Below are 72,089 nucleotides of genomic sequence, written 5' to 3'. Positions count from 1 at the left end.
ATGTGCAACCTGGGGACACACCTAGACTTAGTGGTAAAACAGGGAGGGCAAAGCACTGAGGGCCTCGGGGAAGAGGGAGAGGGGGTAGAGGGTCGGTAGGGGCTGAGGGGACTGGGGGTGGGGTAGGCGGCAGCACCATCGGGAGGGTGGAGAATTGTCAAAAACAATTAACACATTTGTGCACAACCAGTATCATACATTTGTCTCCTTCTTCCGCAAACCCTTTGTCGATCTCTCCAGGCGTCTCTGTCTCCCTGTGGCCATGGACCTGTTCGTAGAGCTGTGTCCCATCCCCTGGTTGTTTGGATGTTGGCTGCTGCGTGTGTGGTGTTGCCTCCTACAATGTGCAAGCACAGTGTCCATGTCAATCAAGGTGTGATTGGGACGCTAGACAATGACTCCCACATGCTACATGGCCCGACCACCCACCCACGAAAACCCACTTGGGTAGTGTGAAGTGCTCACTTTTGCCAATTGCCAATTCCCTATCAGCAATAGCCTTCAGCCGCACGGCAATAGGCCTCGGCAGTCGGGTGTTATGGGTGGTCGGTGATGCAGACAGGCATGGACAAGGGTTGCTCCAGGAACGGGTACACATGATCCAGGAGTTGGCAAGTTGGTGCTGCGACCGGTTGCCCCCCCCCAGTGTCTCCCCCCTTACCACGGCAACCCATCCCTACGGATTGTCCTCCAGCCAAGGGACCCCACACCCCTCCGGGTACTGGCGTGACAAGCCCAGCATCCCTGGGCTCTTTGCCTGCGAGCAAAGATGGCTACTCCCCTCCTCGACTCCCCATAGAAGCCCTTCCGCCATGTTCACATTTCTCAAAAGGAGTACTAATCGGTGCCAGCATGACCATTTGCTGGGCAGGCAGTTAAATGCCGGGAGGCCGTTGGATATGTGGTGGCTCTCGGTAACTGTTTGGAAATAGGGCTCAAGTGGTTATAATTGATTTCTCGCCAAGCTACGTCGAGATCCCGATTTCACCTACCGGAGCAGACCAGATCCACCGCAAACTGTTTGGTGCCTGGCGCGCTTCTCACTTTTGGCCTCTCCTGCTATTCACCATGCTCGTTTCGCTTGAGCAAGAGCTTAATGCCGGAGAATCGCATCTAAGGCCTCAAGAGCATGGTGGTTGAGTCAGGGTATAGAATTCTTGAGGTTGCGAATCTTTTGCCTCTGGGTTCCAGATGCCGTGCACAGCTTCATGAAGACAGAAGGGATGGAGGGAATGTCATGAGTCTGCGGGACTGGCGTTTACATATTTCTGGACCTTAGAACCCGCTACAGACGACAGCCTGACGAACCAGCTCCTGACCTGCCAGGTGATTTGGCGAGATGCTCGCTCGCGCATAAGTAAAGAGGCTGCACGCCTGGACTCATACCTGAGTTCACGCCATTCTGGCCAGCTGGAATGGAGCCACTGGGACCACCCGCCACTGCACTTCGAAAAGAAAATGGAAAATTCCATCCAATGTGACAAAATTTAATTTCAAGTTTTACCAAACACTGTCTAAATGGGCTTCATTCAAACAATAACAAAGGATTCCAGACAAAGCACTTAACTCAAAAAGTGGCATTTTTATGTTTAAATATATTTCAACATTGTGGTTTATACACTGGAAAATCTTTATTCTCTGGGAAAGATATGATTTATTATTTCAACAGTAACTAGAGACTCATAAAATTTCGGCAATGATTCATATTCTGTCAAGCTGAGAACACCAGACTGGTGTGAGCTTTCTTTTTCATGGTTCGGTCATATATCTTTATATACATTAATTTATAAGTCACAATAAAAATCTTTACATTAAATGATCAATTTTGTTAGTGTGAACATATAGATGCCAAAAACAGCTATTAGTATTTTAAACAATTATAATAAACATACAACATAAGTAGATTGCCGTATTAATTTTCACTAAGGTGCCCACGTTCCAGGGTGAAGGCCGGGGGCCACCCTGCACTATCCCTGACCACCTAGGGCAGGCATTGTCAAATCCGGGGGCACGACCCACGGGTGGGTTGCGGGCGGGTGTCTGGAGGGTCGCGAAGCCGTCCGTCGAGGCTCCCGATCGCTCAAATCTGTGCGCAACAACCGTAGCAGCCGGCTGTTAATAACACCGATTGCAAGCTGCCTTCAAAATGGCCGCGAACATGTAAAAAAAAGTGGCCGCACTGCACATGCGTGCCAGCTCATCGGTGTGCATGCGCAAAACTATGCGCATGTGCGCCGATGATCGGGCACGCATGCACAGTGCGGCTGCTTTTTCTTTTAAACGGTCGTAGCTTTTTGTTTTACAAGTTCTGGGGAGTTTTATTCATTTTATTCATTTAATTTTTATTTTTTTCAGTTATTTTATTCATTTTATTTTTCTTTATTTTTTACAAGTTCGGGTGGCGGGTTTATTTGATAAAATTTGACAGGAAAAAAATGCAGAACTTTGGACAGATGGAGACTCCATACTTCCTGACACCGGAAGGCTTCCCCTTCACCCAACAGGTTCCATTGGAGGAGCGTGTACTAGGGCCAAAGGGAGCCAAAACCATTTCCTCCATTTTCGTCAACAACAAACGAGGTAAGAGAAAATGGTGGGTCAAGAAGGTCGGCCGGCGTGGGTCGCGAAGGTTGGCTGGGTTGGGTCCCGAAGGTTGGCCCGTTGGTAAAAATGGGTCCCCGGAAAAAAAGTTTGAAGAACGCTGACCTAGGGGTCTCCGATGATCTGGGTGAACCCCAGGGAGCGATTCTGCTTAGTCCATGTTTGTCCATGGACCAGTACTGAGCAGTGCCCGGCTGCAGCCTTGCTGGCGAGGTAGGAAGATCCCGGGAGGCCAATAGATCCTGGGTAAGCTCGTCTTTTAAAACCTACTTAGACACATGCAGTTTGATCACACCCTTTATGGACGTGATTCCGACCATGATGTCTTACAGGACTTAGGTATATCTCGTGTAATGTAAAGGCTGCCGGGAAGCCTGGGGGAGGCCTTTCCCAGGATCTACCGGCCACACCGTACTCTCGATCGAGCACACCCCAGCCAGTAGATAGCGCCTTTCTCCCACAAGAGTTTTTGCATGGCAAGGATTTCAAGTGATTGCCTGGGAAACCTCGCTAATGGGTGGCTATTTTGAGCTGGCCATCCACTCCCCCGCAATTCAGCCCCCCCCCCCCATCCCCGCAACGCAATTCAGCCCCCTAACTCCGGATTTTCTGGTCCTCCCTCTTCCCTCCAGTACAGGGGTGACCAGACCCTCCACCCCCCCCCCAACATAGACCTCTTAAATATGTAGACCCCCCACAGAGCCCCTAAATAAAGACCCCCCCCCCCCCACCGACCCCCTGAAATAAGCTCTTGTCAGGAAGGCCCCCAGAAAAAAGACCCCTGTGTTACTGAAACATTTATTGAAACACATAAGATTGTGAGGGGACTTGACAGAGTGGATGCTGAGAAAAGATATTTCACCTTGCGGGTGAGTCGAGAACCAGGGAGACAATTTAAAAATTGTGAGTCTCCCATTTAATTAATTTCCCCAGACAGCGGTGGAGGCTGCGTCATTGAATAGGCTCAAGGTTGAGTGAGACATTTTGAACAGCAAAGGAGTCATGGGTTACTTGGTGTGGATAGGAAAGTGGAGTTGAGGCCACAATCAAATCAGCCATGACCTGGGATAGAGAAAATGGGGAATTGTAGGCCGGTTAGCCTGACATTGGTGGTGGGGAAAATGCTGGAGTCAATTATTAAGGATGAAATAACTGATCATTTCGAAAACGGGGACAGGATCGGATCAAGTCAGCATGGATTCACTAAAGCCGAAATCATGCTTGACAAATCTTCTGGAATTTTTTGAGGATGTGACCAGTAGAGTGGACAGAGTAGTGCCCTGGCACTGCTGGTGCCATCTGGGTACTCTGGCAGTGCCAGCCCACCATCCTGGCAGCGCCACCTGCAAAATATGTCTATCCTCCAGCACGACCTACCCCCAAAACGCAGGGTCACGTGTTGAGTTTACACTACCACCTAGTGGTCAGAGGTCGTGCACAACATTATGTACAAACGTGCTTTATGCATATCATCACATCCCCTTTCCTTTGGAAAAATGAAAATATTGACATGCATTAAATTACTTTTTACATTTCACCATGATATGCATAACTATATACATGGCATATACAAAGATGGCGCTGGAGTGTGGCGACTCTCTGCGAGCTCTCCCAAACAGATCCTCTTTTTACTTATCTTATGATCGTACTAATCTTTTAAAATGTAATTCTAAGACTAACATTATTTCTAACCTTTCTCTTTTATTTTACCTTGCAGGTTTGAAGATCCTCCGAGGCCCTTGGAAACCTTTTGACCCGACTTGACCTGACCTGGCTGCACTCCAGATGACCCGACCCAACGTGGAAACGGATGAGGCCCAAACCGGAAGTGTGGCCCTGACCTCGATTTGGACCCGACCCGGACCTCGAAGCGCCTGACCCAGCCTAAGTACCAACGCCAGACACCGGACAGCCCAACCCAGTCGCCAGAGCTCCCGACCCGGCCACCGACCATGAGACCCGGCCCGACGCCGCTGTTACCAGACTCCTAAATGACCGTCTTATGGACTGACCTGATTTTATGTTTCACCCGATGCCGGTGTTTATGTAGTTACACTGTGTACCTTGTGTTGCCCTATTATGTATTTTCTTTTTATTTTCTTTTATTTTCACGTGCTTAATGATCTGTTGTGGTGCTTGCAGAAAAATACTTTTCACTGTACCTCGGTACACATGACAATAAACCAATCCAAATTGTTCGGAATTTAATTTTCTCTTTACAGTCTATCACAAGTTGTCTTTCTGATTTGTGCATTATTCTTGTCGACCTTCTCAGTGTCTGCTGAACTGCACAGGTTCTGATTGAGTCTTCTGAGGGATGAGGGCCGTGTGGTGGTATGTATTAGGGGTAATACGGTACACCACGTGTCGACAGGCTATTGGTGGAGGGATGGCAGGTCCTGATAGGATCTGCCACCTACTGGACTCCACCCAGAAATGCCGGTATAAGAACCCAGCTTTTCCCTCCATTTCCCTCAGCAGCTGCATTCTGTAACCACGCTGCTGGGGATAAAGTTCTGCTTAATAAAGCCTTCAATTGACATTACCTCAACCTGCCTCGTGTCATATTGACGGTGCTACAATTTATTAAGCAGAATTTAAATTGAAGAAAACAACGTGGGAATATGGAGCTCCGAATCACCCCGGAGTGCCTGCGCATCGCACCCCAAGCAGCTAACTCGACATCTATTTTCAAGCACTGGCTGGCATGCTTTGAGGGCTACCTCCGAACGGTCCCCGTCACACCGACAGACGAACAAAAGATGCAGGTCCACTATTCCAGGGTGAGTCCTGACGTCTACTCCCTTATCGAGGACGAGGACGGTTTCACCGGTACCATCGCCGCGCTGAAGGATATCTACATCCGGCCCGCCAACCAGGTTTTTGCTCGCTACCAGCTCGCCACACGACGGCAATTTCCGGGGGAATCACTGGACGAGTTTTATAACGCCCTGCAGATCCTGGGTCGAAACTGCAACTGCCCGGCGGTAACAGCGAGTGAACACACAGAGCTCCTGGTCCGCGATGCGTATGTGGCAGGTTTGGCCTCTTCCCAGATCCGCCACAGGCTTCTGGAGAAAGAATCTCTGGGACTTACAGAAGCTCGGGCCCTGGCGGCATCCCTCGATGTGGCCTCGCGTAACGCCCGCGCCTACGCCCCCAACCGCACTACAGCCCCTTGGGCTCCGTGGACCCCCGCTGCGGTCGACTCTCCGACACCCCCCCCACTCCCGCAAACCTGCGCGGCCAAAACACCAGACCAACCGGGGGGGCCCCTCTGCTATTTTTGCGGCCAGCCGAAACACCCTCGGCAGCGCGGCTCGGCCCGCGCGGCTACCTGCAAAAGCTGCGGGAAGAAGGGCCACTACGCGACGGTGTGCAAGTCCCGCGGGGCTGCCGTTATCTCCGGGGAAGAAACGGGACCACAGATCCAGCCCCCCCAGTGATCCACGTGCGACCAACGGACGCCGCCATTTTGGACCCCGGACGCCACGAGGGAGAGATGGGCGCCGCCACTTTGTCCACCCCCGACCGCGCTCGATCCGTGGACGCCGCCAGCTTGGCTGAAGGACCCCGACACAGACGGCCACATACTGCCTGATTACGATGCTCAACTTCAACAACCACGTCTGGCTTCGACGACCCTCGACCAGTCGCGACCCCGGACGCTCCAGACTGCAACCACTATAGTCTTAGTGAATGGCTACGAGATGCCGTGTCTTATCGACTCTGGGAGCATGGAGAGCTTCATTCATCCGGACACGGTAAGGCGCTGTTCCCTCGTAATTCGGCCAAGCACCCAGAAAATTTTCCTGGCGGCGGGATCCCACTCCGTTCAGATCACGGGGTTCTGCATCGCTAACCTAACGGTGCAGGGGAGGGAGTTCCGAAATTACCGGCTGTATGTCCTCCCCCATCTCTGTGCGCCCACACTCCTAGGGTTGGACTTCCAATGCAACCTCCAGAGTTTAACATTTAAATTTGGCGGCCCTATACCCCCACTGACTGTCTGCGGCCTCACGACCCTCAAGGTTGAACCGCCTTCCTTGTTTGCGAACCTCACCCCGGATTGCAAACCCGTCGCCACAAGGAGCAGATGGTACAGCGCCCAGGACCGAGCATTTATCCGGTCTGAAGTCCAGAGGCTGCTGAAGGAAGGCATCATTTAGGCTAGCAACAGTCCCTGGAGAGCCCAGGTGGTAGTCGTTAAGACCGGGGAGAAACAGAGGATGGTCATCGACTATAGTCAGACCATCAACAGGTACACTCAGCTCGATGCGTACCCTCTCCCCCGCATATCCGACATGGTCAATCGGAGTGCACAGTACAAGGTCTTTTCCACCGTGGCCCTCAAGTCTGCCTACCACCAGCTCCCCATCCGTCCCGGTGACCGCACCTATACTGCCTTCGAAGCAGACGGGCGGTTATACCACTTTTTAAGGGTTCCATTCGGCGTCACGAACGGAGTCTCGGTCTTCTAACGAGAGATGGACCGAATGGTTGACCAGCACGGTTTACGGGCCACGTTCCCGTATCTCGACAACGTCACCATCTGCGGCCACGACCAGCAGGACCACGACGCCAATCTCCAAAAATTCCTCCAGACCGCTCACGCCCTGAACCTCACTTACAACAAAGAAAAATGCGTGTTCCACACCGATCATCTAGCCATCCTGGGCTACATAGTGCGTAATGGAGTGATAGGCCCCGACCCTGAACGCATGCGCCCCCTCATGGAGTTCCCTCTCCCCCACTGTGCCAAAGCCCTGAAAAGTTGCCTTGGCTTCTTTTCTTATTACGCCCAGTGGGTTCCACAATACGCCGACAAGGCCCGTGCGCTAATCCAGTCCACTACTTTTCCCCTGTCGACAGAGGCATGCCAGGCCTTTAGCCGCATCAAAGCGGATATCGCAAAGGCCACGATGCGCGCCATCGACGAGTCCCTCCCCTTCCAGGTCGAGAGCGACGCATCGGATGTAGCTCTGGCGGCCACCCTCAACCAAGCAGGCAGACCCGTGGCCTTCTTCTCCCGAACCCTCCACGCTTCAGAAATCCGCCACTCCTCAGTGGAAAAAGAGGCACAAGCAATAGTGGAAGCTGTGCGACATTGGAGTCATTATCTGGCCGGTAGGAGATTCACTCTCCTCACTGACCAACGGTCGGTTGCCTTCATGTTCGATAATGCACAGCGGGGCAAGATCAAGAACGACAAGATCTTGCGTTGGAGGATCGAACTCTCCACCTTCAATTATGAGATCTTGTACCTTCCCGGAAAGCTGAACGAGCCATCCGATGCCCTATCTCGCGGCACATGTGCCAATCTACAAGTGGACCGTCTACAAGCCCTCCACGAGGACCTCTGCCACCCGGGGGTCACTCGTTTCTACCACTTCCTTAAGGCCCGCAACCTCCCTTACTCCGTTGAGGACGTCCGAACAGTCACCAGAAACTGCCAGACCTGCGCTGAGTGCAAACTGCACTTTTTCAGGCCAGATAGAGCGCACCTGGTTAAGGCCTCTCGACCCTTTGAACGCCTCAGTTTGGATTTCAAAGGCCCCCTCCCCTCCACCGATCGCAACGCGTACTTCCTGAACGTCATTGTCGAATACTCCCGTTTCCCTTTCGCCATCCCCTGCCCCGACATGACAGCGTCCACGGTCATTAAAGCCCTCGGTACCATTTTTACACTGTTCGGTTTCCCCGACTATATCCATAGCGACAGGGGGTCCTCCTTTATGAGTGATAAACTGCGTCAATTCCTGCTCATCAGGGGCATAGCCTCGAGCAGGACGACCAGTTACAACCCCCGGGTGAACGGCAGGTAGAAAGGGAGACTGGAACGGTCTGGAAGGCCGTCCTGCTGGCCCTCCGGTCTAGGAGTCTCCCAATTTCCCACTGGCAGGAAGTCCTCCCAGATGCCCTTCACTCTATCCGGTCCCTGCTGTGCACCACCATGAATCAAACGCCTCACGAGCGCCTCCTCCTCTTTCCCAGGAAGTCCTCCTCTGGAACGCCACTTCCGACCTGGCTAGCAGCTCCGGGACCCATTTTGCTCCGGAAACATGTGCGGGCGCACAAGTTAGATCCGTTGGTGGAACGGGTGCATCTCCTTCACGCCAACCCGCAATACGCCTATGTGGAGTACCCCGATGGCCGACAGGACACGGTCTCCCTGCGAGATCTGGCGCCCGCCGGAGCTACCCACACCCCCCCAACGCCAATCACCACCTCCCCACTCCCTCCGGTTCATTCCGCAGCCACCCCCTTCCCGGGGGGTTCAGTTCTCCTCCCAGACCCGCCCAGGAGTAAGGACACAGGGGACAGCGCTACGCTCCCAGAGTCGACTGGACTCGAGCCAGCGCCATCACCACCACGCCTGAGACGATCGGAAAGGACAACCAGGGCGCCCATCCGGCTCATCGAATCACTTTAACTCTCAACGTTTTCAGTTATTGTGTCTTGTTATAGTTATGGCATCATGCCGACCCTGTTTGGCCTGTTGGCCCAGTTTTCAGTTATTGTGTCTTGTTATAGTTATGGCATCATGCCGACCCTGTTTGGCCCGTTGGCCCAGTTCTGGTGATAATTTTGTGTTTTGTTCAAAGTTACAGCACAGTACCGACTCTGTAAACCCCTACCACCATGCGAACCACCATCCCGCCGGGTTCTTTTTCAACAAGGGGTGAATGTGGTGGTATGTATTAGGGGTAATACGGTACACCACGTGTCGACAGGCTATTGGTAGAGGGATGCCAGGTCCTGATAGGATCTGCCACCTACTGGACTCCACACAGAAATGCTGGTACAGGAACCCAGCTTTTCCCTCCATTTCCCTCAGCAGCTGCATTCTGTAACCACGCTGCTGGGGATAAAGTTCTGCTAAACAAAGCCTTCAATTGACATTACCTCAACCTGCTCGCGTCATATTGACGGTGCTACAGGCCTGTTGCAGCATTGTCTGCTCTATAGACTCGTCGGACGAGCTGTAGCTCCTCACACGCCTCAACTCCAGTCAAGGACGTGAGGTCCACCGCCACCAGAGAAAGCTTCAACTTGTACATTTTGTTTTTGACATCAGCATCAAGCTCACATGCTCCTGACGACGAGATTTCGTTACCATTAAAAACCTCTTAATAATACCATTCTGGTAACTATTTTTGGTTGAATTTGCAGCTTTTTTGCATCAGACAGGTTGATGAGGTTAGCCCTCACACCAGTGTCAAGCTTGACTGTTATCACTGTGCCACTTATCTTTAACGACACTGTCCATTTATGTTTATGATTATCTGCCTTCAATTCACTGTTGTGAATTCACAGATTGATACAAATACATTGCTATTTGGTTTGACTTGAGTCTCCTTGTCTTCGCTGGAGAACATGTCTACAAATAATGTGTCCTCTAGGCACACCTCATCAATAGCGCTGATACTTTTAGTTTGTTCAGTCCTTTGTCTTGTGTAACATTGGGTTGCAAAATGTTCCTGCAACTACAGATGACATATGTTTTTCCATAGGCAGGGCATTATCGTGGTAAATGCTGTTTGCCAGATCACGGATACAAAATGGAGGAACGGGTCAGCCACTCAAAATGGCCGCCCGCACCAGGAGCATGTTTCTTGTTCAGTTGCTTCACCACACTAATGGCGTCTGCCGCCTCTTCTGCCTTCGCGCCAAAATCACGGAGATTCAACGTGTTCAGCTGCTTTGCAGCAAGCTTACAAGCGTGATATATTTGAATCACACTCTCAAGTTGCAGGTCTGTTTCCCGCAGAAGCCCGTCGCGCACTTTATCATTGGAGATTCCTAAAACTATCTGATCGCCTATCATTGACGACTGGAGTGTGCTGAAGTTGCACGACTGCACCTTCAATCGCAAGTCAGTGAGGAAGCTATCATAGATTATCATAGAATTTACAGTGCAGAAGGAGGCCTTTCGGCCCATCGAGTCTGCACCGGCTCTTGGAAAGAGCACCCTACCCAAGGTCAACACCTCCACCCTATCCTCATAACCCAGTAACCCCACCAACACTAAGGGCAATTTTGGACACTAAGGGCAATTTATCATGGCCAATCCACCTAACCTGCACATCTTTGGACTGTGGGAGGAAACCGGAGCACCCGGAGGAAACCCACGCACACACGGGGAGGATGTGCAGACTCCGCACAGACAGTGACCCAAGCCGGAATCGAACCTGGGACCCTGGAGCTGTGAAGCAATTGTGCTATCCACAATGCTACCATGCTGCCCCTATTGAATGCCTCTCCCGCGTTCTAGGTGCGCAGAAGGAATATATAGCGTTCAAAGGTTTCATTTTTTCTCAGGGGGCAAGGCCGATCGAATTGTTTAAGCACTTCTTCAAAGCTTTTGCTGTCAGTCTCATTTTCAAATACAAAAGAGTTGAAGATTTCTATTGCTTGGGGACCTGCTACAGTGAGCGGCAACGTGATATGCCTCTCATCGGGCTGTGTCTGCAGACTGAGGGCTGCAACATAGAGTTTAAACTGTTGCTTAAACAGCCTCCAATTCCCATCTACATTACCGGTAATCTGAAGCTGTTAAAGTTGTTTGGGGCTGTTTAGCACAGGGCTAAATCGCTGGCTTTGAAAGCAGACCGAGGCTGGCCAGCAGCACGGTTCGATTCCCGTACCAGCCTCCCCGAACAGGCGCCGTAATGTGGCGACTAGGGCCTTTTCACAGTAACTTCATTTGAAGCCTACTTGTGCCAATAAGCAATTTTCATTTCATTTCATTTTCAAGTGCCTTGTTGCCTTCCATTCTGAGCTTCGAGATTTTACCGTGCGCTAAGCACCAGATGCCAGTAGCTTGCAAGGTTAGGAGAAAAATGAGTTTCCTTCCTTATCCTCCAAAGTTATCTTTAGTGGTTCAGATTTTTCTGTACAGAATCTTCGAGTTCTTGTGAAATCATCAACCCTGGTACCATGTCATGTTCTGTAGACTGGCCAAAGTGAATGACGAACTACAGAACATTTAGTTTAAATAATATATTGTAGAACAACTGCGCGATAAAATAACTAGAATTAATAAAATAATTAACTCCTAACACTAATTGACTATTGCGGAACTACTGCAAAATATGTCTATCCTCTAATCTAATGTGGCAGGGGGATGGGAACCAATGCAGGAAGTCAGAGGGTAGTAAAGAGGGGATAGAAACAAAAGCCAGTAAGGAGAAAAGTGGAAGGCAGAGAAACAGATTGAACTGCATTTATTTCAATGCAAGAGGCCTAACGGGCAAAGCAAATGAACTCAGGGCATGGATAGGTACTTGGGACTGGGATATTATAGCTATTACCAAAACATGGCTAATGGAGAGGCAGGACTGTCAGCTCAATGTTCCGGGGTACAGATGCTATAGGAAAGATAGACGAGGAGATAGGAGGGGAGGTGGAGTTGCGTTTTTGATTCGGGACAACATCACAGCAGTTCAACGAGAGGATATGTCGTCGGGTTTGCTCACTGCATCTATATGGGTTGAACTGAAAAATAAGAAGGGTGAGATCACATTGATAGGACTGTACTATAGGCCCCCAAATAGTCAGCAGGAAATCGAGAAACAAATATGTAAGGAGATTACAGAGAGCTGTAGGAAAAATAGGGTGGTCATAGTCGGGGACTTTAAGTGTCCCAACATTAACTTGTACAGCAATGGAGAGAAATTTGTTGAGTGTATTCAGGAAGAATTCCTCATTCAATATGTGGATGGCGCATTCAATATGTGAGTGGCCCGATTAGAAAGAGGTCAAACCCTGACCTCCTCTTGGGGAATAAGGAAGGGCAGGTGACGGAAGTGAGGGATCACTTTGGGACCAGTGACCATAATTCCATTAGTTTTAAGATAGCTATGGAGAATGATAGTTCCGGCCCAAAAGTTAAAATTCTAAATTGGGGCAAGGCCAATTTCAAGGGTTTAGATGGGAGCTTTCAAAAATTGATTGTGGGTGCCTGTTTGCAGGCAAGGGAACAGCTGGTAAGCGGGGATCTTTCAAAAAAGTGTTAACCAGGGTACAGGGTGAGCACATTCCACTAAGGGTAAAGGGTAAGGCTGGTAGAAGGAAGGAACCCTGGATGACTCGGGATAATGAGGAAGAAGGAGGCATGCACAGGCAACTGGGATCAAGTGGATCCCTTGAAGAGTATAGGGCTTGTCTGAGTAGAGTTAGGTGAGAAATCAGGAGGACAAAAAGGGGACATGAGATTGTCTTGGCAGATAAGGCAACGGGAAATTCAAAGAGCAGTTACAAATACATGGTAGCACAGTGGGTAGCATTGTTGCTTCTCAGCTCCAGAGTCCCAGCTTCAATTCCCAGCTTGGGTCACTGTCCGTGAGGAGTCTTCACGTTCTCCCCGTGTCTGCATGGGTTTCCTCCGGGTGCTCCGGTTTCCTCTCCCAAGTTCCGAAAGAAGTGCTGTTAGGTGAGTTGGACATTCTGAATTCTCCCTCTGTGTACCCGAACAGGCTCCAGAATAAACATAGAACATACAGTGCAGAAGGAGGCCATTTGGCGCATCGAGTCTGCACTGACCCACTTAAGCCCTCACTTCCAACCTATCCCCGTAACCCAATAACCCCTCCTAACCTTTTTTGATCACTAAGGGAAATTTATCATGGCCAATCCACCTAACCTGCACTTATTTGGACCTGTGGGAGGAAACCGGAGCAGCCGGAGGAAACCCACGCAGACAGGGGGAGAACGTGCAGACTCCGCACAGACAGTGACCCAGCAGGGAATCGAACCTGGGACCCTGGCGCTGTGAAGCCACAGTGCTAATCACTTGTGCTACCGTGCAGCCCACTAATGTTGGGGCTAGGGGCTTTTCACAGTAACTTCATTGCAGTTTAATGTAAGCCTACTTGTGATAATAAAGATTATTTTTAAAAAAGGACAAAAGAGGGACTAGGCAAATGATAGGGCCTCTTAAGGATAAATATTTTTCTTGTCAGTATTTACTGTTGAGAAAGGCACGAATGTTAGGGATAATGTCTTGAGGAGTGTACATATTACAGAGAAGGAGATGCTAGTGATACAAACTGGGCGGCATGGACAAGCTGAGCCAAAGGCTCTGTTTCCATGCTGTAAACATCTATGACTATGACTCCAGCACGACATTCTCCCAACTCCCAGACCACAAGGGTCACGTGATGAGTTTACACTCCCACCTAGTGGTCGGAGGTTGTGCAAAACCTTATGTACAAACTTGCCTTATGCACATCATCACATCCGATTCCTTTTAAAAGTTGAATCCATGTCCATCAACCTTTCCAACAGTGCACGATAGATGTGTTGAAAATAATTCTCATGTTCCACTGATTCTTTTAAATCTACGTTCTCTGGTTATTGACCCTTCTGCCAACAGAAACTGTTCTCTCTCTTTACTCTATTAAAAAAACAGCATAATTTCAAACATCTCTATTAAATGTCCCCTTAATCTCTTTATTTTAAATTGTAAGTGCCCAATTCTTTTTTTTTTTTACAAATTAAGGGTCAATTTAGCGTGGCCAATCCACCTACCCTGCATTTCTTTGGGTTGTGGGATGAAACCCACGCAGACACGGAGAGAATGTGAAAACTCCACGCCAACAGTGACCCAGGGCTGGGATTGAATCGGGTCCTTGATGCGCGAGGCAGCAGTGTTAACCACTGCGCCACCGCGCCACCCACAATGCCCCTTAATCTACTCTATTCTTAAAGGACAATTTTAGCTTCTCCAGTATTTCCATATATCTCTAATATCTTGTATTGTGTGGCACTTCCATTGTGCTAAATGGGATAGATTTTGAACAGATCTAGCAACTCACGGATGGGCAAACAGGAGTCGCTGTGGGCCATCAGCAGCAGCAGAACTGTACTCAACCACAATGTATAAGTTCATGGCCTGGCAGATCCCTCACTCTACCATTACTGGCAAGTCAAGGGATCAAACCTGAATCAATGAAGAGTGCAAGAGTAGCAGCACCAGGCATACCTAAAGATTAGATGTCAACATCGTGAAGCGACAACACAGAGTATTTGCATGCCAAACACTATAACCAGCAAGTGATAGACAGAGCTAGGAAATTCCACAACCAACTGATCAGATCTAAGCTCTGTGGTCCTGCCAAATTCATCCATGAATGGCGGTGGATAATCAAGCAACTCACTGGAGATGGAGGCCCCACAAATATCCCCATTCTTAATGATTAGGGAGCCCAATTTTCAACAATCTTCAGCCATAAGTGCTGAGTGGATGACCCATCTTGACCTCCAAATATCTCCAGCATCACAGATGCCAGTCTTCAGCTAATTTGATTTGCCCTACATGATATCAAGAAATAGCTGCAGACACTGCATCAGTCTATTCTTGATCATCAATAATGTGATGGAAGGGGTCACACTGTGCTATCATATAACGCGTTTGATAAAGTTTCCCATGGCAGGTTGATGGAAAAAGTGAAGTCGTATGGGGTTCAGGGTGTACTAGCTAGATGGATAAAGAACTGGCTGAGCAACAGGAAACAGAGAGTAGTGGTGGAAAGGAGTGTCTCAAAATGGAGAAAGGTGACTAGTGGTGTTCCACAGGGATCCGTGCTTGGACCACTGTTGTTTGTGATATACATAAATGATCTGGACGAAGGTATAGGTGGTCTGATTAGCAAGTTTGCAGATGATATTAAGATTGGTGGAGTTGCAGATAGCGAGGAGGACTGTCAGAGAATACAGCAAAATATAGATAGATTGGAGAGTTGGGCAGAGAAATGGCAGATGGAGTCCAATCCAGGCAAATTTGAGGTGATGCATTTTGGAAGATCTAATTCAAGAGCAGACTATATGGTCAATGGAAGAGTCCTGGGGAAAATTGATGTACAGAGAGATCTGAAGGTGGCAACGCAGGTCAATAGAGTGGTCAAGAAGGCATACAGCATGCTTGCCTTCATCGGACGGGGTATTGAGTACAAGAGTCGGCAGGTCATGTTACAGTTGTATAGGACTTTGGTTAGGCCACATTTGGAATACTGCGTGCAGTTCTGGTCGCCACATTACCAGAAGGATGTGGATGCTTTAGAGAGGGTGCAGAGGAGGTTCACCAAGATGTTGCCTGGTATGGAGGGTGCTAGCTATGAAGAAAGGTTGAGTAGATTAGGATTGTTTTCATTGGAAAGACGGAGGTTGAGGGGGACCTGATTGAGGTCTACAAAATTATGAGAGGTATGGGCAGGGTGGATAGCAACAAGCTTTTCGCAAGAGTGGGGGTGTCAATTACAAGGGGTCATGATTCCAAGGTGAGAGGGGGAAAGTTTAAGGGAGATGTGCTTGGAACGTTTTTTACGCAGAGGGTGGTGGGTGCCTGGAACGCTTTGCCAGCGGAGGTGGTAGAGGCGGGCACGATAGCATCATTCAAGATGCATCTAGACAGATATATGAACCGGCGGGGAACAGAGTGGTGTGTTGGATGTTCTGGATCACATAAAGGTCACCATCACTTGGACCCGTTCCGCCTCATGGGGACCTTGCCACGCCGTTTCAGCTGCTTGTATATGGGAGTACCGACTGGTGGCATTTTCATGTAGGACACAGGTCTCGATGGTGGTCGCTAGGGTGAGTTGCTTTACTTTGAGGAGCTGCTGACGTAGGGGGTCCGACTGAACACTGAAAACGATCTGGTCGCGTATCATGGAGTCGGAGGTGGGCCCGTAGCTGCAAGATGGCGCAAGGATGCGGAGATGCATTAGAAAGGATTGGAAAGGTTCGTCCTTATCCTGCAAACGCTGCTGGAACACGTAGCGTTCAAAACTTTCCTCACCTCTACGCTGCAGTGAGTGTCAAATTTGAGGAGAACCATCTTGAACTTCGTCTTGTCTTCATCATCTGCAAAGGTGAGAGAGTTGAAAATGTGGATGGCATGGTCCCCGGCCGTGGAGAGGAGAAGAGCAATCTTTCTGGTGTCCAAGGCGCCCTCCCTGTCCGTGGCTTCGAGGTAGAGCTGGAAGCGCTGTTTGAAAATCTTCCAGTTGGCCCCGAGGTTGCCGGCGATGCGGAGCGGAGGCGGCCGGCTGATGTTGTCCATGTTGCAGAATGTCGGAATGCTGGCGGAAGGCAGATCACTTGCAGGTAGGTCTAAGAAGTGCTAGTATGCAACCATTTCTGGTATCATGATGTGTTGGGTGTTCTGGATCACATACAGGTCACCAACACTTGAAGTAGTGCAACACTATTTTATTAAAAGGTTAACTATTTAAACATACTTGAACTGTGGGTAAATACGATACCAGCTTTAACTAAAGACCTTTGCCTTGTCTTAACCAGTTGATGCACTCAGCACATGGTGAATGTCTGTGTTGCAGGCTGTGAGCTCTGTGCTCCTAGCTAGCTGCTACTCGAATGAGCGGGAATTCTGATGCCCCCTGTCTTTCTCGTGCGTGTGCTCTCACTGGTGATTGGCTGCGGTGTTGTGTGTGTTGATTGGTCCCACTGTGTGTCCATCAGTGTGTGTCTGCACCATGATATACTGGTGTCTATTATGACACAGAGAGAAGTAGATCCTTGGAGAATAGCCAACATGTTTAGATAAAGGATCTGGATTGGCGCAGGCTGGGAGGACCGAAGGGCCTGTTCCTGTGCTGTAATTTTCTTTGTTCTTAGTTCTTTGTGCTCACTGATGCTCAGTTTGGGATCAGCCATCGCCATTCAGCTCCTGGCAGCATTACAGCCTTGGTTCAAACACGAACAAAAGAGCTGAACTCCAGAGGTGAAGTGAGAGTGACTGCCCTAATCATCTAAGAATCTAAACATCGTCCCTTGACATTCAATGGCATTACCATCAGGCAATCCTATCAGGATCAGCCATCAGCCATTATTGGGCAGCACAATAACACAGTGGTTAAGCACTGTTGCTTCACAGCGCCAGGGTCCAAGGTTCGATTCCCGGCTTGGGTCATTGTCTGTGCGGAGTCGGCACGTTCTCCCCGTGTCTGCGTGGGTTTCCTCTGGGTGCTCCTGTTTCCTTTCAATAAGGCCCGAAAGATGTGCCATTAGGTAATTTGGATGTTCTGAATTCTCCCTGTGTATCCGAGCAGGCTCCAGAATGTGACGACTAGGGGCTTTTCACAGTAACTTCATTGCAGTGTTAATGTAAGCTTACTTGTGACAATAAAGATTATTATTATTATTATTAATAATAATCTTTATTGTCACAAGTAGGCTTACATTAACACTGCAATGAGGTCTTGCAGGTAACAAGCAACAACGTGCCAGAAAACTAAAGCAAAATAATAATAATCTTTATTATTGTCACAAGTAGGCTTACATTAACACTGCAATCCCCTAGTTGCCACACTCTGGTGCCTGTTCAGGTACACTGAAGGAGAGCTCAGAATGTCCAAATTACCTAACAGCACGTCTTTCGGGACTTGTGGGAGGAAACCGGAGCACCTAGAGGAAACCCACGCAGACACAAGGAGAACGTGCAGACTGCACACAGTGACCCAAGCCGGGAATCAAACCCGGGTGCTAACCACTGTGCTACTGCACCCTTGGCTAAAGTAAAGCACCTGAAGAAAAATCATTAAAAAATGTTGCAATATAGTGACATGTTCAATTAAAATTGTGTTTTTTAACCGAATCATTTGAGAGCACATTAAAGCATCTTTGTCACACGGGGAAGGGAAGTTGCATTACAACTAACACAATCCCATTTCACAATGTCAAGGAGAGTTTAGGTATAAGGCTGATTGCAGACTGAGATGAGGTGGGGCCGCGTGGAAGGGGTGGGGCCACGTGGAGGGGGCGGGGCCGGGCCGCGCCGAGGCGTGGAGGGGCGGGGAGGGGCCGAGTGGAGGCGACGCGCGGAGGGGGCGGGGCCGGGCCGCCGGAGGGGTCGAGCGAGGCGCCGTGCAGAGGGGGCGGGGCCTGACCTGGTAATGAATGTCGGTTGGTTGGCGCGGAGATTTGAAGGCGCGCGGAGATTCGCAGCCGTTAGTCATGGTGCATCGCGCGGTGCCACGGAGCAGCCTCCTGTCGTTGCTGAAAAAGCACAAACCGCAGCTGCGGCACAGCAAGGACGTCCACATAATGGTGAGGCCGCCCACACTAAACCTCTCTCCTTCCCTCGCCGTGTTAGCACCGGTCCCTTAATCCTGTCTGACAGTCCTGCCCCCAGTCATTGGATTCGCAGAACGATGGCTGGGCCGGTAACCGGGCTCATGCCCGCTATGTTTATTTCCGGTCGGCCGACAAGGGTTTCCTTCCCCGCCCCGCCGAAGCAAACGCCGCGTTCAGGGTATCACTGAGGCGGTCCAGTGAAACTAACAATTGTGTCCAAAGCGGTTTTGAGTGCCAGGGGTTGATGTCGATAGGGGTTCACATTAGGGCTGCACGGAAGCACCGTGGGTATCACTGCTGTTTCACAGAGCCAGGGTCCCAAGTTTGATTCCTGGCTTTGGGTCACTGCCTGTGCGGAGTCTGCACCTTCTCCCCGTGTCTGTGGGTTTCCTCCGGGGGCTCCGGTTTCCTCGGACGAATTTGAACAACGTGCCGTTCAGTGAATTGGACATTCTGAATTCTCCCTCTCCCCAAGCAGGCTCCGGAGTATGGACGAGGGGACTTTCACAGTAACTTCATTACTGTGTTAATGTAAGCCTACTTGTGACAATAATAAAGATTATTATTACAATTACCTCTTTACATTCTGGCTGACTGGATCACCTCAGCAGCATGGGGATTGGGATAATGGGCCAGGAGGGGGAAGAGTGGGTTGGGCCAACTTTGCTCAGAGAGATGAGGATTTAAAACACAATTTGTGTTCATTCAGCACGCTTTTTTTGTGAAACGAAATATAATGAAACAAAAGACTGGTTTCATATGTCGGTCACTATAATAATAATCTTTATTGTCACAAGTAGGCTTACATTAACACAGCAATGAAGTTACTGTAAAACGCCCCTAGCCGCCACATTCCTGCACCTGTTTGGGTACTCTTGAGGGAGGAACCAGAATATCTAATTCCCTAACAACGTCTTTCTGGACTTGTCGGAGGAAACCGAAGCAGCCGGAGGAAACCCACGCAGACACAGGGAGAACGTGCAGACTCCACACAGACAGTGACCCAAGTGGGAATCGAACCTGGGACCCTGGAGCTGTGAAACAACTGCTACCTACTGTGCCACCCAGTAATGGCTGATGGTGTGAAACCTGATCCAGAGAAGATTGCAGCCATGCGGCAAATGGATATTCCTGTGGATGAGCACGCTCTACAGCGTTTTCTGGACATGACGACCTCTCTCCAAATTCATTCTGTGCTACAGTGAGGTCACCGGACCACTTTGCCAATTCCTCCTCCAGGATATTGTAGAATCATAGAATTTACAGTGCAGAGGGAGGCCATTCAGCCCATCAGATCTACACCAGCCCATGCCTCCACCCTATCCCTGTAACCCACAAACCCACCTAATCTTTTAGACACTATGGGCCAATCCATTTCACCTGCACATCTTTGGACTGGGGGGAAACCGGAGCACCCGGAGGAAACCTGTGCAGACTCCACACACACACACACACACACACACACACACACAGTCACCCGAGGTCGAAATTGAACCCGGTCCCCTGGAGCTGTGAGGCAACAGTGCTATCCACTGTGCTGCCCTATTTAATGGTGTTGGTAAGGACACCACACACCTCTTTCAACAGGCTCAAACGAGCATTGGCAACCCCACCGGTACTACAATGCTTTGTTCAAGCCCCTGTCATAATCTCGGCAGATGCCTCCCCAGTATGGACTTGGTGTAGCATATACACAAAATTGCTTTTGCCTCAAGGGCGCTCACTGGCACTGAGACTCACTATTCACAAATTGAGAAAGAACTTGCCTTATTTTTTTGCATGTTAGACATTAAAAAATTTTAAAATTCATTTTTACGGGATATGAGCATCACTGGCTGGGCCAGCATTTAATGCCGTCCCTAACTACCCTACATTTCGGAGGCATTTGAGAGTGAATCACAGTGTTGTGAGTCTGGAGTCACATGTAGGCCAGACCAGGTGAGGATGGCAAATTTCCTTCCCTAAAGGGCATTAGTGAACCAGATGGATTTTTACAACAATCGGCAATGGCTTTATGATTGTCATTAGACTTTTAGTTCCAGATTTTTATTAAATTCAAATGTCATCATTGCAATACTGACCCTCTACCTACACTAATATGGACAAGGCAGTCTCCAGATGCTCACCTTGTAATGCGCTGCGCCAAGCCAAGGAACTGCTATATTTGCATAAGGTCCCAGACCTGTGGGCATTCACAGCGACTCATATTTTTCAGTAGAATAATAAGCAGCACTTGGTCTCATTGACTTAGATTTTGGGTGATTCGAGCTCAATTACCTTCCGAACACACCCAGCAGTTCAGTGATAAAGTTCAAGAACTGCTTTGCCACTCATGGCATTCTGCAGAGAATCATGACAGGTAATGCTTGACAATTCGTCTGTGAGGAGTTTTGGAATTTTGCACGCACCTGGGACTTGGAGCACATCACAAGCAGCCCCCTCCACCCACTGTCAAATGGGCTAGCAGAAAGAGAGGTACACTCAGCCAAACACCTCTTGGGGGAAAATGTGCCTGGGACCACTTCATGATGTTGCGCTACTTAGCCTGCATAATCTCTGACAGGGTCTGTCCTTGTTAGCACAACACCTTTTTTCCAGGTGCACGAGGACCATGAGTCCCACTGCTAAGGCTCTGTTACAGCCCAAAATTGAAACTGAGGTGCACTGTTGCAACGCTGACTGCGCAACAAGGCACATTACGATCGACATGGAGGCCTTAGCCTCCTAGCACCAGGCCAAATGGTCTGGGCCCAGACTGCACATTGCTGTGGCCAGATGGAGGTGGTCAGCATCAAAGCCCTGCAACCCAACAACTACAAGGTAGCTTCTGTGTGGTCGCTTCCAATGGCAACCAGTACCTGCTCAATTGCCATTATCTCAGGGCCATCACCGATAGTTGATGCTGCAATTCAACCACCTTGTCTTGACCACAGCCCTCCATACCCACATTCATTCAGACCCCATCGGAGTCTGAAGCGGCGGGTCCCACATCTACAGCACACATAATGTGCCTGGTGAGACCAGTGAAATGAACAAGGGCCGTAGAACAGTCTCCCACCTATTTGAGTTACCGCACGCTCTGGGTGCCTTAGCAGCCCCAACACGATATCGAGATTTCGTCTCCTCAGACTGTTCAGGTTGACAAACATTATTTTGTTCTCTGTTTGTTGTTCCCTCACACTACATGCTGCAAGAAGGGGGAGCAGTAGACACAATGGGCAGTGAATCAAATTGCAAGACCCCAATCTGTGTTTCATTGTTCACACAAACCAATTGTTGTATAGCTAATTGCTTTTGCACACCCATATCTATGTATAGTTTCCACTGTGTACACTTGCACCTCATGCCACTGGGGGTCCAAATTAATCTGGGAGGATGTAGACCGGGCTATAATGTGACTATGTGTTGTGTAACATGTCCTGTGGACAGGGGAGCCTGTAGACTTACTTGGATTTCCAGAAAGCATCTAATGTGCCACATCAAAAGTTATTGCCAAAAATAAAAGCTCAGATGTAGGAGATAACATGTTAGTCTGGATTGAAGGTTAACTGTCTGGCAGAAAATGGGTCTTTGCCTGAATGGCAGAATGTGACGTGCCGTCCTGTAGGGGCCTGTGTTAGGGTCTCAACATTTTGCAATTTACTTAATAACTTAGATGAGGGGAGTGAAGGCATGGTAACAGTTTGCAAATGATTCAAAGATAGGTGGGAAATGATTCAAAGATAGGTGGGAAATGATTCAAAGATAGGTGGGAAAGACATTGAGTTTGCAGGTGGAAATAGATAGGTCGAGGGAGTGGACAAAAATCTGACACATGGAATATTATATGGGAAAATGTGTAGTTCACTTTGGCAGTAAAAATAAAAAAGCAGAGTATTACTTAAATGGAGAGTGACTGCAGAATGCTGAGGCACAGTGGAATCTGGGTATTCTAGTGCATTAGTCACAAAGGTTATGCAGGTGTATCATGTAATTAAGAAGGCTAAAATAATCCTATCCTTTATTGTGTGAGGAAGTGGTTAGCATTGCTGCCTCACGGCGCCGAGGACCCGGGTTCGATCCCAGCCCCAGGTCACAGTCTGTGTGGAGTTTGCACATTCTCCCTGTGTCTATGTCGGTCTCGTCCTTAACTCAAAAGATGTGCAAGGTAGGTGGATTGGGCATGCTAAATTGCCCTTTAATTGGGGAGGAAAAAAGAATAGGGTTCTTTAAATTAACAAATAAGGGCGCAGAAGAGATTTATCGGGATGTTGCCTGGGCTGGAGAGTTTTAGCTATGAAGGGAGATTGGATCGGCTGAGATGATTTTCCTTGGAGCCGAGGAGATAGGGTGGGTGGGGGGGGCGGTGGGAGAAGAACATGATTGAGATTGTAAAATGAGGAGCATGGATAGAGTAGGACAGGACAACATTTTTCCTCTTGGTGGAAGGATCAATGACCGGGTAAAGATTTATGGTAAAGAGTAGGAGGTTTAGAGGGGATGTGAGGAAAAACCTTTTCACTCAAAGTGGCTAGGAGTCTGGAATACGCTGCCTGAAAGGGTGGTGGAGGCAGAGACCCTCATAATATTTAAGAAGTATTTAGATGTACACTTGCAATACCAAGGCATACAAGACTAGTCTTCCAAGTGCTGGAAAATGGGATTAGAATAGTTAGGTGGTTGTTTTTGACTGGCACAGACACCATGGGCCGAATGGCCTTTTCTGTGCTGTAAGCCTCACTGACTAAACTAGATGTATCTGTGGACAGACTGGAGAAACTGAGGGCTGGATTCTCCGCCGTGGGGATGCTCCGTTTTGCCGGTAGCCCGGGGGTTTCCCAATGGCGTGGCGCTGCCCCACAATGGGAAACCCCATTGACCAGCTGTTTAATGCTGTGCATCAAAACAGATTGCACTAATAATCCACCTTTCTGTATCTTTTATAAAATCACACAGGTAGAGTCACACGCAAAGTATTTATTTTGAAGCGAGTTCTCTTTTCCTGTTCATGCTTTTTTAAATAATTCTTCTCACAAAATAACATTCTGAGCATTGCCATTGGTGCATTTTGGTAATCTGGCATGGCAGGACGGAGAATCCAGCACTGGGTTTTTATCTTTAGAATAGAGAAGACAAACAGAAGATTTGATAGATGGTTTTGAAGGATTTTGATTAAGAGATGCTCCCCTGTGAGTGATAGGTCAAAACCAGCAGGTGCACATTTTAGATGCTTGGGTAAAGAATCAAAGGCAGCACAAGGAAAATAATTTTTTAAAAGTAATGGACGGTTATGGTTTCGAATGCGGTGCCTATTGGGACGGACACAGATTCAATAGAAACTTTCAAACAGAAATTGGATAACTACCAGTATTTGAAATAGAAAAAAAATGAAGGAATATGTAGAATGTATTTAACTACATTGCTTTTTGAAAGAGCCAGTGCAGATTCAATGACTGAATCATCAATGACTGAATCATCTCCAATTCTATCTAATTGTATTGTTCTGATTTTTAAATAAGGTGTCAGACAATCTGTATAGTTTTTCTTAATAGAAAATCTTCAAATATACTTATGAACAGTTGTACATTTTGGAAACTATGTGAATGCCATAGGTTGTCATCTCTATTTCCTTAAACTTTAAAAATGTAATGTGAGAAGTTAATTTGTTGAATTGTTTATCTTATCTTTAGATGTAATTTTGATGCCATTTAATTAATTAATTTCTTGAGAATATTGGTTAGATTCTTGAAGAAAAATCAGTTTTTCTGAGGGTACAGAAAAGATTTACCAGGATGTTGCTGATATGGAGGGCATTAGCTACGAGGACAGGTTGGAGAAACTTGATTTGTTCTCACTGGAACGACAGAGATTGAGGAGCTTCTTGATAGAAGTCTACAAGATGAGCATGAACAGAGTGGATAGTCAGAATCGTTTTCCCAGAGTGGAAGAGTCAATATCTAGGGGGCATAGTTTAAGGTGCGAGGGGCAAGGTTTAAAGGAGATGTGCAAGGCAAGTTTTTTATTTTACACGGTGTTGGGAGCCTGGACCTCACTACCAGGGGCGGTCGTGGAAGCAGATACGATAGTGACGTTTAAGGGGCGTCTTGATAAATACATGAATAGGATGGGAATAGAGGGATATGGTCCCTGGAAGGGTAGGGTTTTTTAGTTCAGACGGGCAGCATGAGGGCCGAAAGGCGTGTTTCTGTGTTGTAATTTTCTTTGTTAGTTGCAGAATCTATCATACTAGATGGTTCCTCAAATTTAATGCTGTGCATCAAAACAGATTGCACTAATCCACCTTTCTGTATCTTTTATAAAATCACACAGGTAGAGTCACACACTAAGTATTTATTTTGAAGCTAGTTCTCTTTTCGTTCATACTTTTTGCATTTATTCTTCTAATTAAAATAACATTTTGAGCATTGCAATTGGTGCATTTTGGTGATTCTGTCAAGATAGTCTATCACCCTAGTTCTCTGGTTTCTGTGCAGTGTTTCATACTGAGAAGAGAAGTTATAGCTGATATCATCTCATTATGTGATGCATTAATAGGAATGCAGTAATTGAAAAAATTGTCCTCAACATCAGACTTCACTTGGACCTGTTAAAAATATATCAAGAATTCACCAGGTTTACCAAACTAGAATGGGTGAGCTATCTTATGAGGATGGTTGGACAGGCTCGGCTTGTAGGAGTTTAGAAGAGTAAAAGGTGATTTGATTGAAACTTGACAAGGAGGGGATGCTTCCTCTTGTGGGAGAATCTAGAACTAGGGGTCACTGAAAGGATTGTCCATATAAAATGGAGATGAGGCGAAGGTTTTTCTCTTGAGGTCCGAATCTTTGGAATTCTCTTCCACGAAAGGTGAAGGAATCAGGGGCGAAATTCTCCTACCCGCCCCGCCACATTTCTGCCCCGACCGGCCGGCGGGAGTCTCCGTAACACCGGCCGGTCAATGGGGTTTCCCATTGTGGGGCAGCCCCACGCCGTCGGGAAACCCCCTGGCGCCGGCAAAACGGAGACTCCTGCCGGCGGAGAATGACGCCCCAGATCTTTGAATATTTTTAATGCAGATGTGGATAGATTCTTGGTAAGCAAGGGGGGTTATTGGGGGTAGGCAGGATTCAGATTTGAGATGACTGTTAGATCAGCCAGCCATGATCTTATTAAATGGCGAAGCGGGCTCGAGATGTTGAAAGGCTAATTCATGTTTGTTTGTATATAATTTCTAAATCATTTTTGTAGTTATGAACATTACTGGAATACGTAATTGCAAACATAACCAATTGGTTTACTAATCCAAATCCTTGTATGAAGTGAGTCATAACGAATAATCAGCTGGTTCAATAATGATTAAAATGCCAATTTTTAGTGTTTTTAAAAATATGAACAATAAGAATGCTTGGTTAATGAATTTAAAGGGAGGCTTGGAATAGGTAGTCTTCCAGTGTTTTAATTTACTCCAACATAGGGAAGTTCTTGTAACAACTATATTTTTATTTGTTGAATTTTTAAAAATATTTTTTGGCATACTAAATAGACAGCTGTACTATACCATGATGGGAACAAGAATAACTTGAAGATTTTTTGAACTGTGTTACACGAGGGAGCTATTAGAAAATTGGGTCCAGAAATGCGACACCAATATGTTGGGTAATTCAGGAGTTAAACAGACTGAAGGGAAAAGAACCTGCTAGCACAGAGTCAGAGGAATATGCCCACACCTGGCCAAGTTATATTGTCCCAGTCAGACCTAAACTTGTTAGTGGGAATACACAGGAGGCCACAGATCCATTGGTCTTCAGGACACTCCTGCCTGACCATCTATTAGCGGCTTACTGAGTCTGATGGCCTTTTTGACTGTCAATGGGAGATTAGTTGCGCATCAACAGAGCATGGCTCTGTTCCTTTGTACAAACGGGCAATCAAACAGCCGAGATAACGCTGATGGGTTCAACCCAACAGATAACCTTTGTTTGAGCGACTAGGCTGAGCTTAGAGCGAGAAGAAATGCTGTTTTGAACATTTACGGTGGAGAAGGCTTTGGAAATCGACCGAGAGGGTAATGAAATTTGCCACTTTGGCAGGCTTTATAAAAAGGGTTCAGAACGAATGTCCCTACCAGAAGAAAAATTGCTTTGTAAATGGCAGTATTGCCTTTGTCTGCCTATGAAAGTGGCATGAGAGCTGCATGTTCTGTTTGTGTTGTTTAATGGGAACTAATGCATTAAGGTTAAGAAACCGCATGTAATCTGTTATTGTTAAGGTTGAAGTTCAAAAGTTTAGATATTGTTTTATTTCTTTGCAAGTTTGTTTATAAAGCACAGTGTTAGCACTGTTGCTTCACAGCGCCAGAGTCCCAGGTTCGATTCCCGGCTTGGGTCACTGTCTATGTGGAGTCTCCCTGTGTCTGAGTGGGTTTGCTCCGGTTTCCTCCCACAAGTCCCAAAAGACGTGCTGTTAGGTAATTTGGACATTCTGATTTCTCCCTCTGTGTACCCGAACAGACAAAAGAACAACAAACAAAGAACAAAGAAATGTACAGCACAGGAACAGGCCCTTCGGCCCTCCAAGCCCGTGCCGACCATACTGCCCGACTAAACTACAATCTTCTACACTTCCTGGGTCCGTATCCTTCTATTCCCATCCTATTCATATATTTGTCAAGATGCCCCTTAAATGTCCCTATCGTCCCTGCTTCCACTACCTCCTCCGGTAGCGAGTTCCAGGCACCCACTACCCTCTGCGTAAAAAACTTGCCTCGTACATCTACTCTAAACCTTGCCCCTCTCACCTTAAACCTATGCCCCCTAGTAATTGACCCCTCTACCCTGGGGAAAAGCCTCTGACTATCCAGTCGGAATGTGGTAACTAGGGGACTTTTCACAGTAACTTCATTGCAGTGTTAATGTAAGCCTACTTGTGACAATAAAGATTATTTATTATTTATTATTTATTAAAATATCTGACATCTATTTCTTATATTCACTCCTGGAACAAATTGATCTTTCCGAACTATCTTAAAACTTTAAAATGTTATGGCTCTGGTTCAGCCTCTTAGCCACTGTGGAGAGCTGACCAGGGCATCCTTAACAACTGTCATAAGCATAACTTAAACTATTTGAGTTGCGATAGTGAAGTACTTAAGGGCTTTTGATCCTTTAGAAAGTTACTTCAATTAAAAAAAACCCCCACCAGAAATCAGAAACAATGCTTTAATAGTTTTTCAAATCAACTTGCAAAGATATCTGGTTTTTTATTTAACCTACTATGTATAATGAATTGATCAAATTTCAAAGTATCTGTTGTGCATCATGCTTTAAGTTGTATGTTTTTAGTTATATATATATTTAGTGCAGAGAAAATCTGTGTAATCTTCTACACACTGAGATTAAAGTAAAATCTTCAACCTCCCTCTTGTATGAAATTAATGCTCTGTAAATTGAATTCAAACAAGCCAAGGAATAGCATGTGAAAGGAGAGAGAAAGTTTTACGTGATTTTCTTTACATAATAGGCCCCATCCTTGAAAAATCACTACGTCTGAAATTACTTAGCAAGATTTCAAATGTCAATTCAAAACCATTGGTATTGCGAATTGCTTGGGTTGTGCACATGAATTCATTCCTCTTCCTTCTTTTCTGTTGTTTGACCATCTATTGTGACAAAAGCAATCTTTTTATCATTTGAATTGCAGGTGCATTTAGACTGTCTCTTGTTCCTTCATCGTTTAGCAGTGGAGGCACGGACGAAAGCTGTTGAATCAAAAAGTTCTACCATTCAACCAAACAATGTCAAGGAAGTGGCAAAGGTAAAACAAACATTTTTAAGTTGCAATAATTGATGCTATTTAATATTAATCGCACTAATATTGGATAGATTTTTTTAATCCAATGTTAGATATTCTGTGGTCATCCATTCCAGTGGACATGGTACAAAAACTTTAAACTTTCAAATATGCTTTACTGAAATATTAATGACAACATTTAATGCTCAATGTGAATGGAAAGAATCTAAACATTCTCAGCTCGTTAGCTCAATACTGTTCTTCAACTGAACAAACTGTTTTACTGAGCCTCCTGAAGATGTTTCTTTTTCTATATATTAATGTTAGGGAAAACAATGGCAGAGCTATCAATTGCTTGTTGAGAGGAGTTTCCTTCAACTCTACTTCTCCAGAAGCTCAGGTTGAGCTAAAGCCTGCACAGGGAATATGGAATGAATGGCCTTCTGTCCTATCATTTAATTGATTCACTGTATAACTAACGTGCAAAATCTTTAGGTTTTCCTTCTGCGCCAACTTTGACACTGCAGCAATAAAACTAACTGGTTGGTCCTATTTTGGCCACAGATTATGGGTTTGCTGGTTTGAAAGTGGATAGATCTTTCACATTGAATGCAATCCTGTGTCTAACATTGTGTGGAAGTATGGTTATTTGCTCTGAAGTGAGCCTAATAGTTCAATATTACTGATTCAATTACTGGTAGATAGTTCTGGTTGCACAGATATTAAAGCTTGATTTCATTTTATGCTTTGAGCAACCTATTGGGTTCTAGCACAACTTTGAAGTACCCGCTTACTCTTGGTTATTCAGAATTGTGAACACGAGTGGGAGACAAAGCAAGGTTTATTTGGAATGTTTTTCCCATAGAATTCCTACAGTTCAGGAGGATGTCATTCATCGAGTTTGTACCGACCCTCTGTTCCAACTGCCCAATCCCCGCAATCCTACCTAAACTGCATGTCCTTGGACTATTAAGGGCTAATTTTAACATGGCCAATCCACCAAACCTACACATCTTTGGACAGTGGGAGAAAACCGGAGCACTCAGAGTAAACCTATCCAGACATGGGGAGAATGGGCAAATGCCACACAGACAGTCACTCAAGGCTGGAATTGAACCCTGGTCCCTGGCGCTCTGAGGCAGCAGTGCTCACTACCGTGCCACCTAAAAGAAGTATAAGTTCAGAGCAGTGAGGAACAGGTGAGGATTGAGATCATTGTAAGTTTGCACTCAACATTATAATTTGAGGTAAATGTGCTGAAAGGTAAATTAAAATAGAGGGATGAGGGACTTTTTAAAGATGTATTAACTGATGGTAGGTGTTAAGATACAGATGGGCAGAAATGCATACAGCTTTTCTTCGGAGAAAATCAATTTGAAAAGGCAGTTTGTAGCAAGTTGCCTGTGTTGCTTGAATAGAATTTATAAAAAAAGAAAAAATATTTCTGTAGTGGATTGTTACATTGTCAAACAGAAGGCTGCTTGTGACACCGCAAGGTCCAGGTGTCGTGCTATTAAATTCACATTCCATTCAGGACTGAGCCAAAATAGATGACTTTCCTGTCAAAAGGATAAGTATTCCCCTTTAGATTAGAATTTCAGCCATAAACTCTACAACTCGCATTTTTAAGGAGTTTCCCTTTCCCTCACCATTTCCTTTCTCACACTCTCCTCACGTGTGTCTATCAGAAAACGGAGTTGAGGGAGGGTGGTGCGGGCAGAGAAATTGATGTCGCTGTGATAGCTATATATTATATCTTCAACCTTTCGCAAAGTGGAAATTTCACGTAGATATGTTCCAGAAGCCAAGTATACTTAATTAACTGTTTTTTATAAGGTACTTTTAAAATGTCCCCAGGCACTTCACAGAGGTGTGAAGAAAAATAAGAAAGAGAACACTTACTCAATGGAGTGGTATTTAGGAGGAAGCTGAAAAAGCAATATTCAAGCATTGGACCTAAGTGGGTGTACATCAGCTGCCAATATTGGGGTGAAGGCAGGGGGCTTCACAAAAGATTAGAGTCAGTGGAATAAGATTTGTGGTTAGGAGGGTGGAGATGTTTCAGAGGTTGGAGAAGATTACAGACCTGGGTAGGAGTAAGATCTTGGAGAAATTAAAGCATAAATGTGATTCTTTTAAATGAGTCTTTGAGAATCGGTGCCAGTATAGGTTTCAGTGGACCTGGGTGATGAATGCTTGTAATTTTGTTTGGAATAAGATACATGTGGAGGATGGGAGTCTGATCAGGCTTTTGCTGCTGCAGAGACTTGAACAGATACAAATCTAGGTTGACCCTCAATACAGTGTTGTTGGAGTGCTGCACTGTCAGTGGTGCTGTTTTTTTTTTACATAAAACGTTAAACTGTGGCCCCATCTTCTCAAGGTGATAAAAAGATCCTGTTATACTGTCTTGAGCAGCAGTGTCCTGGTCAATATTTATCCCTCAATGAACATCACTAGAACAATAATTGTCCGCTCATTTATTACATTGCTGTTTATAGGAGTTTATGTGAATTGTCTGCAGCTTTTCTTACAAGGCAATAGTGCTTTCATTCGATGTAAAATACTGGAATGTCCTGAGGTGGTGAAAGGCACTGTAAACGCAAGCCCTTTTCTTTTAACTCACTTACTGGACTTGCCTAGAAACTCTGAATGCCCCTTCTGAGTAGAGATATCCATAGTCATGATTGCAGCAGTCTCAACCCTGCGTTGCACCAATTTTGACTTGGATGGCTTTCATGACCTCCAGTCTGAGCTTAGACTGCAGTACTCAAATGTTGGATGGCTTCTCCCTGTGCTGCAACGGCAGCTAAGATGTCAGCCGTCAGACATTGCATCACGGTTGGGTCTGCAAGTACTCATGGTGTTGGCCACCCCTTTCATACTGGAAAGGATGGACTCCAAGCACTTCATGAATCCCTGTGCCAAATTGGAGCCAGAGACCTCCATGCTTCTTGACAGTGACAAGAGGCTTTGTGGCAGGCCGACTAATGCACCAAGCATTGTTTCCTTTACGCCACCCAATTGAAATCCTCATCTGAATCATCTCTAGTCTCTCGTTCCAGTGAGCTGGCACACAAACTATTTTTTCCCTCTAACCTGGTTGCCAGCCATTTGTGTCCAGTGACTCAGCACATGCTGAATCCAACTCTGCAGTATCCTCAGGAAAATAGTGTTAGTACCTAAGAGATTGGCTGCGAGTATGAGATGAAGTGATAATGCTTCTAAATCAGACTGCCTTGCAGGATGACTTGGAGCAGCTTTGGATTCTGGTGTAACTCTCACCCTTCAAGATGACACACCACTGGCTGCAAAGTAGTAGTTCTTGGGTATCTGAAAGAATAAATGCAGAAGGAGAGGATGGGATGAAGGAAGGAGGGTCAAGAGGTCTCATAGTCACACCATCTACAGCTTCCACTTCATGCCAGAGAGCAGGATTAGAAAGAGGTTGGGTTTGAGAAGTGCATAAGGAAGGAACATATTGTTATCCTGAATGTTCTCAACAATGTTGAATGCAATGGCCTTAGTCACAGCCGACCCCATGTGGCAGATCACCGTTTCCTACAGAGGCACAGGAGACTCGGCTGAACTGTGCCTTTACAGTTCTCTGCTGCCACCTTTGTCCTGAAAAAGAGCAGGAAAAATGTTATTGAGTGTGTTGCAATATGTTTAACTAATGTGCCTGCCATGTCTGAATAACTGGAGGTATGTGAAGCAGTACAAGGTGGGTATGAGACTGACAGCATTGGTAAGTGTGTACGTTTGGAGTGGAGTCTCTGAATGTTAGGCATGAGTCCTGATTGTTAATGAGGGAGGGGGGGGGGTCTGTGGAACTTTAATAAATCTGACGGTTTGGTTGCCTGTTGATAGGTGATGTTGTTTGAAGATGTATTGGCTGACCTTAATCACTCTTGTGAGGCTGTTGTACCATTGCCAGTTCTGCAGCCAAGCCCTTCATGATTCTATATACCCATTCCCTTCTCAGGATGCTCATTGAGGGTCTCCTGGTCCACTAGAATCGTAGAATCCCTGCAGTGCAGAAGGAGGTCATTTGGCCCATCATGTCTGCACTGACCTCTGAAAGAGCACGTTACCCAGGTCCATCCACCCCGCCCTTATACCCTGTAACCTGACCTGCACATCGTGGACTATAAGGGGCAATTTAGCATGGTCAGTCCATCTAACCTGCACGTCTTTGGACTGTGGAAGGAAACCCATGCAGACACTGGGAGAATGTGCAAACTCCACACAGTCAACCAACGCCAGAATCAAATCTGGGTCCCTGGCGCTGTGAGATAGTAGTGCTAATCACTATGCCACTCTGGAAATATGGCATTAGTTTGTGTGCTGTCTGCCTCAACAGGACATTGGGTAATCATGCATCAGTGCAATATCTGGCTGAATCAAATTTTTCCCCCTTGGACTCTACATGGTTAAAGAAATACATTTGATTGGTTTACATACCTCACTTTACATCTTTCTTATTAAAAGAAGAACAAGTGGCTAGGTTAATCAGTCGTTCAAACGAGAACTGAATTAATGTAACCCAGATGAAGTTCTATAGGGGAGCTCACCTATCAGGAGTGCGCATTTTGTACAGATTCAGTACTCTTAATTTCCATTTTTGATTTGTCCTTCAAGGGTTATTTTGAACTAGATACTTAAGGAACTAATTAGTTCAGAATCCTCTTGAAATACCCTCTGGTTGTCTATAATTGTTGTAACCTTTGAATTTGAATTTATGAAGTAAGGTTAGTGGCCTTAAACAGTATGTGGTAAGTGACTTAAGATATGTTTAAACCTGAGCACTGCTTTTGATTATGTAAACTATAATTATAAGCATTAGTTTTGGAGATTCATCTATCTTGCATTGCAATTTATGGTAACCTTAGAATATAAATTTCATATTAAAAAAAGTTTTATTTTCCTTTTTTATGTTGCAGGTAATTTGAATCATGTATTTAACCAAAATTTAAGTTACTTCAGAAATATTTTACATAAGTATCTGCAAAAAAATGTAATATGGTGCTATCATTGTTTCAAATCATAATATTAAAATAGTGTAAATAGGGCCGCATGGTATCACAGTGGTTAGCAGTGACACGGGTTCAATTTCAGTGTCTGGGTGGGTGCTCCAGTTTTTCCCACAGTCCAAAGATGTGCAGATTAGGTGGATTGACCATGCTAAAATTGCCCATAGTTCTATGAATGAAAAACATTGTTTATAACGTAAGAGGTTTTCAAATCTGCAAATGATATTTTTGTGAGCATTATACAAAATAATTATTGACTTGAAATAATTATTTGAGAACCTAATTTGTTTGTGATTTTAAAGATTACAGAAATTGATTCAAAAGTACTTTTTAAAAGGAGAATGTCCTGTAATAAATACATTGCAGGAGTAAGCACAAGTTGGGAATGAGGAGAACTGGAACAAAATGGCTTTGAACAATTTTAGCATTTGTGAGAGTATCCTGCACTGCAAAGGCATCTCACCAGGCTGCTGTCCCTGGCTTTCCCACATACAGATCAATCTTCAGTTCTTGCTGTTCCTGAAGTTGTTTCAAATGCTTATCAATTTTTTTGTAGAATATTTGTTCAGCAAGCTTCTGACATTGATTCTCAACTAATTGCATAATTAGTGTATTCTTTCATCACCTTCTATAAATCTTTACATCTGAACTGGATTATTGTGCCCCATTAAATGAATGCTAAGAGATCTCCTACCTTAAAACGGTTATAGCACAGAAGGAGACCATTCAGCTTGCTGTGTCTTGCCTTCTAGTTGTAAGAACAACTCGGCTCGTTCCACTCCCCGCTTTTTGCCCATTGCCCTCATATTTTTTCTATTTTTGTAATTATCCAATTCCCATTTGAAAGCAGCAATTGAATCTATCTCCAGCACGCTCTCAGGCAGTGCATTCCGGATCCTAGCCACTCACTGCATAAAATAGTTTTTCCCCATGTCACCATGTTGGTTCTTATGCCATTCACCTAAAATCAATACTCTGTGGTTCTTGACATTTTTGCCAATGGGAAGTTTCCCTCTATCGACTCTGTCCAGATCCCTCATGATTTTGAGTACCTTTATAAAATATCCTCTCTGCCATCTCTAAGGAATGCAGTCCTAGCTTCTCCAAAATATCCATGTATCTAAAACCCCTCATCCTGGAACCATTCATGTAAATCTTGGCTGCACCCCTCCAATACCTTCACATTCTCCTTAATGTGTGGTGCCCAGAATTGGCACAATAATCAATTTGAGGCCGAACCACTTTTTGACAAACGTTTGTCATACCTTCCTTGCTTTTGTACTCGATGCCTCTATTTATAAAGCCTGGAATTGCACATGGGACTAGACTGTCCCAGACAGGGCAGACTAGATAGGGTAGATGTAGGGAAGATGTTACAAATGATGGGTGTGCCCAGAACCAGCGATCACAGCCTGAGGATTCAGGGTAAACCATTTCGGGCAGATGTAAGGAGACATTTCTTCACAGAGTTGTGAGCCTGTGGAATTCATTACCACAGGAAGTAGTTGATGCTAAAACTTTGAATATATTCAAGAGACGGCTAGATATAGCACTTGGGGAGAATGGGATCAAAGGCTATGGGGAGAAAGCAGGATTAGGCTATTGAGTTGGATGATCAGCCATTATCATGATAAATGGCGGAGCAGGCTTGAAGGGCCAACAGGCCTCCTGCACCGGTCTTCTATGTATCTATGTATTGTTAACCACTTTCTCAACCTGCCCTACCGCTTGGTGCACATATACCAAGTCTCTATCGGGGACCTGGTGCGGCGGGTGTTGCAAGTAGCACTGCCATTTAACTGTGGATTAAGGTGTTTCACAGACTCCCAGGCTCTTTTGTGCAACCAAAGGGAGTCTGTCTTCCAAATAAATAGATTACCCGAGGTTGCAGCCCCTTCTTATTTATTTGAAGGGGTTGCTCCTCAACCTTTGGTTGCACTTCTACCCCAAGCTCCTAATCTTTGGTCACCCAGTGCGGAGGAGGCGGTGACAGAGCTGGACCTTCTCGTTAGTCTTCTGGGCCATGCCAAGGTGGCCAATAACAGGTCCAGGGAACGGGCAGTCAAGGTAGTCATCTGACCCGAGTGTCTGCCCTTCTACAACGGCTACACTTGTGGCTGAGTGGCCTTGGAGAGGTCCACTTGTACACTTCAGGCCTTTATGTAGATTGACTGCATTATCCTCATTAACCTTCTTTGTCTCCTCTTCTAATAACTCAAGCAAGTTCGTTGAACACGATTGCCTTTAACAAATCTATACTGGCTTTTCATAATTAATCCATGTTTGTCCAAGCGACTTAATTCTGCCCTGGACTATTGTTCCTAAAAGCTTTTCTACCACTGATTGACTTGTAGTTGCTTGGTTTAACCCAATTCTGTGTTGGGAGTAAGGGTGTACCATTTGCAATTCTCCAGTCCCCTGGCACCACCCCTGTAGCTAAGGATGATTGTCAGATTATGGCCAGTGCCATCAAAATTGTCACCCTTGATTCCCTCAGCATCTTCGGTTGCATCTAATCTGATCCTATTGGTATATCAACTTGTAAATACAGTCAACCTTTCTGATACCTCTATCAATTTTTAGCATATTGAGTGCCTCAGCTACCTCTTTTACTGTGATTTCTTCCTTGGAGTACTTGTACCCTATGCCTCCAAGTGTAGATCTTCTTTTAGATCCCTAACTGGCCCCATTCCTCTTATGCCTTTTTACTATTCATATGTCTATCAAAGACTTTTAATTCCGTTTTCTGGTAGCTGCTTGTTTCATCTTGTATTCTCTCTTTGCTCATTTATTTTTTCACTACCCCTCTGAACTTTGTCGATTCAGCCTCTTGTGTCATTAATGGGACATCTGTCATGCACGCCCTTTTTCCGCTTAGTTTTATACTATCCCGTATGGCATCCAGAGAACTCTGACTTTGTTCTCCCTTCTTTCTTTGTCATGGAAATGTACTTTGATTGTATCTGAATTATCTCCATATGTTTTTACCTTCTAAACGTTTGATTTCAATTTAGCTGGGGCAGATCCATTCTCACCTCACTGAAATTGGCCCACCCCCAATTCATTATTTTTACTCTGGATTTCTCTTTGTCTTTTTCCATAGCTAATCTATACCTCATGATACAATGATTGCTGTCCCTGTAATATTTCCCGACTAATATTTGACTCACTTGGCCCATCTCATTCCTCAGAGCTAGCAGTGCCTCCATCCTCCTTTCTCATTGGGCTAGAAACAGACTGATGTAAAAAATTCTCCTGAACACATTTCAGAAACTCTTGCTCCTCTATGTCCTTTGCACTATTAAGTCCCCGTTATACTACATATTTTTGCATCTCTGTAATTTCCTTACAAATTCGTTCCTCCGTATATTTCTTGCTAGTTGCTTGTCTAAGAGTACACCTCTATTCTTAGCTCTAACCAAATAGGTTATATCCTAATCCCTTCAAGAGTGTCCTCTATCCCCAGTATTATAATATTCTCCTTAATCAGTGCTACCACTACCACGTCTCCTTTCTTTATTGGGCACCTTGTGCTGAAAATTAAGGGATGATGGACGGGTCACCCTACCCTCCCTCTACGTCCCGGAAGCAAAGTCAGCCTGAAGCCAACCCGTTCCATGTTGACCTGCAGCCACAACATGCTGTGGTGGGCTAAACAAGGGCCGATTTAAGGGAAGGCTGAGTGGGATTTCCAGCAATCATTGGGGAGGGAGCAACTCCATCATAGAATGATGCAAGGTTCATGACACTGAAAAAGGCCACCTGGCCCATCGTGTCTGGGTTGGCTGAAAAACAAACCACCAGCATAACCCCACTTTTCAGCATTTGGTCCTTCGCCCTGGGGTTATGGCAGTTCAGATACATATCCAGGCACCTTATAAATGAGTCATAGAGTTTTACCGCTAAAGATAAAAGCGTCCCTTCAGCCCATGTCTGTGCCGACCATCAAGTACCTACCTATTTTAATCCCATTTTCCAGCACTTGGTCCATAATGCTCATGTAATTGCTTCTAAATGATCAGCGTTCCTGCCTCTTCCACCCTTTCAGACAGTGAGCTCCAGATTCCCACCACACTCTGGGTGAAATAATGTTTCCTCAAATCCACTCCAAATCTCCTGCCCTTAACTTAAATCTATGCCCCTGGTTATTGACCCCTCTACTAAAGGGAAAAGTTCCTTCCTATCTACCCTATCCATATCCCTCATAATTTTGTACACCTCGCCAATGTCCCCCTCAGCCTTCCCTTTTAATTCATTTTTTCGGGGTGTGGGCTTCGCTGGCCAAGCCAGCATTTATTGCCCATCCCTAATTGCTCTTGAGAATGTTCCTTCTGGAACCACTGCACTACATGTGGTGTAGTACTATTAGGGAGTTCTGGATTTTGATTCCTTGCCTTGTTTGTCCTCACAAAATGCATCATCTCTCACTTTTGAGTTGAGGATTTCTGCCTCTCCTACCTTTTCAGACAGTACGTTCTAGACTTCTACAACCCTCTGGACAAAAAAGGTTTCCCTCATCTGCCTTGTAACCTTTCTATCAATCACTTTCAATCTATGTTACCTAGTCTCTGAACTTTCTGTTAAAGTAGATAGGCCTTTCCCATCCATTCTATCCAGGCCCCTCACAGTTTTGTAGATCTCCATCACATCTCCCTCAGCCTTCTTTGTTCCAAGAAGAACAACCAAGCCTATCCAATCTTTCTCCATAGCTGCAATTTTCCAGTCCTGCTGGTTTAGCACAGTGGGCTAAACAGCTGAATGTAATGCAGAACAAGGCCAGCAGTGCGGGTGCAATTCCTGTACCAGCCTCCCCGAACAGGCGCCGGAATGTGGCGACTAGGGGTTTTCATAATAGCTTCATTGAAGCCTGCTTGTGACAATAAGCGATTATTGTTATTATAATCCTTAAAGTCTCATTTTTACCCTCTCTTGTAAAATTCCATCCTTTCTGTAATGAGATGACCAGAATTGCACACAGTACTCAAGTTATGGCCTAACTATAATGTTTTATATATGTCCACCATAGCCTCTCTGCTCTTCTAATCTGTGCCTCAGCTAATAGATTGAAGAAATCCATATGAGTACTTAACCACCTTATCAATCTTTCCTGCTACCTTAGGGGATCTGTGGACATTCACTCCAAGGTCCTCGTTTCCTCTATACCTCTCAGTATCCTTCCATTTAATATGTATTTTCCTGCCTTGTTTGATCTTTCAAATACATCACCTCACTTTTCCAGGTTTAATTCCATTTACCACATTTCTGCCCACCTGATTGGTCCATTGATATCTTCCTGCAGTCTGCAACTATCCCCATTATCAATCTGCCAACTAATTTTTGTGTTGCCTGCGAACTTCTTGATCATTCCCCTTGTATTTACGTCAAAATCATTAGTGTATACCACATGTGATGAATGTAGGACATTTTTATATAGATCATGGTGTATAGATTATGGTACATGCATCTGTTTCAGTAATGTTAATAAGAACCTAGGTTAAGGTATCCAGACTCTGTCTGCTAAAAGCCGCAAATAAGTGGCCATAAAAGGTGTGGTCATGATTAATTGTAACCATTTATTTGTTTACAGAGGTTGCCAGTGCAACATTGTTATGATTGCTGGAGATTCCCTGGAGAGTAGATAATTTGAGACATTTTAGATTTAGATTTATTGTCACATATACTGAGGTATAATGAAAAATATTTTTCTGTGTACTGTCCAGGCAGATCGTTCCATACATGAAAAACATAGGCCATACGATAAATACACAATGTAAATACAAAGATATAGACATAGACATCGGGTGAAGCAGTCAGAGTACAGTGGTAGCATACGGAATATAGTGCTATTCATTGTGTATAGACTTGGGTAAGCAGGTCATGGGATCTGAGTGGGATAGAGATGATGTAATATAATGGGAGGAGCAAGAAACCTTTTGAAAGGGTCCCCCCCTCTCCTTCCCCCCTCTCCTTCCCCCCCCCCCTTCCCCCTCCTCCCCCCCCTTCCCCCCCCTTCCCCCCCCCCTTCCCCCCCCCCTTCCCCCCCCCCTTCCCCCCCTTCCCCCCCCCCCTTCCCCCCCCTTCCCCCCCCCTTCCCCCCCCTTCCCGCCCCTTCCCCCCCCCTTCCCCCCCTTCCCCCCCTCCTTCCCCCCCCCTCCTTCCCCCCCCTCCTTCCCCCCCCCCTTCCCCCCCCCCCTTCCCCCCCTCCTTCCCCCCCCCTTCCCCCCTCCTCCCCCCCCTTCCCCCCCCCCTTCCCCCCCCCCTTCCCCCCCCCCTTCCCCCCCCCTTCCCCCCCCCTTCCCCCCCCCTTCCCCCCCCCCTTCCCCCCCCCCTTCCCCCCCCCTTCCCCCCCCCCTTCCCCCCCCCTTCCCCCCCCCTTCCCCCCCCCCTTCCCCCCCCTTCCCCCCCCCTTCCCCCCCTCCTTCCCCCCCTCCTTCCCCCCCTCCTTCCCCCCCTCCTTCCCCCCCTCCTTCCCCCCCTCCTTCCCCCCCTCCTTCCCCCCCCTCTCCTTCCCCCCCTCTCCTTCCCCCCCCCTCTCCTTCCCCCCCCCCTCTCCTTCCCCCCCCTCTCCTTCCCCCCCCTCTCCTTCCCCCCCCCCTCTCCTTCCCCCCCCCTCTCCTTCCCCCCCCCTCTCCTTCCCCCCCCTCTCCTTCCCCCCCTCTCCTTCCCCCCCTCTCCTTCCCCCCCTCTCCTTCCCCCCCTCTCCTTCCCCCCCTCTCCTTCCCCCCCCTCTCCTTCCCCCCCCTCTCCTTCCCCCCCCTCTCCTTCCCCCCCCTCTCCTTCCCCCCCCTCTCCTTCCCCCCCTCTCCTTCCCCCCCTCTCCTTCCCCCTCTCCTTCCCCCCCTCCTTCCCCCCCCTCTCCTTCCCCCCCCTCTCCTTCCCCCCCCTCTCCTTCCCCCCCCTCTCCTTCCCCCCCCTCTCCTTCCCCCCCCTCTCCTTCCCCCCCCTCTCCTTCCCCCCCCTCTCCTTCCCCCCCCTCTCCTTCCCCCCCCTCTCCTTCCCCCCCCTCTCCTTCCCCCCCCTCTCCTTCCCCCCCCTCTCCTTCCCCCCCCTCTCCTTCCCCCCTCTCCTTTCCCCCCCCTCTCCTTCCCCCCTCTCCTTTCCCCCCCTCTCCTTTCCCCCCCTCTCCTTCCCCCCCTCTCCTTCCCCCCCTCTCCTTCCCCCCCTCTCCTTCCCCCCCTCTCCTTCCCCCCCTCTCCTTCCCCCCCTCTCCTTCCCCCCCTCTCCTTCCCCCCCCTCTCCTTTCCCCCCCTCTCCTTTCCCCCCCTCTCCTTTCCCCCCCTCTCCTTTCCCCCCCTCTCCTTTCCCCCCCTCTCCTTTCCCCCCCTCTCCTTCCCCCCCCTCTCCTTCCCCCCCCTCTCCTTCCCCCCCTCTCCTTCCCCCCCCTCTCCTTCCCCCCCTCTCCTTCCCCCCCTCTCCTCCCCCCCTCTCCTTCCCCCCCCTCTCCTTCCCCCCCTCTCCTTCCCCCCCCTCTCCTTCCCCCCCCTCTCCTCCCCCCTCTCCTCCCCCCCTCTCCTCCCCCCCTCTCCTCCCCCCCCTCTCCTCCCCCCCCTCTCCTCCCCCCCCCTCTCCTTCCCCCCCTCTCCTTCCCCCCCCTCCTTCCCCCCCTCTCCTTCCCCCCCTCTCCTTCCCCCCCCTCTCCTTCCCCCCCCTCTCCTTCCCCCCTCTCTCCTCCCCCTCTCTCCTCCCCCCCCCTCTCCTTCCCCCCCCTCTCCTTCCCCCCCCTCTCCTTCCCCCCCCTCTCCTTCCCCCCCCTCTCCTTCCCCCCCCTCTCCTTCCCCCCCCTCTCCTTCCCCCCCCTCTCCTTCCCCCCCCTCTCCTTCCCCCCCCTCTCCTTCCCCCCCCTCTCCTTCCCCCCTCTCCTTCCCCCCTCTCCTTCCCCCCTCTCCTTCCCCCCTCTCCTTCCCCCCTCTCCTTCCCCCCTCTCCTTCCCCCCTCTCCTTCCCCCCTCTCCTTCCCCCCTCTCCTTCCCCCCTCTCCTTCCCCCCTCTCCTTCCCCCCTCTCCTTCCCCCCTCTCCTTCCCCCCTCTCCTTCCCCCCTCTCCTTCTCCCCCCCTCTCCTTCTCCCCCCTCTCCTTCTCCCCCTCTCCTTCTCCCCCCTCTCCTTCTCCCCCCTCTCCTTCTCCCCCCCTCTCCTTCTCCCCCCCTCTCCTTCCCCCCCTCTCCTTCCCCCCCTCTCCTTCCCCCCCCCTCTCCTTCCCCCCCCCTCTCCATCCCCCCCTCTCCATCCCCCCCTCTCCTTCCCCCCCCTCTCCTTCCCCCCCCTCTCCTTCCCCCCCCCTCTCCTTCCCCCCCCTCTCCTTCCCCCCCCTCTCCTTCCCCCCCCTCTCCTTCCCCCCCCTCTCCTTCCCCCCCCTCTCCTTCCCCCCCCTCTCCTTCCCCCCCCTCTCCTTCCCCCCCCTCTCCTTCCCCCCCTCTCCTTCCCCCCCCTCTCCTTCCCCCCCCTCTCCTTCCCCCCCCTCTCCTTCCCCCCCCCTCTCCTTCCCCCCCCCTCTCCTTCCCCCCCCCTCTCCTTCCCCCCCCCTCTCCTTCCCCCCCCCTCTCCTTCCCCCCCCTCTCCTTCCCCCCCCTCTCCTTCCCCCCCCTCTCCTTCCCCCCCGCTCTCCTTCCCCCCCCTCTCCTTCCCCCCCCTCTCCTTCCCCCCCCTCTCCTTCCCCCCCCCTCTCCTTCCCCCCCCTCTCCCTCCCCCCGTCTCCTCCTTCCCCCCCCCCGTCTCCTTCCCCGCCCCTCTCCTCCCCCCGCTGTGTTTGCTAACTTTATTTACAAGTGGCGTTTGATCTGTAAAGGGCTTTGCTTAATTGAAGGTATTAATTGAAGTGTTTCCTTTTATTTTAAGAATGTTTGTTAATTGAAAAGGTATTTTCTATGATGTTAATGTGGTTACTCCTGTGTTAATAATAAAGTTTGTTTTGATATGAAAGATCCCTATTTGTTAGGGCAATCACTCCTGAAACGAAGTACCCTTTCCTCACAGTTTTACAAAATGAAAAATTGTTTGAGTCTCGTCCAGTTTCCTAACATAAATTGGGGATTGGGCTGGTATCGTAACACACAAAAAGCAGGGGATCTTGTACTGAGCCCTGTGGAAATCTGCAGGAAACAGCCTTCCAATCGGAAACACATCCATCAACAATCGCCCTTTGCTTCCTTCCACTGAGCCAATTTTGTATCCAGCTTGTTATAGTCCCAGAGATCCCTTGGGCTTGCATTTTTAAAATCAGTTTGGCACCTTGTCAATAGCCTTGCTAGAATGAATGCCATCCTCATCAATCCTCTTTGTTACTTGCTCAAAAAAGTCATTCAAATATGACCGACGTGGTCTTCCCTTAAATCTGTGATGACTGTCCTTGAGTAATCCGTGCCTTCCTAAGGGACTTGATTCCAATGGTCAGACTGACTGGCCTCTAATTATTTTGTCTGTCTCTCACCCACCTTTTAAACAAAGGTACAACGTTAACAGACCTCCGATCCTTCACCACACCTGTAATCACAAGACTAAACACTGGACCCTGCCAAGTAAAGGTTTTACTAAACCCAGTTGTAGACCTATTTGATATATTGTCTTTTAGAACGGAGAGGAGTGATGAAAATGTAGATAAAGCAATTTTTTTTTTCATTTACCCATTACTAAAGTTGCACTTTCAACCTAACATCTAGCAAAAAGTGTGGCCCGCCAGTTTTTTAGTTTGCTTATGGGATGCGGGTGCTGCTGGAAATGTATTGCCTATCCCCAATTTCCCTTGGTTGTGAGCTGACTTATTGAACTGCTGCAGTCCATGTGGTGAAGGGACCCCCCCATAGTGCTGTTGGGTAGGGAGTTTTTGAGCCAGTGACAATGAAGGAACAGTGTTACATTTCCAAGTCATGCTGGTGTATGTCTTGGAGGGGAACCTTTAGATGGTGGTATTTGCATGTGCCTGCAGCCCTTTACGTTCTGGGCAGTAGAGTTTGAAGTTTTAGGAGGTGCTGTTAAGCCTTGGTGAGATACTGCAGTGCATCCTATAAATGGCACTCATTATCTACAATGAGCTGGTGGTAGAGGGAGTGCCAATCAAGTTAGCTGCTTTTTTCTTTATGATTTGTGTTATTAGGTGGCACTCACCAAGCAAGCGGAGAGTATTCCATCAGACTCCTGTTTTTTTTTTTAGGTGGTGAAAAGGCTTTTATGAGTGAGGAAATTAGTTGTTTGCTTCAATACCCCAACTTCTGGTTTGCTCATGGGGTCACGGTATTTATGTGACTGGTGTTGCTAACTTTTGGTTGGTTAACTTGGCTCTGTTTTATAACCTTTGCTCTCGAGTCGCCAGGTATCTTTATGATACCGCCACGAGGTTCAAGTTCGAGTAATGACGAATAACTCAATACACCGATTAGTAAGATTTAAATCAAAGCACATTTATTATACACAGTAATCGCTACTCATGGACAAATTCTACGTCTAAGCTACTTCTACGACTAACAGGCCTGTACTTAACTTCGGACTGGCCCACCAGGTCAGGGGAACAAATGGCCTTTCGTTCGGGTTCTGAGTCTGCGGGATTCGAAGTTGGTACGGATTGATAGCTAGGAGCCCCTATCTCGTAGCGAGCGTTGACTTAAGACTTGCGATCTCTCGGCGGCCGTTGGACCGGTCGCGGTCAATGTTGGTTCGCGTTGCTGGATGACCCGGTCAAGAAGAGGGCCGATTTGAACTTGGGGGCTTAACTTTATCGTCCCCAGGGGGTTCCCGCCTTTCGGGGCGGACCCTGTACCTGGTTCTAGGTGATTGGACTTTGTTCCAATCGCTTGGTTCGATTTCTCCAATACTGGAGTGGTTCCCTGATCGATGGGTGGTCTTGAGGTGTCCGTTAACCTCTTTTGTGTTGGCTCCTGCTGGCGCCGGGGAGTCTGGCTTGGTTTTGTTTGTCCCAAATGTTGCTATTGTTCCCGGGGATTGCTTATTAGTATGTAGATGGTTGCTACATTATTATGCAGATGGCTGCTAGTATCGATGCTGTCTGGGCCTTTGCAGAGTTAAATACACAGCAAACTTGCACCTGCTGGTTTCTGCCTGTGTTGGCTAAATTTCCCTTCAGCATTTGCCGTTCGCCATTTTAAATCGGGACTTGGCCAACTCAGGTGGCTACACTGGTCCAGTTAATTTTCTGGTCAGTGCTAATGATGGACATTTGATACTGTTGCTGAATGACAAAGGGAAGTAGTTATACTGTATCATGCTGGAGATGCATTACCTGGTTTGTGCGTGGCACAAATGTTAATTGCCACTTGTAGTCCAAGCCTGAATGTTGACCACACCTTGCTGCATGTGGCCACGGACTGCTTCAGTATCTGAGGAGTTGTGAATAGTACTCAATACTGTAATCATTGTTGAACATATCCTCTTCTGATTGGGAAGGTCACTGATTAAGCATCTGAAGATGGTTAGACATTGCCTTGAGGAATTCCTGAGATGATGCCCTGGGGCTGAGGAGATTGGTATCCAATAACCGTGCGGTCTTCCTTTTGTACTAGGTTTGAATGCAGCCATTGGGGAGTTTTCCCTCGGGGATTCCATTGCCCTAAATTTTACAAGGGCTACACTCATCCCATGAGCTCTCGCCTCACTTCCAACATTTCACACTTTTTGCCCATTTTATGCCAAGACTGTATGATGGTCTGGAACTGACTGGTCCTGGAAAACCAAAAATGAGCATCGGTGAGCAAGTAGGTGAGTTAAGTGCCACTTGATGGCACTGTTGATGACAACTTCCATCACTTTGATGATTGAGATTGATGGGGCAATAAATGGCCAGATTGGATTTGCCATGCTTTTTGTGCACAGGACATACCTGGCAAATTTTCCACTTGTTGGCATATTTGCTTTAAATTGTTTTTACTATGGAAAATATATGATGGTTTAGGGTAAAATAGCAATTTTTCTGATTAAAATATTTGTGTATGGTCCTTGTATAGATGATCCTAGACGGTTGTAATACTCCTTTGATAGTTTTCCAATTAAATAAAATTTACTCTTGTAGAAATATTTATTGTGACCTTCTCTGTTGTAATTAAGACATGACAACCTGTTCTCAGATCATTGTGTACAAAGCATGATGATAGATCATAAAACATACACGCTCTTTCAGTAGTTGAGTGTTTTTCTATTTTTAATTTGCAGGCTATTCTGAAGAAGAGTAGAGGCTGAAGAGAAACGATGCATATATTATCAACACCATTTTCTGTATTTGATAAACTATTGCTAACTAAAATACTGAGTTGCATGCAATCAAGGAAAGGAAATGTTTTTTTTTGAAGAGACAGTTTCTTTGTCTCAGTTTCTTAATTAAATAATTCAATTTTTGTTATTCTTTCACTTTAATATTACATGACTTTTTTTCAAACTATTTGTTCTACAATGTATTAATACTTTTACAAAAACAGTGTACTTATGTTTGGTAGTCTCTCTGAGCAAATGAATAATTCCGATTTCAGACGAAGAATCATCTTGACAGAATTGTTGGATTCATGTTGCTTTCGATATACCGTGCTACGTAATCAATAAATTATTAAAAGATCAGTACATTTTAACTTGCTGTAAATAAAGTTTATAATGTATAAAATACAGTTCACAGATTTATGTGTCTTTAAAAAATGCTGGGTTTATTTCCTATTTATTAAACACCGCTGTGGAATACTTATTTTGTGTGCGATTATGAACAAGAGAAAATACAGTGAAAATTGAAAAAGCAGTCAATGATTAGCCGAGCAAAACTTTTAACCCCTCCATAAAACATTTTTTCAAACAATTATTTTGGGCTACTTTTGTTTTGACATCATTAAAAATAATCTCTCTGGAGGTAATTTAAGAGTTTTTCATTTTCTATTTTAAACAATTTTGAATGGAGAGGGTGCTGAAAGAACATAGTGCAGAAGGAGGCCATTCGGCCCATCGAGTCTGCACCGGCTCACTTAAGCCCTCACTTCCACCCTATCCCCGTAACCCGATAACCCCTCCTAACCTTTTTGGACACCAACGGCAATTTAGCATGGCCAATCCACCTAACCTGCACATCTTTGGACTGTGGGAGAAAAACGGAGCACCCGAAGGAAATCCACGCAGACACGGGGAGAATGTGTAGACAGTGACCCAGCGGGGAATCAAACCTAGGACCCTGGTGCTGTGAAGCCACAGTGCTATCCACTTGTGCTGCCCAAAGGGGATGTAATACATCGGAGGTCAAGCTGACTGTTTAACACTCAGAAGAATTACAGAAATGCTATCTCTTCATGTTAGCTAATGTATATTTTAAAATAAGAGAATAAAACATAATTTAGAATTACACTTGAATACTGCCTATATGCCCAAAGATTTTTGAATACAAAGAACAATACAGCACAGGAACAGGCCCATCGGCCCTCCAAGCCTCCACCGATCATGTGTCCTATCCAGACCCACCGCCTGTATCCTTCTATACCCCGTCTGTTCATAAGCCCATCCAGATATGTCTTAAAAGTCGCTAATGTATCTGCCTCAACCACCTCACTTTGGCAGTGTATTCCAGGCCACCACCACCACCCTCTTATGTAAAAAAACCTTCCCCCGCATATATCCACTGAAACTTCACCCCTCTCACCTTAACTTGTGCCCCCTTGTAATTGTCAGTTCCGCCCTGGGAAAAAGCCTCCAACTGTTCACCTTATCTATACCACTAATAATTTAATAAACTATCAATAACTGCTACCAGCCTCCGTCTCTCGAGGGAGAACAATCCCAGTTTATTAAATCTCCTCACAGCTAATACCCTCCATACCACGCAACATCCTGGTAAACCTTTTCTGTACTTTCTTATCAAAGCCTCCAAGTCCTTCTGGCAGTGCGGTGACCAGAATTGGACATAGTGGGCGGAATTCTCCACAATCGGCGTGATGTCCGCCGACCAGAGCCAAAAACGGCACGAATCAGTCCGGCATCGTGCTGCCCCAAAGGCACGGAATCCGCCGCATCTTGAGCGACCGCGCCCTAACCTTGAGGGGCCAGGCCCGCGCCGGACTGATTTCCGCCCCGTCAGCTGGCGGGAAAGGCTTTTAGTGCCCCGCCAGCTGGAGCGGAAATGACTTTGCCGGGCAGCGCATGCGCGGGAGCATCAGCGGCCGCTCACGGCATCCCCGCGCATGCGTAGTGGAGGTGGTCTCTTCCGCCTCCGCCATGGTGGAGACCGTGTCGAAGGCGGAAGGAAAACAGTGCCCCCACGGCACAGGCCCGCCCGCGGATCGGTGGGCCCCGATCGTGGGCCAGTCCACCGTGGGGGCACCCCCTGGGGCCAGATCGCCCCCCGCCATGGAGCCCATCGTGCTGCCTTGTCCCACCGGTAAGAGAGGTGGTTTATCCACGCCGGCGGGACAGGCATTCCAGCAGCGGGACTTCGGCCCATCTGGGCTGGAGAATCGCCGCGGGGGGGCCCGCCAACTGGCGCGATTCCCGCCCCTGCCGAATATTCGGCAATCGACGGGGCAGGATTCTCCGACCCGGCGGGGGTTAGGAGAATCCCGCCCAGTATTCCAAATGTGGCCGAACCAACGTTCTATATAACTAACATAATTTTCAAGCTTTTATACTCCATACCCTGTCCTATGAAGGCAAACATGCCATATGCTTTCTGTACCACCATTTCCGCATTTGAGGACCTATGGATCGGCACGCCCAGATCTCTATGCCATTGATGGTTCTGCCATTTATTTTCTAGTTCTCACCTGAATTAGATTTACCAAAATGCATCACCTCGCATTTGTCTAGGTTAAATTCCATCTGCCATTTCTCTGTCCAATTTTGCAACCTATTTACATTCTGTTGTATTCTCTGACAATCTTCATCATTATCCGCAACTCCTGCAATCTTAGTATCATTCGCAAACTTGCTAATCAGACCCACTACATTTCCTTCCAAGTCATTTATATATTTAATATATATATATATGTCAGGTCCCAGTACCGACCCCTGCGGAACACCACTGGTTACAGACCTCCACTCGGAAAAACACCCACTGCTACCCTCTGTCTTCTATGGCCAAGTCAGTTCTGGATCCATCCAGCTAGTTCACCCCTGACCCCATGTGATTTAATCTTTTTCACCAGCCTGCCATGAGGGACCTTATCAAATGCTTTACTAAAGTCCATGTAGACAATATCCACAGCCCTTCCCTCGTCAATCATTTATGTCACCTCAAAAAATTCAATTAAATTAGTGAGACATTATCTCCCTCACACAAAACCATGCTGTCTGTTGCAAATCAGACCACTTCCAAATGTGCATAGATCTTGGCCGGGATTCTCAGGCATGGTGACCTGGCCTACAATCGGGGCCTACCGATCGGCCGGCGGGCTAATCCCGATGGCGGCCTATGTTCCTCCAGGCCTCTAGGGCTCTGCTATATTGCCCGGGGGCCAGCACGGAGACAGGAACCCATGCGCATGCGTGGACTTGCGCCAGCCGTGGCACGCCAGCTTTCGAGCGCCAGAGCAGCGGACACCACTCCGGTGCCGTACTAGCCCCCTAGGAAGGGGTGAATACCTGGGCCTGCAGGCCCGTTGGCGCCGGAGTGGCCCGCGCCGCGTTCGACGCTGGCGTCAGAACTTGGCCGCGGGATTGGAGAATCCCGGCCCTTATCTCCGAATCTTTTCCAACAATTTCACTATCACTGAGTCAAGCTCACTGACCTATAATTACCTAGATTGTCCTTGCAACCCTTCTTAAATAACGGTACAACATTGGCTATTCTCCAATCCTCAGGGACCCCACCTGTGGCCAACGAGGACACACAGATTTCTGTTAGAAGGCCAGTGACTTCATCTCTTGTCTCCCTCAGTAATCTGAGACACCACCAATCAATGTGTCCCTATCCTTTGTGAATACCGATGCAAAATACTCATTAAGGACCTTGCCTACTTCCTATGGTTCTACACATAATTTCCCTCCTTTGTCCTTGAGTGTACCAACTGTTTCTCTCGCTACCCTCTTGTTCCTAATGTATAAAATGCCTTGGGATTCTCCTTAATCCTGTCTGCCAAGAACATTTTGTGACCCCTTTTTGCCCTCCTACCTCCCTGCTTGAGCTCTTTTCTACTTTCCTTGTATTCCTCAAGTGTTTTATCTGTTTTTAGTTGCCTGTACCCCGCATATGCATCTTTTTTCTTTTTAAGAGACACAGGAGCAAGTGAATCCTTAATATGGGATAAGGATATTTGTTGTCCAGATGGAATATTGAAGGACAAGGTTCTGGTCAGCAGTATTCACTGAGAAACGAGGAAAATTCTGTTGGTGAAATAAACTTAAGGAATAGCTTGAATATGGGAGAAGTGGTTGTAGGAGTAGTAAAAACATTTCCCATTGCAAGGATTCAATTCTCAGGAATGATATAGCTGGATCACAGACTGCCTACTGTGGTTGAACAGCGAGTAGAAAATCCAGCTAAGAGAATTTCAAACAGACCATCCCAGAATATTTCCTGATCGTGTTGTAACGAGGTCACAGGCACATAAGGTAAGACGAGGTGGAGGAGTTACGAACTCATGATGAGGAAAGTGAAAAAAGGTTACCTGACATGATCTTTAGTAGGCTGAATGAAGATGGAACAGATGAAGAGAAAGAAACCAATGTGTTTAGTTCAAAGATATTGATAGAATTACAGCAGAGTGATTCCAAATTAAAACAAATCTCTCAAATGGCTTACTCAGAATTGGAGGCTCAGTGTATTTCTGAATATTATCATGTAAAGGCTCACATATTAATGAGAAAATGGCATCACACGCATATAAGTGCAAATGAAAAATGGGCTGAATTAAATGCTTCCGTCTGCACTTGGGATTTTACTAAAAATATTGGCAAGAAACAAATTGCTAAATTTAGAAATTGTTGATAGAAAATGCTAACTGCCGTGCCTATTCCAAGCATATGTCCTGTCCTTCAATGTCTGAACATATTTTAAGTTACATTTCCATTCCTGAAAGTGCAGCATGCTCATAGAATTACTCTTTCATATCTGTGCTGCGCTATGAGAATTCGGGATAATATTTCTTGCTTTTAAAGTATAGGCAATGATTTGAAGTGAAGCAATTTCCTCATGAATTATGCTTAATACTCAATGTAAATCCACAAAGCCAAATTTATTTTGAAAGAAGACATTGATATATTTCTTATGGGTTCTAGGTTTTGTTTTTTTCAAACTTGTCAATTGGTGAAGGCTCGTGTTTTCTAATTTGACATTCAGCCACAATCCATTGTCAACAAAATCCAAGATATTGGGCGCGATTTAACGGTTATGCTGCGCTCGAAAAGCAACTCACCGCAGAGCAGCATGACCGATAGAAGCTGGGAGACCCCACTCCTGCGATTAGTCCAGCTCGCGAGATCTAACACGATCTTGTGAGAAGTTGTGATGTAAATCCCGCCCATTGTGGGCAGGATCAGTTTTGAGCAAATCTGCATATTAAAGTGAGACAGCTGGTTGGATGGGTGGATTTGTTTATTGTCATGTGTACTGAGGTACAGTGAAAAGTATTTTTCTGCGAGCAGCTCAAACAGATCATTTTGTACATGAAAATACATAAAAGGGCAACACAAGGTCCACAATGTAAATACATAGACACCGGCATTGAGTGAAGCATACACAAATGCTTCTCCCGAAGCATTAATTAGTTCAGTCCATAAGAGGGTCGTTTAGGAGTCTGGTAACAGCGGGGAAGAAGCTGTTTTTGAGTGTTCGAGTGTGTTCTCAGACTTTAGTATCTCCTGCCCAATGGAAGAAGTTGGAAGATTGAGTAAGCCGGGCGGGAGGGGTCTTTGATTATGCTGCCCGCTTTCCCCAGGCAGCAGGAGGTGTTGATAGAGTCAATGGATGGGAGGCAGGTTCGTTTGATGGACTGGGCTGTGTTCACGGCTCTGAAGTTTCTTGTGGCCTTGGGCCGAGCAGTTGCAATTCCAGGCAGTGATGCAGCCAGATAGGATTCTTTATAGTCTGATGTAGGAGTCGAGATGCTCTAGGGATGAGTGTAGGGCCAGGGAGATGGCGTCTGCTTGGAGCGGTTGCAGTGGATCTGGGAGTATGGAGGTGATCTGCTTCATGACCAACCTCTCGAAGCACTTCATTACGATTGATGTCAGGGCCACGGGACGGTAGTCATTAAGGCACATTGCATGGTTCTTCTGGTTATGATGGTGGTCTTGAAGCAGGTGGGGATCTCGGAGCGGAGTAGAGACAGGTTAAAGATGTCCGCGAACACATCTGCCAGCTGGTCCGCGCAGGCTCTGAGTGCATGACCAGGGATCCTGTCCGGACCCGTCATCTTCCGAGGGTTCACTTTCAGGAAGGTTGATCTGACTTCGGAAGCTGTGACGGTGAGTATGGGTGTGTTTTGGGCTACTAGGAGCACTCGACAGCGGATCAATGGTTTCCTACTCAAACTGACCATAAAATGCGTTGAGTTCATTGAGGAGTGGTGCGCTGCTGCCGAGATACTGTTCAGCTTCTCTTTGTAGCCTGTTACGTGTTTAGTCCTTGCCACAACCGACGAGAGTCTGTAGTGCTAGTAAGTGACCAGCTTAGTCTGATATTCTCTCTTGGCATCCCGGATGGCTTTGCGAAGGTCGTAACTGGATTTCTTGTATAAGTCACGGGCGCCTGACTTGAATGCCTCAGACTTGTCCTTCAGTAGGGAGTCAATCTCCCGATTAAGCCATGGTTTCCGGCTGGGGAACGTACGTACTGATTTCTTTGTCATGCAGTAGTCCACACATTTGCTGATGGAGTCTGTGACGGTGGTGGCATACTCATGTAGGCTGATCGCTGAGTTCTTAATTATGGATCAGTCCACCGTCTCCAAGCCCGTCTCTCACCAGGTGTTAGATTTGGAGGTAGGTGAGCACTTTGGTGATAGTGACCACAATTCGGTTAGGTTTTCTTTAGCGATGGAAAGGGGTAGGTATATACCGCAGGGCAAGAGTTATAGCTGGGGGAAAGGCAATTATGATGCGATTAGGCAAGACTTAGGATGCATAGGATGGGGAAGGAAACTGCAGGGGTTGGGCACAATTGAAATGTGGAGCTTGTTCAGGGAACAGCTACTGCGTGTCCTTGATAAGTATGGTAAGAAGTCTTACAACACCAGGTTAAATCCAACAGGTTTGTTTCGATATCACTAGCTTTCGGAGCGCTGCTCCTTCCTCAGGTGAATGAAGAGGTATGTTCCAGAAACATATATATAGACAAATTCAAAGATGCCAGACAATGCTTGGAATGCGAGCATTAGCAGGTGATTAAATCTTTACAGATCCAGAGATGGGGTAACCCCAGGTTACAGAGGTGTGAATTGTGTCAAGCCAGGACAGTTGGTAGGATTTTGCAGGCCAGATGGTCTGGGATTACCCCATCTCGGTGCGGTCCGCCTGATGAACTGAGAAGCCTTCAGGTTGTATGGCACAGTCTGGTGAGGCAGGGGTAAGCCATGTCTCTGTGAAACAGAGCACACAGCAGTCTCTTACTTCCCTCTGAGAGGTACGTCTGCCATTAAGTTCATCCAGCTTGTTTTCTATCGCTTGGACGTTTACCAGGAGTATGCTGGGGAGTGGAGTCTTGAAACCGTGTTGCTTTAGTCTCACCTGCAGACCGCCGCGTTTCCCTCGTTTCCTCGGTCGGTAGCTGCGGCTGGGTGGTCCCGGGTTCCGATGGGAGACGTCTGATCTTGTGGAAGGTAGATGATTGCGTCTGGCGGGGATCGGGGCGCTGGTGGGGGCCAGGGCGCTGGTTACGTTTCTGGGGTTGGGTCTGATAGGGTCGCCTTTTAAATTAAAAGAAATTAGGCTGTGTGCAGTCTTCCGGTCAGAAGCGGCAACCAAGAACAAGTCACGTGCCTTGCACATACACTTGACTCTAAGTGCCCTCCATGTACGTGCTTTTAGAAACATAGAAAAATAGGAGCAGGAGGATGCCATTCAGCCCTTTGAGCCTGCTCCGCCATTCATTATGATCATTGTTGATCATTTAGTGCCAAAATAATGGAGCAGAGCTGCTTCCATTTTCCAACTGCTGGCAAGAGGACTGCAAAGGTGGATCTTTCTTCAATGTCAGAGACAATCAAGACTCACATGCAGTGTATCTACTGGACAGGATCTCACACACAATCTGCTGGAGAGAGCTGCGCAGGAGATTCCAGGGCTGGACAGAGCAGTGCTAGTGTTATCTCTATAAAGAGTTCCAGGGCCTCTGGCTAACAGCCAGAAACTTAACTCAGGAACAAAGAAGTATAAAGATGATTTCTTGAAGTATGGATTTTGTCAATTGTCCAAATACAAAAAAGGATGCAAAGCAGGGTATGTCATATGCAGGGAAGTACTGACAAATGAGAGGAGACGTTTCAGATTTTGAAAGAAGTGGTGGATGAAAAATTCCTTTTGAGGTTGAGACTCCAGAGTCAGTTATTAACTTGTAGCTCACTCCAAATTAAAAGACTACGTTGCTATATTTGACCTGTGATACCACATGAAAAACACGCCAAAAGCCCGCGAGGGTTGTCAGCATTCTGGAGTAGCAACTCCCAGGGGTATCCAGTGCTAAGTAAAACAAGCATTTTATTGCTAATGCACTTCACAACGACCTATATGTGCGAGGTTGGATTTTCCATTTTCATAAAGATGAAGGCGGCACAAAGGAGCTGGCTGAAGTCTGCACCTGACATGCGCATTGCCCTCTCCTCCTTTGACCCTGATTCAAGTGAGATATCCACTGTTCATCATATGTCCTACGTTTTAGTTGTTCTGCTCCCACTTAGCCATGCAGTCTGCAATTGGGTGCACTTCCTGCAAATGTAGTCGGCCGAGATGCTGGAAGCCTCACATATCTCCCACATTTCACCCACATCTCACAAGTGCAGCACTCAACTCCACTGACTGACGTTTCAATCACCAATTAAATTATTAAAGAAAATTTATTGTACTCTTACCTTCACTTATCGCTGCAGATACCCAAGGTAGGTCTTTATATCACTTACCTTCCCAGGATGCTCTCTGGTTCTCTCCCTGCAGATTAACAGTTACAAAGCAAGAAAGCAAAACAAAAAGAGAAAAAGCACCTCCTCCCACTGCATCGAATTACCACACTGCTCCAAATTACCAGCTTTCAAGCCCCACTCTGACTGCTTCACTCAGGCTGTCTCCAACTTCACGTGCGCTAAGCTTCTAAAGAGCACTCTACATAGGACCAAGCCCCCTCCTTATCCCCATAATCCCACACATTGATTATGGCTAATCCAATTTTGGACTGTGGGAGGAAACCGGACCACCCAGAGGAAACCCACGCAGCCACGGGGAGAAAGTGCAAACTCCACAGACAGCTACCCAAGGCCGGAATTGAACCTGGGTCCTTGTGAGGCAGCAGTGCTAACCACTGTACCACCATGCCCTGGACTTTCAGATGGCATTTGATATGCCAACCAAAAGATTAATACACAGGGTAAGATCACATGGGTGTAGGGTGATTTATTAGCTTAGATAGAAGAGTGGCTAACCAACAAAAGGCAGAGTCAGGATAAATGTTTATTTTTCTGGTTGCCAAGATGTAACTAGTGGGGTGCCACAGGGTTCGATCCTCAGGCCCCAACTAATTACAATATATATTAATAACTTGGATGCAGGGACAGAAGGTACTGTCGCCAAATTTGCAGATGACACTAAAACAGGTGAGACAGTAAGTTGCAATGAGGAAATAAGAAATTTACAAATGGATGTAGATATGTTGGGCGAGTTAGCCAAAATTTGACAAATGAAGTTTAACATGGTTCAGTGTGAGGTTATCTATTTTGGTTGGAAAAATGGAACGGCAATTTATTATCTAAATGGAGAGAAATGTCAAGTGTGCTTCAATGCAGAGGGACCTGGGTGCCCTGCTTGAATCACAGAAAACTAGCATGCAGGTTCAGCAGATGCATTTCGCACTGCATTCCTCCCTGCACATTTTTGGGCTCATCAAATGTTGCTGCAATAGACATAACATAAATCCTACAGGAGTAAAATACACAAGAAAAGAAACTGCAAAAGAATAATTCAGAAGCTGGATAGAAGAATGACTAAAATGATATGCCCATGGCTGTATGTACATCAAGGTATGTACACACATGTATCTACATGCATGTGTATGTAGATATATCTGATGTTTTCAAACTGTCACACATTGAAGACAGGAGAAAACTGTACAAGTATATAATCATTTCAGTTCAAAAAAGTATCTTTATTAATTCTTTTCAGTTTATAAAATACAAAAATAGAAACACAGCAGTAAAAACAGTTAAAGAGAACAAGCTAAATTACATAACCCATCCTACAGAAAAAAGCAAAAGGACCCTCCCCCCCAACAATTAACATACCACCACCCCCACTCACACGGTAAGGGCAAGCTCCTGCCCATCCACCCCTCCAGGCAGCTAACAGTGACCAGCTCTTTGAAGTAGATCATAAATGGTCGCCATTTCCAGTAGAACCCCTCATGGTATATTTGACCTTCTCCAGGTATAGAAACTCCATTAAGTCACCTAGCCATGATCATTTTAGTTGCTAAAGAAATTAACGTTGCTCAGTTTGTTATTCTGAACGTGTGATTCAAAGTTTCCCTTGAGGGGCGGCACGGTGGTGCAGTGGTTAGCACTGCTGCCTCACGGTGCTGAGGTCCCAGGTTCAATCCCGGCTCTGAGTCACTGTCCGTGTGGAGTTTACACATTCTCCCCGCGTTTGCGTGGGTTTCGCCCCCACAACCCAAAGATGTGCAGGGTAGGTGGATTGGCCATGCTAAATTGCCCCTTAATTGGAAAAAATGAATTGGGTACTCTAAATTTATATAAAAAAAGAAAGTTTCCCTAGATACTGAGACTGATTAAATGCTCTCGGGTAAATAACTTGGGCCTCACTTATGTGAGTCACCTAAAATATTAAAATTGAAAAGTCTACAATCAGATTGAAGAATAACCCCCTCCCAACAACCCGACAACATTATTGTTCCTCAAATGTAGGACTTGTGCTATTTCCAACAAATTTAAAAAGGCAATACCAAATGAGAATATAGCATTTTGGGGGTTTTCTTTGCTAAGAAAAATTAGACATATCATGCAGGCATTTCTTGATGTACATTTTGGAGGTTATATATTACCTAAACAGTTCCATTTAAAACACAGTATACTACTTTATCTGAAACATTTTATGCGATTGAGAACCTACATTCTCAGTGTTTGCATATCTTTACATTTTTATTCTTTCATGGGGTGTGGACATCATTTGTTGCCCATCCCTAGTTGCCCTTGAAATGAGTGACTTTGCTCGGCCGTTTCAGAAGGCAGTTGAGAGTCAATCAAGTTTCTGTGGGTTTGGAGCCAGATCGGATAAGGATGCTAGATTTCCTCCCCTGAAGGACATTAGTGAACCAGATGAGTTTTTACAACAATCCATGATAGTTTCAGTTACCCTTACTGAGACTAGCTTTATATTCCAGATTTATTAACTGAATTCAATGTCCCGCAGCTGCCAATGTGGGATTTGAACCCATGTCCCCAGATTATTAACCTGGGCCTCTGGATTACCAGTCCAGTGTCATTACCACCATCTCCCCTAAAATTATTGCCTATAATATGTTTGCAGCACTAGCTCTCCAAACAAAAATAAATATATAACGTAGGCTTTAGAATCATTTAAAAGGACAATTTATGTAAAATTATTCTGAGAAAATGATCTGCAGAACTTTGTAAACCATTGAATGTAAAATTACCTTAATCTGCACAATTTGATGTGGTACCTTGGTAGCTTTTAATACATTTTGTGCATGAGATAATTTTACATGGACTATTCAATAAACTGTCTGGTTTGTATTCCTTTTTACACTTAGGTTATATATGCAGGGCATAGTATACTAAAATAGAAATCATATGTGGCTATCTCTTGTTTTCATCTTCAGAATTTGAAGCTGAAATTAGTGACTTATATTTAACATAACTATCTGCTTTGTGCCCAGAGCAATCTACTCGTTTATTTTTTTGTTTCTGTATTCTGTCGGTGCCTAAAATGTTGCAAAAATGAAACATTTTAGGAATAGTTTGTAACTAATTTTGTGGGGTTTTCTGTGCTACTAAACCAGCTGCACTAGAATAATCAAAGATAAATATTGCTTCAAGTGGATTTGCTATCTTTTTCATATTTATTAGTCTTTACATTCCAAGTTTTTAAACTTCAAGGTTGTTCCCTTCCTCTGACACCTGTATGTTTAAGAATGGCCATTTCCCTCAATTAATGGTAATCAGGCTGATTATTTAAAACAGCTTTGATACATTTTACTCACTGAAAATAATAATCGGGTGCTTAAACCTACAACTTAACGCATGCTTTATGCATCTGTTTGGTGACAGTCTGATAGTGGCGTTGGAACAAGCAGTAGAACATTTAGATGCAGTAACTGAACACAGCCAGATATACTTTCTTGAACAAGAGTCAGGACAATTCCAAAAAAAGAGATTGGCTGATTTAATAAACTAGAGGGTGAGAATAAAGAAAAGCAGAATAGAGTTGGAGGCACAGAGCCTGTGAGGGATACAGGTTTGAAGGAGGTTGCAAAGTTTGTTGGATATCTGAATGGGAGTGGGGGGGGGGGGGGGGTTGAAGACGAGTATAAAAGACTGGAATTCACACTCCGCAAAGGCTGCGGGTTCTAGGACAATTTCAAACTAATTGACAGGTTTTTGTTAGGTGGGGATACATACAGTTTTATGGGATTTGAAATTTAGGAAGATAAATGGAATTGAGGGACAGAATAATCACAATGTAATTGAATGACAGAGCTAGGTTTGCGGGCTAAACGGCATCTCTTGTCCTGAAGACTGGTAAAGCAGAATTGTGCTGCCAAACTTGGGCTCTCAAAGTCATGGGGTGCGATTCTCCGAAATGGAGACTTAAGTGTTCGCGCCGTCGTGAACGCCGTCGCGTTTCACAACGGTGTGAAACGGGTGCAGGAACGATCGATTCTGGCCCCCATAGGGGGTTCAGGGGCCGGCCGCGCAACAAAATAGACCCGGGGGGGAGGCCGGCCTGTCAATCGGTGGGCCCCGATCATGGGCCAGACCCCATTGGAGGCCCCACCGGTGAAGGAGCGCTTTTCCCTGCCCCACAGGCCGCACCCCGACCCTTCGCGCAGAGTTCCCGCCGGCAGCGACCAGGGGTGAATGTCGCCGGCGAGACTCTACCGTTTCGGTGCGGCCGCTCGGCCCATTCGGGCCGGAGAATCGGCGGCGCCCTCGCAAATGGCGCCGATTCTCCACACCTCGGAGAATTGCGCGCCGGCGTCGGGGCAGCGTGGCGCGGTTGTGGCAATTCTCCGGCGCGGGGCTCGGGGAATCGCTCCCAAGGAATCTCACAGTTTGGAGATCCTGGGATATAATGGGTTTTCAACCTCTACAGGTGGGTTATCACCATGGACAGGTTTCTCAATGAAAATGTGTGGATTAGAGTGCCTCATGGATTGGTTGCAAGGTTATAAAAACTTATAGCCACCTTCAGTAATGCTGCTTTGAAAATTCATCGTCATTATGCCTGCAATAATTGAAACTTGTGTTAATGTTTACTTTTGTCAATGAATTAAATCTTACATTAAACGGTATATATTTTGTGATTAATTTTACAATAGCCTTAATACATAATATTTTTCTGTAGTTTACTTTAAAAATCACTGTATAATTAGTGGTGATATTACCTGTAGTGATTTTCTGCAGTGAAAATATTTGTAAGTTTTCAACAATTTTTTATCCACATATTGAAGGGGGGGGAAATCACTACAATGCAGGTGGAGCCTGCTCTTACAGTTCAAATGCAGAAGAACTTTTTTCGTGACCTTGCATGCTTTTCTTTTGATTTGGTAAAGTCTACCGAAGTTTCCCTACAGTAGCAGTGAAGCCAAAAGGTGAGGCAGTGAATAATGTGTGTGAAAATAGGACTTGGATTTTTGACACTTGTTTATTTTTATATATAAACTTTCAAATGCAAATCAACTATTTGAAACATGAGAAAGTAAATGTTATGTGACTGACAGTTGTTTTATTGTGTTTTACACTTTTTGTTGTTTGTTAAAGAATACCAGATGCTGTGACAATGATGCCAAACATATGGCATTTGGCAATGCTCTAGTGATCTGCAGTAGATTGTTTTAATGTATAAAAAAATAACCTTTTACAGACTGCACTGACATGTTAGGTCTTGCAGCTGGATTCAATTTTGCCATTCTGATGGGCTTTTGCTTGCAGCACATTTTGAGTTTTTTTTAACACAAATATATAGTTTTGAAGTGGTTTATGTTATAATAAATATCACAAAGGGATTGTATATAAGAAATTGATAGATGTTCTGCTGAAGATTTTTGTTTAACCTTTTCCAATTTGCTCGGATGATTGTTATTGAAGGAAGAAAGATAAGTCAATTTTTAAAAAAATCATATTTAACGGGTGGGTTAGGAATAAAAAGGTCAATTTATAATCACATTTTATTGACAGCTACAGAATTTTTTATGAAAAATGTGTCAATTTTTATGACTATTTTTCACCATTTGTTCCAATGTATTTATGTCAAAATGTACGAAAAACATCACATGCACAATAGCATATGTTTTATACTTAAAGAATTGGAAACTCTTTATGGTATCAAATTTAGGAACTCCATGTTTTTTCAATAAAGCAAAGAATTAAATGTTTCCTAAATCTTTGTAACACAAAGGAAATATTTCAATCCTACATTAAGGAGCCATTATTTTCCACTTAATTTTTAAAAAAGATACTTAATGTGAAAATTGCAGTGCATTGGATTAAAGGGAATGTAGCTCATGATTGTTGGAGGGGTGGTAAGGACAAAAGAAAATTCTTCAACAGCTTGGTAAGAAGTTCTTCACTGATGTCTGATGTGAAGAAATTTAGTGAAGATGCCAGAATGGGTTGAAGATCATGCAAGTTTAAAGAAAGTGATGCATAGGTTAGGATAGCAGATAGATGGCAGAGGAAGTTCAGTGAATATGCTTTGGAAGTAAGAATAAAGAAAGGAATTGCACCTTTAATAGTAACATTTCGAATAAAGGAGTAAAGATCCTTTGGTTGAGCAGGTGCAGTGGAGAGGCGTGCTCTGTCCACAGAAGGGACAGAAGAGAAACAGACATAGTGGGATCAGATAGTCGTGGAAATCAGGAGTCTCACCCCGAGGACCTGACTGCTATGCTGCAAACGGTTCAATTACTTCATACCAGTGGTCAAGATCAGGGAATGCATCTTCAAATGTCATATCAAACCAACTGCTCCACTCGTCTCACACACTGCTCAAGGCACCACAGCCCCATTACTGATCTATCAATAACATCTGTCAAGCAGGACTCATGCCTCACATTCATAGAATCACCTCACCTTCACACACTCATCACTCCTACAACCTCACATCAACATCTCTACTGTTAACACAGATTGCCAGCTATTTCACCACGACAGCTACATTATCTAAACAGATTGCATTACACGCACTGACACACCTTCCTCTCCTACAGGGGAAGGTGACACACAAACAGAGGCAGTAGGTGCTAACCAACAGAGAGGTGCGGCTGCAAGTCCTTACTTCCTTGGGGGAAACGGTGCTCGCTATTCTTGGAGCAGGCATTGCTAAAGCCGTGGTCGGTGGGAGCTGAAACTATCGAAGGTGACATCTGCACATCTAATACTTTTTTTCACATTCAATTTCATACACATCACATTATCTCTTCTCATTTGGAAGCTTCAGATGGCGTAAACGGGCACCTCTAAAAACCCCTCCCACTGTCTCCCCCCATTTTCCTGCACCACAGTTCTACCCTTGTGCCTTTTCCCTTTCAGATACCCTAGAAGTGTCATCTGGCCAGGCAGTGGTGAAAGAGCAAGAAACCAGTGATGTGGAAGAAACACCATCGCTCAATATCGTACACGCAGTCACCAGCTCAGATACTGACATAGCACATCATTAGATGGTAGTTTGGACTCAAGCATGTTGCAGCATCTGATGGCAAATATCTTATTTTCCCGTTCTGAAAAAGAGTCATATTTGATTTAAAACATTAACTGTTTCTTTTTCCACAAATGGTGTCAGATCTGCTGAGTATTTCCAGCACTTTCTGCTTTTATCACAATTTCTCTTGTTATTTAAGGTCAGCTTTCTGACATGCAATCTCAGACTGCTGATTTCATGGCTCTGAATGACAGTATTCAAAGGATTGCTGAGGTGCAGATCCAGGAGTAGCAGTGGCTCTATTAAGCCTACTTTTCTCTCTCAGGATTACACCATTTCACAGAATTTACAGTGCAGAAGGAAGCCATTCGGCCCATCGAGTCTGCACCGGCTCTTGGAAAGAGCACCCCACCCAAGGTCAACACCTCCCAATAACCCCACCCAACACCAAGGGCAATTTTGGACACTAAGGGCAATTTAGCATGGCCAATCCACCTAACCTGCACATCTTTGGACTGTGGGAGGAAACCGGAGCACCCGCATTTATCGTCCAACCACTACTACTTTGCCCCAGACAGCTGTACACATACCAACATGATGCAGTCTGAAGCTGGGCTTTATAGATCCAGAGAAATTTGAGATTGCCCTCTTTGCTATCCACAATGTTGTTCACTGAAAGTGAGCAGCTTTCCATCAGCTACTGGGTTAGCACTTCATAAGACCACTACGACAGGCACTGGCAAACGTAAGACGAGCACTAAGTAATACACAAGAGTGATGAGTCGATGTTAATGTCTAATATGGCTTGACTATATTTATAAATTTGGTTTGGATTATTTTTGTGCTGGCTTTTAATTTTGCCTGTGGCCAAGAGAACACAGTTGTATTCAGTAATGTTTCCTCTGGGTACTCCGGTTTCCTCCTATAGTCCAAAGACGTGCAGGTTAAGTGGATTGGCCGTGATAAATTGCCCCTTAGTGTCTAAAAAGGTTAGGTGGGGTTACTGGGTTATGGGGATAGGTTGGAGGCATTGGATTAAGTAGGGTGCTTTTTCCAAGAGCCGGTGCAGACTCGACGGGCTGAATGGCCTCCTTCTGCTTTGTAAATTCTATGATTCAATGAGAAAGCTGTGTGATTGTTGGTGAATGGGGAGTTGGGGTTGCGTTTACTGGTTGGAGAAGTTGTTTCTGAACACCCTGACCGGAAAGTGGGGAGTGGGGGTGGGGGGGGGGGGGGAGGGGGGTCTGGGGGGCATGTTGGCCGTCTCAGCCCTTCCTACTCCTCTTTCTCACCCTCTGGCTTGTGATGTGGGCAAGGCTGGCTGAGTATTTACTACCCATCCCTAATTGACTTGGGCTTGCTGGATCATTTCCGAGGGCATTTTTAAGAGTCAACCACGTTGCTGTGGATCTGGAGTTAAATGTAGACCAAACGAGGTAAGGACGGCAGATTCCCTTCCCTGAAGGGCATTAGTGAACCAGATGGGTTTTTACGACAATGTCAGCATAGTCATTCAGATTTGATTTTATTGAATACAAATTCCACCATCTACCATTGTGTGATTTGAACCCGGAGCATTATCCTGGTCTCTGGCTTATTCATCTAGTGACAATACCAAAATGCAACCGCCACCTGCCCTCACTGCCGGCAGCCACTTCTTTGTTCCATGGAGCCTTTGTCCCGCCTGCCGCTGGGAGGCTGCCTCCATTTAGTTGGTGGCCTATGAATGTGGTGAGGGATCTCCATGCAACAATAATTAAAAGCTGAAGGAATTAAATTCCACATTTGAAAAATCTAACTTTCAATGCCATAGACGTTGCTTGGCAGTAATTATGAATTATGACGCGTTTCATAAGTTAATTTAGACTTGAATCGATAAGTTCAGAACATTTTTTGATGTGTTCAATGGTAACTATTGGGTAAGTGCTGCGACTTCATCCCCTTCATTTGAATGCCAAATATCTCAGCGAAGTATGGTTGTTGCAGTGTTTATGGAGGAGCAGGGCAAACTAGACAGCAGCTTTCTGGGGCGAAATTCTCCCCCAACGGCGGGGTGTCCGCCGACTGGCGCCAAAGCCGGCGCCAATCAGACGGGCATCGCGCCGGCCCAAAGGTGCGGAATGCTCCGCATCTTTGGCAGCCTAGCCCCAACATTGAGGGGCTAGGCCGACGCCGGAGGGATTTCCGCCCCGCCAGCTGGCGGAAATGGCGTTTGTCTCCCCGCCAGCTGGCGCGGAAATGCGGCGCATGCGCGGGAGCGTCAGCGGCCGCTGTCAGTTTCCCGGCGCATGCGCGGGAGCGTCAGCGGGCGCTGTCAGTTTCCCGCGCATGCGCAGTGGGGAGAGTCTCTTCCGCCTCCGCCATGGTGGAGGCCGTGGCGGAGGCGGAAGGGAAAGAGTTCCCCCACGGCACAGGCCCGCCCACGGATCGGTGGGCCCCGATCGCGGGCCAGGCCACCGTGGGGGCACCCCCCGGGGTCAGATCGCCCCGCGCCCCCCCCCCCCCCAGGACCCCGGAGCCCGCCCACGCCGCCTGGTCCCGCCGGTAAATACCAGCTTTGATTTACGCCGGCGGGACAGGCAATTTCTGGGCGGGACTTCGGCCCATCCGGGCCGGAGAATCCAGCGGGGGGTCCCGCCAACCGGCGCGGCCGGATTCCCGCCCCCGCCCAATCTCCGGGAGCGGAGACTTCGGCGGGGGCGGGGGCGAGATTCACAGCAGCCAACGGCCATTCTCCGACCCGGCGGGGGGTCGGAGAATGACGCCGCTGATATCTGCTTTCCAGATTTATTACTGAACAGCGGAGTGCTGGTAGCCTTACCATTTATTCTACAGAACAGTAATCCCTGCATGTGGTTTGAAACAATGAAATTGTTCTTAAATTGACAAAAATGATAATTATAAAAATAATTGTACAATTTCAGAAAGATTAATTTCACCTTTTGAAAACATTGTTACTTTTTCCAGTTGACACCCATGGCAATTTTGAGTCCGTTTCATAAATTTAGAATTCAGCAAAGCAGCAATTGTCTGTGTACTCAGGCTGGGTGTTTTAAGAGATTATTAAAAATATACTACTAAAATGAAATCTAAACAATACTGAAACAAAAAGTTGGAAGACAATTATTACTGTAATCAGTAATGGCTTTTTATAAGGAAGATCTGGTCTAACTATAGGCTACAAAAGCCAAATAACATTCCCGTACCAGCCTCCCCGAACAGGCGCCGGAATGTGGCGACTAGGGGCTTTTCACAGTAACTTCATTTGAAGCCTACTTGTGACAATAAGCGATTTTCAGTTCATTTTCATTTCATTTCATTTCATAACAAATTACTTCATTGTAATTACAATTTTGAATAATAAATACTATTGATGCGTAGTTGCAATATACGATATGGATACTTACTCTTAATTCTAACTTCTTAATTCAAATTACCTGGATTGGCTTTTAGCACTAAATAATTCTCATTGTGCATTTACATAGTTTAATTTAAATTATTGAATAATTTATAGTGCAAAATATACTGAATTATTTGGACTATTCAAACATATTTGAGCAATCCACTAATTAAAAAAGATGTATCAACCAATTTTAAAAATGACTTTATATTTCCATTAAATTACGATAAATAATATATTGTGACAAATGGGAGATGTTAGGAAATTAGATCGAAGATGTCGTGGGCAATTTAGGGGTTAAGATCTTGAGGGTAAAAGTGCTTGCACTGAGTCAGAGGTACACACCCACAGTCATGAGGGTATATGGCCTGAGTAATATTGTCCCATTTAGACTTAAACTTGTTAATGGGATTCCCCTGTTCAGTCGGGGTGATTCACTCAAGACCCAATGTCCTCGGGACACTCTGGTCTGATCAGTCATTAGTCCATTACAAAGTCTGATGATCTCTTTTGTTTGTAAATTAGAGGTTAGTTGCATATTCATAGCATGGCCCTGTTATTTGTGGGCAGTCAAAAGACCAGATAGCGATAAGTTCAAGTCTGGACAGAATTATCTTTGAGAGGCTGCGGAGCTCAAAAAGATAAAAGAATCCTGTTTGAACAGGTGGGAGGGGAAGGATTTGGTAACTGATCGAGAGAGGCCATGAAGAAACTGCCACAGGATAGGCTTTTGGAAAGGGTCTGAAGGAAACTCACTAACAGCAGGAATATGTTCGGCAACGCAAGTAACATTTTTGCGTGCCTGGGTAAGTGGAGTTGAAAGCTGTATGCTCATTTTACATGCTGTTTCATGGGAAGTTGTGTGTTAGGGTTAAGAGACACATGAAAGCTGTTTTTGTTAGGTTTGAAGTTTAAAAGTTTAAATATTATTTTTCTTTTGTTACAATAATTTTTTTTCAAAAAATAAGCAAGCCCTATTTCTCATACAAATCGATCTTTCACAGTCTTAAATATATAAAGAAATGTTGCGGCTCTGGTCCAGTATCTTTGCTATTGTTGGGATTGGGTCTGGCATTAGTAACAAAATGATCATGCCTGATTCTAGCCTAATTTTGTTAGCCACGAAAATTGTTGCTTTTGTCTCCATCTTTACAAAACTTATTTCAGATTCATGGGCAAGAGTGACAGTTTTGCTATGCTTCTTGTGCACTGATACAAGCCTCTGGCAGAAGATTGGAAACTATTAATCACTAGTCTTCTTGTGCAATTCAAAAATTGCAGTTTATCAACCTGCAAAGTTTCTTTCTCGTTTATGTATTCTCAGGCTTAATTTTACAGAGTTATATCGATAATTATATTGGTTATGATATAATTACTGTGATTTAATTTTTAATCTAATTCATTAGATATAATCTGAATTTTAAATCTAAACTATAATTAGTGTCTTAGAGGCAGGCAGAGAGAGAAAAACATAGTCGTGAAAAGTTGGAGATAAACAGAAAGGAAAAAGAAGGAGATAATTGACCATAAAAACATGAGAAATACGAGCAGAAAAATGCTATCCGGCCCCTCAAGCTTGCTCGGCTATCCAGTAAGATCATGGTTGAACTTCTACATCAACTACACTTTCCCACCATATCCTCATATTTCTCAATTCCCTTAGTGCCCAAAAATCTATCGACGCATTCACAGCTCACAAAGAATTGCAAGGATTCACAATCCTCTGAGTGAAGAAATTTCTCATCATCTCAGTCTGAAATGCTAAACCCCTTATCTTGAGAATACGATCCCCTAGTTCTAAACTCTCCAGCCATGGGAAACAACGTCTTAGCATCTATCCTCCCAACCCCTCTACGAGTTTTATGTTTCAGGGAAATCACCTCTCATTATAAACTGTAGAGAATTCAGGCCATCCTACTGAATGTCTCCTCATGGAAATCAATCTAGTGAACCTTCTTTACACCTCTCCAAGGCAAATATATCCTTCCTTAGGTAAGGAACCTTAAGGTGCAGGTGTGATCTCAACAAGACCCGATATAATTGCAACAAGACTTCTTTACTGTTGCACTTGAAGCCTCTTACAAAAAACGGCTAACATGGTATTTGCCTTCATAATTGTTTACTTGTTTGTTAACTTTCTGTGATTCATGTGCAAGAACCCCCAAATCCCTCCGAATACCGACATTTACTCTTACCCTCTACCAAAGTGGATTTCAAACTTACCCACATTACACTCCATCTGCCACCTTCTTGCCAAATCACTTAAGCAGTTTGTATTCTTTTGCAGCCTATCTGTGTACTCTTCACACTTGACTTTCCCACCCTGCTTTGTACCATCAACAATCTTGGAAATATTTCTTACAGCCCCCTCACCTATGTCATTGACATAGATTGTAAATACTGTTTATCGTGACAAATAAGTCAATGTTTGAAGCCTCGAAAAATCCTTCCAAAGCAGTGTTCTATTTATAAGCTGAGTATACAATTTGAAACGCCGGGATAAGTGGTCGCCATTTTGAAAGGTGAGAAGAAACATAATGGCGGTAATTGAAATAAAATCAATGTGTCACATTTTATTGAATGAATTAATTCTAAAGAGATACCTTTAAACATAATCAAATTGTTTTAAAAACTAACAAATTAATTGTTTTCAGCGTCTGATGCAAAGAGCTTATCAAATTCATTCTGAATCGCCGACTATATAATCATTGCAAGATTGCACTGTGGATCAGATTTGGTGCCTTCAATTTCAGAATCATCCCTCCACAACAAATCATCTCTTCCTCTCCATCCACTGTATTTAATAGTCCTCATTTTTGAATGATCTGATGACCGTTTGTACATTAATACCATCCCATGATTTGATGAAAAAAAACACAAAACATCAAACGGGACAGCATACATATTTACACTCCAGTAACCATCCACCTCTCCATTCAGTGTGAACATGAACCTTGAATGGCTTACAGAGGCGTATACCCAATGGGTAAACTATGAATGATAGATCCAGAAAGTGCTGGAAAAGCTCAGCAGGTCTGGCAGCATCTGTGGAGAGAAAAACAGAGTTAACATTTCAAGTCCAATAAGCAGGAAGGCATGCCAGGACCAACACCAGACATATTTAAAAATAAGATGGCAATCTAGTGAAGCACACCAAACAGCATGCGATAGACAGAGCTAACTCATCCTGCAAACAATGGCTCCACAGTCCTGTCAAATCCTGTTGTGAAGGGTGGTGGACAATTAAAAAACTAACTGGAAGCAGTGGCTCCACAAATATCCCTATCCTCGATGATAGGGGAGCCCAGCACTACAAAAGAAATTACAACCATCTCCAGCCAGAAGTGCAAAGTGGATGATCTATCTTGGCTTCCTCCTGAGGTCCCCAGCATCACATATGCCAATCATCAGCCAATTCAATTTGTTCCACTTGATATCAAGTAGAGGCGACGCTGTGGCAGAGAGGTTAGCATTGTTTAGAATAGAATCCCTACAGTGCAGAAGGAGGTCATTCGGCCCATCGAGTCTGCACCAACCCTCTGAAAGGGCACTCTACCTAAGCCCACACCACCACCCCATTCCCATAATCCAGTAAACCCACCTAACCTTTTGGATACAATGGTGCAATTTAGCGTGGCCAATCCACCTAACCTGCACATCTTTGTATTGTGGGAGAAAACCGGAGCACCTGGAGGAACCCCACGCAGACACAGGGAGAACGTGTCTCCACACAGTCACCTGAGGTCAGAATTGAACTCGGGTCCCTGGTACTGTGAGGCAGCAGTGCTAACCATTGTGCCACCGTAACAGGGATCTAGGTTCGATTTCCTCTTTGAATGACTGTCTGTGGGGAGTTTGCACAATCTCCTGGTATCTGCATAGGTTTCCGCCGGGTGCTCTGGTTTCTTCCCACAGTCCAAAAATGTGCAGATTAGGTGAATTGGCCATGCTAAATTGGTCCTTAGTATCCAGGAATATTCAGATTATGGTGATGAGGCGGGAGTGGGCATGGGTAAACTGCTCTTTCAGAGAGTTGGTGCATAATTTCGCTCCAGGCCCCCGCCCCCAAGCTCTATCCACAGCTACTCCCACCATTTCCATCTTATCTCCTCAACTGGCACCTTCTCCGTTTCCAACAATCACCCATAATATCAGCAATCTTCCCTTCCCCCAGCTCATCCTGAGTCAACAACTTATTCAGTAGTGTACACATTGGCAGCTGTGGAAACAAGCGGAGTTCCTTACATATGAAATCCCGCACCCGTACGTACCTCAATTCACTCCCCCTCGACAGCTGGAACTTCCCCTGCAACCTTTCCAGCCTCGCAAACCTCCCTTCTACAAACAGATCCCTTATCCATTCTTCCACTTCCCTATGCCACCTCCTGTGCATTGCGCCTATCCCTGCTGGTATGAACCTATGATTCCCGCATATTAGGGCCACCACTGACATATCCCCTATTCCAAAGTGTTGCCTCAGCTGGTTCCATAACTTGAGGGACAACACCACGACCGGGCTATTGATATACCTATCCGGTAGAACAGGAACGGGACCGTCACCAGGGCTCTTAAGCACACTCCCACACAGGAGGCCTCCTGCACTTACATCCATTCCGAACCCCTCCCACCACTACAGTCGCACCTTCTCCACTTTGCTGCCCAATAGTAATATATATCAGGTTTGGGAGCGCCAATCCCCCCATGCCATCCTCTCTGCAAAAAAGCCCTCTGAATCCTGGACTTCTTACCTGCCCATACAAATTCCGAGATTAGCTTATCCACCCTGCCAAACACGCCTTTAGAAGGAATATCGGAAGGGACTGGAAAACAAATAAAACCTTGGCAGAATGTTCATCTTTATGTTCTGCACCCTCACCGCCAAGGACAATGGTAGGGCATCCCACCTCTTCAAATTTCCATTTACCCCTCTACCAAACTGGCAAAATTCCACTTATACATCGTTCCCCAGTCACGGGCCAGCTGAATTCCCAAATACCAAAACCTTCTTTTGGCCAGCTTAAATTGCAAGGTTCCCAAATTAGCATTCCACCCTATGGGCATTCACCGGGAATTCCTCACTCTTTGCCACATTCAGTTTATACCCTGAAAAAGTGTCAATCTTCTCTAATAGGTTCATTGTTTTCCCCATGCACTCCAGCAGGTTTCAAACATATAACAAGAGATCATCTGCGTACAATGACACCCTATGCTCCCTACCTCCCCTTTCAATGCCCTTCCACTCTCTTGATGCCCGGAATGCAATAGCCAAAAGCTCAGTAGCCAGCACAAACAACACCGAGGACAGCAGGCATCCATGTTTCGTGCCCCTAAAATATCCCAAACTCATCATGATCATCCTCATGCTTGCCGTGGGGGCAGCATACAGCAAACGTACCCAAACGAACATTGACCCAAACCCAAACCGCCTCAGGATCTCAAACAAGTACTTCCATACTATCCGGTCAAACGCCTTTCCATATTCATTAACTTCCTGCGTTTTACTCTCGACGGAGTCATTACTACATTTAGCAGTCTCCCAATATTGCTTGACAACTGCTGCCCCTTAACAGAACCTGCCTGGACTTCAGAGACCAGTCCGCACACCCCTCCAGCCGCCTTGCCAGCACCTTAGCATTGAGTATAAAAATTGGCAAGTCATGCTGCAGCTGTACAGAACCTTAGTTAGACAACATTTGGAATATTGTGTACAATTCTGGTCATCTCACAACCAGAAGGAGTGGATGTTTGGAGAGGGTACACAAGAGGTTTACCAGGATGTTGCCTGGTGTGGAGGGTATTAGCTATGAGGAGAGGTTGGAGGTTGAGGGTGAGCGGCGACCTGATAGAGCTTTACAAAATTATGAGTGGCATGGGCAGAGTGACTAGTCAGACGCTTTTTTCCAGGGTGGAAAGTCAATTACTAGGGGACATACTGGGGCAGCACAGTAGCATAGAGGTTAGCACTATGGCTTCACAGCTCCAGGGTCCCAGGTTCAATTCCCGCTTGGGTCACCGTCTGTGTGGAGTCTGCATGTTTTCCCCATGTCTGCGTGGGTTTCCTCCGGGTGCTCCGGTTCCCTCCCACAAGTCCTGAAAGACGTGCTGTTAGGTAATTTGGACATTCTGAATTCTCCCTCTGTGTACCCGAAAAGGCGCCGGAATGTGGTGATTAGGGACTTTTCACAGTAACTTCATTGCAGTGTTAATGTAAGCCTACTTGTGACAATAAAGATTATTATATGTTGAAGGTGTGAGCAGGAATGTTTTAGGAGGTTGCGAGGAAAGTTCTTTACACAGAAGGTGGCGAGAGCCTGGAATGCGCTGCCAGGTGAGGTGGTGGAAGCAGATATGATAGTAATGTTTAAGAGGCTGCTTGACCAATCCATGAATAGGATGGGAATAGAGGAAATGGACCCTGGAAATGCAGAAGGTCTTAGTTTAGACAGGCATCATGATCGGCGAAGGGCTGGTTCCTGCGCTGTACTGCTCTTTGTTCTTAGCCAGCAGCTTCACATTGGTGTTTAACAGAGAAATGGGCCTGTGAGACACGCACTCCACTGTGCCAACGTGGCCGGTAACACTCCCGCGCCAACGAATCATTATACATCATCAAAAGATGGGGCGCCAACTCTACTGAAAACTTCATAAAATTCTACTGGAATGCCATCCAGCTCCGGTGCCTTCCCTGACTGCATCAACCCAATATATTCCATTATCTTCTGCAATCTCAATGGCACTGCCAATCCCTGTCCCCTCTCCCTCTCCATCTCTGAGAATACCAACCCATCTAAGAAATGCCCCATTTCCGCGTCCTCCCCTCGGGTCTCAGATCTATACAGCCCTCGATAGAAGGCCTTGATTACCTTGTTCATTTTCTCTTGCATCACCCCCAACCCTCACCTGCGCAATCTTCCGTGTGGTTGCCTCAACTGATAGGCTAGCAGTCGACTGGCCTCTCCATACTCATAAAACACTCCCTTTGAGCGACGAAGCTGACCCACTACCATCTCTGTCATCATTAGATCAAACTTCCCTTGTAATTTCTTCAGTTCTGCTAACAATTCCTCAGTCAGGGCCATCGAGTACCGTTGGTCCATTCACGTCTGTTTCTCCACCCTGTCGACCTTGTCCCTGTGGGCTTTGTAGGATATAACCTCTTCCTGGACCACCGCCTTCAATGCCTCCCAAA

At 46.2% G+C, this 72,089-nt stretch overlaps 1 protein-coding gene across 1 annotated transcript; it reads left to right on the top strand.

Annotated features, from left to right (window-relative positions):
- The first annotated feature begins 18,496 nt into the window (after positions 1-18,496).
- cenpw (centromere protein W) lies at positions 18,497-46,100 on the top strand. The gene is made up of 3 exons (XM_072499248.1): positions 18,497-18,672; positions 28,378-28,491; positions 45,655-46,100. Exons 1-3 carry the CDS (start codon positions 18,523-18,525, stop codon positions 45,679-45,681), a joined length of 291 nt encoding a protein of 96 aa, XP_072355349.1. The 5' UTR covers positions 18,497-18,522; the 3' UTR covers positions 45,682-46,100.
- Positions 46,101-72,089: the final 25,989 nt, after the last annotated feature.

The sequence above is a fragment of the Scyliorhinus torazame genome, chromosome 4 (assembly GCF_047496885.1).
Source record: "Scyliorhinus torazame isolate Kashiwa2021f chromosome 4, sScyTor2.1, whole genome shotgun sequence".
In the NCBI taxonomy this organism is placed as follows: domain Eukaryota; kingdom Metazoa; phylum Chordata; class Chondrichthyes; order Carcharhiniformes; family Scyliorhinidae; genus Scyliorhinus; species Scyliorhinus torazame.
This window is presented reverse-complemented; position numbering and strand designations above follow the sequence as displayed.

What these genes read in the sequence shown, in the direction of transcription:
- cenpw (XM_072499248.1), top strand. Translation starts at nt 18,523, where the DNA reads ATGTCGGTTGGTTGGCGCGGAGATTTGAAGGCGCGCGGAGATTCGCAG. An exon ending in GCAAGGACGTCCACATAATG is followed by an intron (nt 18,673 to 28,377) that starts GTGAGGCCGCCC and finishes TTTGAATTGCAG; the next exon opens with GTGCATTTAGACTGTCTCTT. An exon ending in ATGTCAAGGAAGTGGCAAAG is followed by an intron (nt 28,492 to 45,654) that starts GTAAAACAAACA and finishes TTTAATTTGCAG; the next exon opens with GCTATTCTGAAGAAGAGTAG.